This window comes from Protopterus annectens, chromosome 3.part1 (genome assembly GCF_019279795.1).
Source record: "Protopterus annectens isolate FY-2018-M chromosome 3.part1, PAN1.0, whole genome shotgun sequence".
NCBI lineage: Eukaryota > Metazoa > Chordata > Ceratodontiformes > Protopteridae > Protopterus > Protopterus annectens.
Window position 1 is genome coordinate 1,471,091,145 of NC_056732.1, and position 72,089 is coordinate 1,471,163,233.

Below are 72,089 nucleotides of genomic sequence, written 5' to 3' on the forward strand. Positions count from 1 at the left end.
AAGTATAATGCCCCTTTCCAAATGTACTTGTCCATGAACTTGTCACGACTGGAACAACAACAATGCTTCCTCACTAAGAAAATCAAGGGCCTAACTCATAAAAAGATAAAGACTCGATATCATAAAGGCTACTAAGAGATGACCTCGTCCTCGTGTATAGAGCCTCAACAGACCCTATCCTGTCAGATCTTTTATACATTTGCAGGCCTAGTAGTGCCATAAACATCTGTTCAAGAGATCCTGGTCTCTTCTGAAGCATAAATAGAACTTGTTGGAGGGAAAGGTATGTCTCACAGAGACTTCTGCTTTTGTGGAAATGTCTTCTGCTCCACAAAAAGCAAAGTATTTGTCTTACTCTATTCATACATAATTAGGATGAAAGGATGAGCAACTGCAAATTCACCCCTGGTTTAGCACCCTTTTCCATCATGGATAGAGGCAACACATAAACATTCCAACATATTCTTATTCTGCCCGTGTCTGGTTTATTTGTACACATCATATCAGTGCTTAAAATTACTGCGGGAATGTAAGGCCAGGCTTCTTAAGATCTTTGTAGCCCACAGCCCTTAGCACATACAGTACAGCCTAAAAGGCAGTGCATTTACATGCTGGACTACATCTATAGTCTAAGTTACAGGTGCAGTGAAACACACACTAATGGTGGTACATGTCATGCAATCTCAGAATGAAAGAGAGAACGCGCAGCTTACCCCAATGTGTACATCACATTTGTAGTGGGCACTGTACTCAGAAGGACCAGTGAAACACCCACTAGAAATTATGTACTATGTCAGAAGAAATGTGCAAGGGTTGGGAACAGAACCCAAAGCCATCAGTATATCCAGTGTACAAGTCCAAGCCACAAGCTTCTGAGTTATCTTTACCATCCTACTGAATCATCATCATCCTCATCATCACCATCCGGCCTTAATGACTTCAGACCAGTTTTTCTGACATCCACTGTTATGAAATGTTTCAAGCAGTTGATCAAAAGGCATTTGTCATCTAGCCTACCTCCCTATTTTGACCCTCTGCAGTTTGCTTACAGAGCGAACAGATCCACGGCTGATGTCATATCATTAGCACTACAGAGCTCTCTTGAACATCTAGAGAGCAATGACTAATATGTGAGGATGCTGTTCATAGATTTCAGCATTTAATATGGTGGTACCAATGCAGCTGACAGAAAAACTGGCATATATAGGAGTCAGTAAACATCTCTGTAACTGGATCCTGGGCTTCCTGATTGAGAGTCCGCAGAGAGTGAGTCTGGGTAAGAACACATCAAAGTGTATCAAGATTACTACAGGAGTTCCACAGGGATGTGTTCTTAGTCCATATTATTCACCATCTCGACCCATGACAGCTATGCAAAGCACAAGTACAACCATATCATCAGGTTTGCTGATGATACCACAGTCATGGAGCTAATCACAAAGGAGGATGAAAGAGCATACAGAGAAGAGGTGGCATCTCTATTTATATACTATTTATATACTTGGTAAATACTGAAGGTTCTAGTGAGAGTATCATCACCAGCAACTTCACAGTGTGGTTTGGTAGTTGTACAGCTAAAGAAAGGAAGGCACTACAGAGAGTGGTAAGGGTTGTAGGGAAAGTAACGTGTCCTAGGATTCCATCATTACACCTTTACTCTGCAAAAAGCATCAGAAGGGCCACCAAAATAATACAAGACACCATGCATCCAGTGCTTGAACTATTTAAGCATCTGGCATCAGGTAGAATATATCACAGCATTCGCTGCAGGGCTACCAGATTCAATAACAGTTTCTACTCAACAGTGGTCAGACTTCTGAACTCTGGCATAAGTCCCAGAAAACTGGACAGTAACTAAGTCTGTTCTTTCTTTTTTTTCACTAACATCTATAGTCTTATGGTAAAACAAGTCCTGCTGACAGTAAAGCTGTGCTCAACCACAAACCAAGTAGTATGAACAAAAATGTCGAACACAGCACCACAGTAAACCAATAAAAAGCAGATGGCAAAGAGCAGTGTAAAAATCCAAATAGACTTTCATTCGAACACAGGTGAGGGCTTTCACGATAAAATCGCTTCTTCAGACCATACAAAAAATCAGCAGCATCTCAAATATTTAAAATGCAATCAATTAAATATCTACCAATAAAAATCATTCAAGTACATTATCCATAAAAATTTAAAGGCACAGCTTTCTTTTAAGACAGAAACCATAAAAGGCTGTTGCCATAAAAACACACATAGCAGTATACTTATTTAAGAAGCTTTCTTTCTTTCAGAACTGGCTTAAGAGGTACTGATTGATTCAAACCTGCACCTCTGTGTGCTGATAGTTTAAGAATCCATCTTAATTATTTCCCTTCTGTGATATTAGCTATATCACTCAACCTAAAACTTTCATAAATTACTTCTACTGCCATAAGCTTGAACCAACCGTTGGTTTAAGTTTATGGCAGTAGAAGTAATTTATGAATGTTTGAATGAATCATTACCTCTTAAGCCAGTGTATAATATGTAATATGTCTTTTATTTAAATGGATAGTTATTATAAATTAGGGGAGGATATACTTATTTTGTATTTAAGTACTGAACGTCTTTTTTTTCTGCTCTTTTGTATGGGTACTGGGAGTAGGAGTGTATATGCTAGTTGTGTCATTCTTTTACTCATATGTGTTGTTTTATTTCTGAATGTAATCTCAAGAAGCTGATGCATGGAATTTCATTTAGGCTACATTTGTGTGGTCCTAAATGACAGTAAAGTTTACTTTGAATCTTGAATCTTTTGAATCTTTGAATCAACAACCCCCTTTTTCCAATTTTCTACATGAAGTCGGGGTGTCATGTCACCTGTCACCTGTCCCCATCTCTTTCTACTCAGTGCCACTCCTCTGCCTTCTTTGATTCTCATGCTTGACTGTCACAGGTCTTCCCTCACACAATCCATCCACCTCTTGTGCCTTGTTTCCTCTTGCTTTCTTCCTGTCTGTACCAAATCTTCTTCACCAGGCTGTCTTCTGCTTTTCTGCACATGTGCCAGAACGAGTCTATATTATATTATCGCACGCTTAGAAAAGCGAATGATAAATAATCGACCCCAAGTAAGCAAAAGCCTACAACATCGAAACCTCAGAACAGCGATTTTTTTCCAAGGGAAAAAAATTGCTGTTCCGAAATAAATAAAAAAAAAAAAAAACGTTAAAAACATTACATACAGTCCCCCCCCCCTTAAATATACCAACTTCGAGATTACACTACAGTGCAGAAAATGGCAAAGTAATGAAAGCGGCCAAGTGAATTCTTTCCCAGGGAAAGATATTTTGCCTTTTTGCTCGTCAGTTCGATCAAGACACATTCGACAAACCCGCCAGAACCACCATAATCTATTCTCTTTTACGTTTTCTGCAATTGGAGCTACTTTGGCTTTTGGTCTTATGTTCTCATTTCTTCATCTGTACACAGTGTGCATCCTATCACTTATTTCAGGCACATCATCTCCATTACCTCTAACTTCAACTGCTCTCTGCCTTTAGTGCCCAGGTTTCTGTACCAGACAGTAGCACTGGTCTCCCTACCGTTTTGCACACCTTACTTCTCAGCCTTTTTTGCATTCTTCTGTCATATACTACCCCTCATACTCTGTACCAGTTGGCTGCAGCCCCTTTGATTCTGGCTTTGCCTCCCTCATTCAGACTTCTCTTCTCCTCCACCAACCCTCCCTGATACTTGAAGCTGTTAACCTGTTCCACATTTTTCCTTCTATCTCAATTCTCAGCTTCTTATGAACTCCACCATTTGCTACCATTATAACTGCCTTACATGTACTCAGTTTCATCCTGTGTGCCATCAGTTTTGTATTCTAATCCCCTATCCTTTGTTGAAGTTCTTGCTCAGATTCTGCCTGTAATGCCACATCATCTGCATACAGCAACTTTCTTGATCTGTCCCCTACAACCTGTTTGCTAATGTAGTCCAGCATCAGAATTAACAGCAGTGGGCTCAGAGCTGAACCCTGGTGCACCCCTCTGTGAGACCGAACACTGTATGTACCCCTCTGTGAGACCGAACACTGTATGTACTTAAGTCATTGGGTCCTTGTACATAGCCTGCACTAAGTCTACCAATGTTTCTGAGACTTCAAACCAGCACAAGACTGCCCAAATCAGCTTTCTTAGGAACTTGTCACATGCTATCTGCGAGTCTAGGGATGATCAGTTGGACTCTTTCCTTATCTCTAGCATCTTCTCAATTATGTGTCTCACTGCAAACATCAGGTCTGTTGTGCTGCATCCTGATCTGAATCTGAACTGCTCATCTCCCATCCTACATTCTACCACTCTGCACATTCATTTATCAATCACCCTCTCCAAAACTTTCATGCAATATGACAGGATTTTGATACCTCTGTACTGCCCACAGTTGTAAATGTCCCATTTGTTCTCAAACACTGGCACTAGTATGCTTATTCTCCAGTCATTTAGGATACACCTTTCTCTCCACACTGCTATGAGTCTCCTTAGATGCCATTTTTCTCCTATCTCACCCAGCATCTCTATCATATCTGCTGTGACCTCATGTGAACCTCCTGCTTTCCTTGACTTCATTTTCTTTAGTGCTGTTCTTAGTTCTTCTATGGTGGGCTCTTCCTCTTCTCATCATAGGATATGTCTGGAGAAATACAGCTTCTGTGGGGTTTTCTTTATACTGAAGCTGCTGGAAGTACTCCTTCCATCTGCCTTTGATGTCCTGTAGATTGGTGAGCAGGCAACATCTTTATGAAGAGTGCCTGACTATCTTCTTTATCTTTTTGTCTTTGCCTTGCAACTTGATATAGTTTCCTCATGCCATCTACTGACTTACTTTCTAGAAGATGGTAGAGTGCCACTGATGCCTTGTTCTTTGCTATTGCAACTCCTTTCTTATGATAGCCAACCAGTATTCCTTCCTAACCTGGTCTGTTTTTGCTATCTCCAATTTTTTCATGCACTCTTTCTTTCTTTTGATGACTTCCTGGACTTCTGCATTCCACCATCAGTGTTCCTTATGTACCTTATTTCCATACATGGCTCAGCCACATATCTGTTCTGTAGTCCTCACACATGCTGTTTTGAGACACTGCCATTCTTCTTCATCTCCACCTATTTCATCTTCTTCCTGAGGTGCTTGAGCCCTGAGTAATTCCTTGACTGTTGTGTGCTTTCTCTTCAGTTAACATGTTTTTAGCCTGGTTTCTGTTGACCTTAGAGCCTTCTCTGACCACTGCTTGCACATGATTGTGGCAACCTCTGTGGGATGACTGTTTCACTGGGGAGAACTTTGCAGTCACTGAACCTACCCCATTGCCCTTTCCTTATTGGAGGATGTCTACTTGAGTTGCATGTTGGCCACTCTTGTATGTGATCTTGTGACTGTCTCTCTTTCTGAACCATGTTGGCTACCATCAAGCCATTTGCAAGACAGAAGTCTAGAATGGCCTGTCCTTCTTATTCATGTTGCCCCACCCATGAGGACCCAGGCAGTCCTCATATCTTGTTCTATCTGTCCCACTATATGCATTCAAGTTACCCATTATCAGCACCACATCATGTTGTCCTGCTTTATCTAGTAGGTCCTACAACTGCTCTCTAAATGCACTCTTTTCCTCAACATCACGACCCTGCTGTGGAGCACAGGCTGAGATGTGCTCTCTAACTAAAGCATATCTACCCTATTGCTTTCTTACAGAACTCTACTTTGTACCAATACCCTCCAACTACTGTTGTATTCTGTGCAATACTCAGTTTGTCAGACCAATCACACAGCGCACAGTCCTCCCCTCCTTTGAATAGCCCTCTACGTAATGCCTATACTGAAAAAATCTGTGCCTCCTAAGATATTAGATTTTCTGTCATACTTTATTAGATCCACAACACTGTGAATATTTGTATATATGATGGTTTACTATCAAAATATGGAATGACACGCAAATTTCACATTCTCATAATCACTTAAATAAGTGCTTCATAAAGAAAACCAAAACATTCTGAATGTATTAAACTGAAACCAAAGAAATGATTGGGTTTTCTGAAATCTTGGTTTAAATGAATGTTGATTTGTAAGAGTAATTCGAACTGGTATGAATGTTGGTCATTGTGTTTACCATTTTCCAGATGTTGCAAATACAGTTTTCACAAATTCAATCATATGAATCAATGAACTGACTCAAAAATGTTGTGACTTTCAACAATATGATAGTAAACCATATATGACACTGAATTAACTATGAAAAGGGCTAACATGACTACCATGCCCATTAATCTTTCTTGTAAACGTTTATAAATATATATCTGTTCTGTTCCTGGGTATGGTGTTTTATGATGATGTTTTATATTCTGCCATTTTACTGTGTAAAATTACCTCTCTAGTTTTTGTTTGTAATGATATGCTTTCTATTGCATGCTATTATTTCTGATATTTGTATATTGGAGCTTTTTTCCTCAGGCCTCCGCTGAAAATGTGTTTTCTATCCAGTTAGACTTTCACACTAACCAAATGTCAAATACATAAATAAATAAAATCTGACCTATCATTAAGCCAGAGTCTGAATATCATGAGTGTGTTACTAATTCTGATGACATATGCGATGTCCAGATAATATCCCACTGAACTGCCACCAAATAATGTGATGCATCCCACTATCCTGGATTAGTATCTAAGGAGCTTCAATCCTCACTACTGACTCCAATGTGAGACTGTCACTTAAACAGGAGTAATATTCCACTATTTTCCCCTGAAAGCACAACAGGAACACACTCTATAACCTGGGACTGGACTGTATACTTCTGTCTACCCCAAATGTAACTCCTTATTACATACTTCAAAGCAATGTGTCCCAGTTTAAGATCTCACACTTAAATAAATTAAATCTCACACATCCAAACAGCTCTGGGAAGGCCTGACACAGATTTTCAGCTGTGTCCCTTCCCCAAAATAACATGGTAATGCTGCCACCAATTAGAGTGTCTTCATGCCCTTTAATGGGATGTCCAATTATGAAAATTAAATATTAAAACGAATACTATCAAATTACCTAGGCAGCCAAGCTTTTGGAGTGGCCTGGGAAGTTATCAAGGCAAGTATAAGCACTCTTAAATCACAAAAAAATCACAAAAGAAAACATTGATTGACCAGCCACAATGTAAGTTAACAAAAATATTTAATAATGAGCAAAATGATTAAACATATAAAACAGTAATTTCCAATAAATAAACAGAACTCAATCACCAGGCAAATTAAATCAATATTGTAGGATAGAAAACCATCATTCAGAAAAACTTTAACCAATACAACTGATTAATTATAATTTTCCTATCTGACTAAAGAACACTGTCCTTGATCTAAACTAAATTACTACAACAGAGCAAAGGCAGGCTTATGGTTCTTGGTGAATCCTTTTTGGGTATCCACTGTACAGTACATATGTGAACAACTCACAACTGGCTGTTAACTGACAACTGACTGTTAGCTGTCTTCAGCAGCCTTCAGCAGGCTCTTTTATAGATTATCCTAACTGTCATAACTGTTCCAGTTCTAATTTTCATGTCATATTTTGAAAATCAACTGACAGCTGTTTACTAAAGTTCCTTCTTGTCTTTAAGATTCTAACAGTAACACATAGCAACTGTCAGCATTCTGATGACATCATCTGCAGATCAGCTGAATCTGAGAAGGTTTGCCTTTAGAATCTTTCTTCACAAACATGCACAGTTAGAAATGTAACAGGACACTATTCAAGTCTTTAAAACATTCTGTACAAACAGATTATAAATCAACATGTAAGAACCTATTTACAATATCATAACTAGTCATGCTGGCATATAATACACATGTTAATCTGAAATTATGTACAAAAACTCAGCCAGACATGCTAGCACAAATAAGTGTCTAATTTCCTCACATTCTTCACTGTTTTCTGAAGCCTCTCCATCACCACAATTCCCACACCATTTCTAGCCTGTCCTCCTCCTGAGTAGTAGAATCTGGATCCCAAGGCATATGACTTCAACAACATAGCTTCAACAACTCACTGTATGGTAAAATATAGCAATAATCAACAAATGGGTGTGGTATATTGAAACTTTACCCACAGGTGGTGTGCATACCTTTCAACTGTCCCTGATTTTCAGGGACACCTCTGATTTTGACTCAAATTTTAGCTCTGTCCCTCTTAATTTCTACTACAATTAGTGTTTTTTGGAGGAAAGGTGGTGAATTGCACAATGAATAATGACAATAACTAAGAGTTATAACTTCTTTTACTTCAGAAAATGTATATTAATGCATATTCTCTGATTCTGTTAATATTTCAAAAGTGTCCCTGACTAATTTTTTTCTGCATTTGTCCCTGATTTTGTTGAAATTTGTCCCTAATTGTTTGTGAGCTATGCTGGTGTGATTTAATCATGAGTACAAAGTCTGAATGATTAAACAATGGCAACATTGGGTAAATCTTCAATATATCACACCCAGGAGTTTGTTATTGCTATTATGCAATGATATTTAAGAAAAAAAATGACTTTTCTTAAATAATGCCTTTGTATAACAGCACTGTGGTGCTCTTCCACACTTTTCTTATATCCTGCAGTGTTGTTGATGTACTGTGCATGTGTATGGGACTTACATTCCCATGCTTACACAGTGCTTCACTGCTTTGGAAAGCAATCAGTAGAGATGAGAAGATCTCCATTGCCTCTTTTTTTAACTGTGAAATTTAGATAGTTTAGAGGTTCGAGAGAGGAGAAAAATACAAGGAAAATCAGGTATGTTTCTTAAGTTTTGTATAATGTACCTGGTTATTCTTGTATTTTCTATGCCCTCTGTGTCTACCTCTCAGTCTCTTAGCTCAAGAAAACTGGAAAGCATTGGCATATATCAATAGAAGAAAGTCCTGGTGACCTGCCTTTTTTCTATTGGTATATGCTTGATTTACAACAGGCACACTGGGTGGGCTTAACAATCAGCAAGCACGTTTTTGAATGTAAATGACCTGTCATTGTATAATACAAGGCAGATGTTAGATCATTAACAACTATGCAGTGTGGAATGTTACACCTTTAGCAGCCTACACACATCCTTGCATTCCGAAAATCAACCTTAAAAGCATAAGGCAGACAAATGTAAATATTTTGTGAACAATAAAAGCTATTACTACTGTTCAAATAGTAGTATTATCAGTAAGAAATATTATTTACAGTGATAATAGCCAGTGCATTCATAGTCTTTTCATAAATACCATAAGATATTATAATGCACACAACCCAAAATTATATTTTTGATAAACTTTCACAAACACATTGTCATATTTTGGAAACTATACAAACTAGACATATATTGCTAGAACACGGTTTTGTTAACCAGACTTAAGTTTTCACATAACAACAAGAAATTCCTCTCTGAGTACATGTTTTTGAGATATTTACCAAAATATGATAATATATACATAATTGTATAATTAGCAATATAAATAACACCAGATATCTCTCAAGATGTACAACTTACAGCAAAACATTTCAATGACCTTTTTCTTCAACAATATCTAAGGTTTCATCTGATGCCAAATGTTTGCATGTCACTTATTTTTGAACTATTAAGTATATATAGAAATATTACTTATTTTCATGATTACTAACAACTAGTAATATCTCCAATATAATGTGATATAAATGGACACTGACAATGAATGGTCAATAATCCTACTATGGCATTTTATACCATACCTCTCAAGAGAGTGTAGGTCTCTCAGTTATGAAAATATGAATTTAAACATGAAAATATGAACAAAAAGAGGCATTCTCTAAAGCCAAAAACACAGCATCCATGGGACCGGACAACATCCCAGGCTGCGTTTTACACGAACTTCAGAACAAACTGGCTCCCCACTTAAGCACCATGTTCAATAATAGCCTCGCATCAGGTTTTGTGCCCACTGAATGGTGCACAGCAACAGTTAGCCCACTCCACAAAGGGGGAGCCACCACTAATCCCGGGAACTATCGACCTATTAGCCTGACGAGCCTGGTCTGCAAGGCCATGGAAAGTATCATCATGGAACTCATAAACAAAGACATTGGTAACCTCCAAACTCTGGTCCCCACCCAGTTCAGGTTTGTGAAAGGCAGATCATGCCTACTGAACCTGATCGACTTCTTTGAAGCAGTCACCAAAGCCGTGGATGATGGAAAGGTGGTTCACACAGCCTATCTTGACCTCGCCAAGGATTTCAACACCATCCCCCATTCTGGAATTATAGCCAAACTCACTAAACTAGGTATAAATCCCTATGTCACAAGATGGGTTGCCAACTGGCTCACTGACAGAACCCACACTGTAAAAGTTGCAGACTCCAAATCTGACCTCAAAGCAGTGACAAGTGGAGTACCACAGGGTTCCATCCTGGGACCTCTCCTGTTTGGTATCTACTTCTCTGAAGTACAGGCTAACACAGAAGGCCTCTGGCTAACGAAGTTCACAGATGACTGCAAACTAGGAGCCATAGTCAAGTCCCCAAATGATGTGGACATCCTACAGAAGGGCCTCATGAGACAGATACCTGGTATCAGAGCCATGGCCTCAAGCTCAATGTCAAAAAGTGAGTGTCATCCCCTTTGGTAAAAACTCTGTACTCATGAACTACCACATAGGCAACAATCTACTTAACACCGAATGTGTGATAAGAGACCTTGGGACCCAGGTGGACAGTAGTCTCTCCTTTGATAGTCACATCGCCACAGTAGTCAGGAAGTCCTTCTACGTTGCACACCTCATCATAAAAGGGTTCTCATCCAGGAAAAAAGAGGTCATTGTTCCCCTCTACTTGATGCTTATTAGACCCATTATAGAATACAATGCCCCTTTTGGAATGTACCTCACAATACATCTGCAGCAGCTGGAAAGGCCACAGAAGTACCTCACAAAGAGGATTACTGGCCTTAAACAAATGCCCTACACTGACTGCCTCAAAAAACTCCAGTTTTACTCTGTAGCATATCACCTACTCTGAGGTGATCTCTGCCTAACATATAAAGCTATGTCAAACCCAGAGCTGTTGGACATGCTACACCTAAAGAAATCCCAATCCCTCTGAGCTACACTCTCTAGGGACCTAAACCTTGTCACCACAATAAACAGGACGCGCTGGAGGGATAGATTCCTGTTCCAGAGACTTCCTATACTCTGGAACAAGCTACCCATCTATGTCAAGCAAAGTTCTTCATTAGCACTCTTCAAGAAAAATCTTGATGAGTGGATGGAAAATAGGAAATACACATTGGGGATCACTTCTGTGTCTCTGCTCGACAGTGGCACAGAAAAATAACTTTCTTGGGTGGCGTAAGCAATGGAACCTTGCTGGCTAGGCTTACGTAGGCCCTTGGGCCAATAGCCTAGTACCTACCTATGAACCTATGAGCTGATTCATTTCTGTAATACAAGACATCTTAAATTAAAAATCCTAGTGTCATTTTGTTAATAATTTCTTGCCCCTTCAATTGCTACATATTATTAGATGGTAAGTCACTTAGTTAAAGAAGCCAGACCCAAAACGTTCTGTATGCCACAGGTAGCTATGAGTATTAACCTGAGGTAAACAAAAAGTGCTATGGGCATGAATGAGTTAGAACATAATAATACAAACATAAGAGTAATATAGTCAGGCAAAGGCTATTTACAATATTTACCGTGCAGATGTTAAGGAGCAAGTAGTAATGCAGTTAAAGATTTCTGTTATAGAAAAATGTTTTTTTTTTTTTTTTTTTTTTGCTTTTCTGTAAGAAGCAGGAAACAGCAAACACAGAGATAATGGAGGCACACTATAGGCTAAAGTGGTAAAAAAGAGAGAAAGAGAGCTGGAAGAAATTAGGTGGTGTGGTTTGAAGTGAGGGATGGAGACTGTGATTGCTTTTGCATATGTGCTTTGTACTGTGTTTGAAATTAGTTGTGAGAAGCTAAATCTTGTAGGGGTGGAATGATCACAGGTTATTGGCACCAGAACTGCTGTTGTTTGTGGATTTTTGAACTAGCTGGCTTGTTAAACTCTTCATCACATCTTAAATATATCAATATAGAGTTTTCTGCATTTTGTTAGTACTCAGGTGAACTCCCCTAAGCAGAACTCATGTATGCAGACATGGGCAACTTAACTGATCTAGGTCCCACTTAGTTTGGTTTGTGAAGTGCAGATCCAGTCTCCTGAACTTAGTAACCGTTTTTGAAAAAGTTACATACACTATGGGCAGTGTACATATCATGCATGCTGCTTATCTTGACCTAGCCAAGGTGTTTGAAATTATCACCCATGTTGGTATTACTGGAAACTTATACAAACTTAACTTAAGATAATCCATTCAGGTGGCTTGCAGATTGACTATGCTACAGATCCTACATAGTCAAAGTTGCTGGTACCCTCTCTAAATGTAAAAATGTAACTAACTGGGTACTACAAGGACAGGACCCTCTTCTGCTTGACATTATTTTGTGGACATCCCAGTCAATAAGCCAGAAGTGTGGTTGACCATAGTTGCTGATGACTGCAAGCTGGTCACTGTTATTTTCTCAGCCACCAAAACTGCAGTGTTCCAACAAGAATATGCACAAATGAAAGCAGTCTGAAGCTAACGGCAAAAAAAGTTCAGTATAGTTGCACTTAGCAAAAAAGCAGCTCCCATCCCATATAAGTGGTACATCTCTTCAGGCATATACAGTCACAAGAGACCTTAGTACTTATATGAGTAACTCTCTTTCTCTCATTTGGTCATGTTTCCACCATAATCAGGAAATTCTTATGTCTGGCCTAGTAAATGTCCAACAGAATATTTTCAAGGTCCAAAGAAGTCATCTCATCACTGTACCACCTGAGCAGGTCAGTTAACCAAACAATGCACCCGGGATGAGTCTGAAAACGGTTGATGGAGATCAATGCACTATCCTGGTAAACAAATACAAATAAAATAAATCAAAACAGTGCCCCTTTGTTCATAGGTTCATAGGTTCATAGGTTGGTACTAGGCTATCGGCCCTAGGGCCTATACAAGCCTAGCCATAACAATTCCCTGAATATTTCTTCCCACAATATTTACTTCTATGGACCCCTGTCTAGCAGGGCAACTGACATGATCCCCGGGGTGAATTTCCTATCTCCCATCCAATCATCAAGGTTCCTTTTGAAGAGGGACAAGGAGGCGCTCTGCTTGACATGTATGGGCAGTCTATTCCAGAGTATGGGGAGTCTCTGGGTCAGGAATCTATCCCTCCAGCATGTTTTGTTCATTGTGATGACAAGGTTTAGATCCCGGCAGCGTGTGGCTCTGAGGGATTGGGATTTCTTTAAGTGGAGCATGTCCAGCAGCTCAGGGTTTGACATGGCCTTGTATGTTAAGCAGAGATTGCCTCTAAGTAGATGTTATGCTACAGAGTATAGCTGGAGTTTTTTTAGATGGTCAGCATATGGCATCTGCTTTAGACCTGTGATTATTTTAGAGTATTTCTGTGGCCTTTCCAGCTGTTGCAGATGTCTTGTGAGGTACATAGCAAACGGGGCATTATACTTTATAATGGTCTAATGAGGGATGAGTACAGTGGGATGATGACCTCCTTTTTTCTGGGTGAAAAGCCTTTAGTGATGAGGTGTGCCACATAGAAGGATTTCCTGACTGTTGTGGCAATGCGGTTATGGAAAGTGAGACCACTGTCCACCTGTGTCCCTAAGTCTCTCATCACACTTTCGATGTTTAGTGTACTGCCACCAATGTGGTAATTCATGGGTACATGTTTTTTCCAAAGGGGATAACTATACATTTCTTGGCATTAAGCTTGAGCCCATGGCTCTGGCACCAGGCATCTGTTTCTGTAAGGCCCTTTTGTAGAATATCCACATCATTTGGGGATTCAATAATGGCTCCCAGTTTGCAGTCATCTGTGAACTTTGTTAGCCAGAGTCCCTTAGTGTTGGCCTGTTCTTCAGAGAAGTGGATGCCAAACAAGAGTGGTCCCAGGACTGAACCCAGAGGTACTCCACTTGTCACTTGTCTGGAGCTGGATTTGGAGTCGGCTACTTTTACAGTCTGGGTTCTGTCAGTAGGCCAGTTGTCATTCCATCGAGTGACATAGGGATTTATGCCCAGCTTAGTAAATTTATCTATGATTCCAGAGTAGGGGATGGTGTCTAAGGCCTTGGCAAAATCGAGATAGGCTGTGTGGACCGCCTTACCCTCATCCACAGCTCTGGAGACTGATTCGAAGAAGTTAATCAGGTTCAGGAGACAAGATCTGCCCTTCACAAACCCAAACTGGGTGGGGTCCAGTGTTTGAAGGTTGCCAATGTCTTTGTTTATAAGTTCCATGATAATGCGTTCCATGCCCTTGCAGATCAGGCTCGTCAGACTGATGGGATGGTAGTTCCAAGGATCCAAGGTGGATCTCCCCTTGTGGAGTGGGATAACTGTAGCTGTGCGCCACTCAGTGGGCACGAAGCCTGAGGTGAGGTTATGATTAAACATGACACTTAGTTGAGGTGCCAGTTCATTTTGTAGTTCATGTAGTACACAGCCTGGGACATCATCTGGTCCCATGGATGCTGTATTCTTAGCTTTGGAGAGTGTGGTTTTTACCTGTGTGGCTGTGATTACAGGAATTTGGCAATCTTTTGGTGTTGAGATGGGTCCTTTAGGGGGAGAGAGGGGGGTGAAGTTGGCACTAAATCAATCTGCCAGGATATTGGCAATATCCTTGGGATCAGTACATTTAATGCCATTCTGCTGAAGCTCAAAGCAGATCTGAGCATTGCCATTTAGATTCTTGACATAACTATAGAATGCCTTGTGGTTGTCTTTGGAATCTTTGGCAATTTTATTTTTGTAACTAGTTTTTGAGGATATTATGAGGGATCTCAGCTTCTTACTGTATATTTAATGCCATTCTGTTGAAGCTCAGAGCAGATCTGAGCATTGCCATTTAGATTATTGACATAGCTATAGAATGCCTTGTGGTTGTCTTTGAAATCTTTGGCAATTTTATTTTCGTAACTAGATTTTGAGGATTTTATGAGGGATCTCAGCTTCTTACTGAGGCTGGTGAGGGAGGTTTTTGCATCCTGAGATGTTCCTCTTTTTTGCAACAGTTTCTTCTTTCTGTTGTATAGTTTGTTTATAGCAGGGGACCACCAGAGTGGCTTCCTTTTTTTGGAGGAGAGCATCTTGGTTCTGTTTGGGATGGCACGATTCATGCACGAGTGGATGTGCTCGTACAATGCCTTAATGTAAGATTCTGCAGTCAAACTTTCGGATCCCATCTGCATGGGTGTCATGAAGTTTGCCACTTCTGACTTCAGTAGCATGAAGTTGGCTTTGGAGAAGTTTTTTAAGGAGGTTTCCTTACTGGGGGGCGGGGGTGGGATATGGATGTCAAGGGTGATTTGCTTATGGTCAGACCTGACCAATGAGGGGGTGACCACTGGTGTGGAGCATCTATCTCCCATGTTGGTAATGACCAGGTCTAGGATATTGGAGCCCCTAGTGGGACAATGGATTAGTTGATCCAGTGCGTTGGAATTTATGAATTCCAAGAACCATTGGGAAAAGGAGTTGGTACCCGAGTAGTTTTCCCAGTTAATGGCAGGTTAGTTGAAATCACCCAGTATTAGGGTGTTTGGTTGTATTTTAATATTTTTCATTATGTTTAGAAAGGTGTAGTGAGAATCTTGGGGCATGGTGGGGGATCTGTAGCAAGTTACAATTTGGATTGCAGTCTTACCTAGTGTTAGTTGCACCTGGAGAATTTCAGATGCATTGTGTTGGGCAACTAGCCTGGAGGTGTGAATATCCTTGGTGAATATGGACACTCCTTCACCTTTAGTGTTTCGGTCTTGGTTTTGTTGGCGTAAAGTGTGGTAAGAGTTGTAGCCTGGTATTACAGGGGTGCTCTCTGGAGCCTTGAACCAAGTCTCGGTTACTGCACAGATATCAATGTTCTCCATTTTTAGGAGTGCCTTGAGAGGGTGTATTTTGAGATTTAGACTTCTAGCATTGAGTAGCATTGCCTTCAGATTGTTATGAACAAATCCAAGCATATGGGGTGGAGGTAGGTATAATGATTAAGGTGTTTGTTCACCTCAAAGACATAAGATGCAGGGTTTGATTCTTAGCTATGAAAGGAAATTTGGCTAGGCTTCAAATGGCCCAAAGGGCAGCTAGCTTAGTACTTCCCTATGAATTAGAAAGACTCAAACAATTTTTAACCCAAAAAAATAAATGCCTAAATCCTTCAAATATCCCAGTAGATTAGCACAACTACATTTATACTGAATAGCTTACAGGCTTCTGTGAGGTTACTTGTCTCACTTTTCAAGCCATTGAACACCAGATGTTATTTGACCTTCTATTACTTCACAGTAATAGTGGCTGTACAAGCACCCACAGAAGAGACCTAAATTTACACCGAGAATAAATAATACTCACTGGACAGATAGACTCTTAATTCAATGCATGCCAAGCTTAATAAAAAAGTTAACACTACAGGTCAAGCAAAGTACTATTTTGTCTGCCTTTAATGCTACTCTTGATGATTGGATGGGTAGATGTAAATTTTACATTTGGGTTATCATGTAAAGCTTTGCTGATTTTGGAGGTTGGTATTATTAAGTACTGGTAAAGGGTAGCAAGAACCTTTAAGTGTGTCTTCTTAAAGGTGCATATAGCTAGGCCTCTTATTGTCCCTGTGATCACTTGCCTAGTATTATCTGTATGTTCTTATGTTCATATGCAGGCATGGCAGGATCCATTGTCTTCTCCTGATTCCAAAAGATAGGAAGGTAGTTCTGTACCAGTCCCTGAATTAAGGAGAAAACTGATGGGGCATATGATAAACAAGTAGTGTGCTGTGGGGGATGCCCCAGATTTTTATTTATTTGACATTTGTTTAGTGGGAAAGACCTACTGGGATTGTATCCCATTTTCAGTGAAGGCCCTGAGAGAAAATCTCCACATTTATATAATATGGTTACAATTAAATAATGAAGTTCTTTCAAAATGTAATACAGAAGAACAGATTAGACACGTAAAAATTCACCACATACAGAGTGCAAATATTTGGACAGAGATAGGCTAAAAAAAGCACATTCCCAATATTTAACGATGTCACAAGGTACAGATCACAAGAGATGACATTATATACACAGAGTACATACTTTGGAACAGAGGTGACTTGAAAAACCCAGCCTAGGCAAATTTATATCTGTCCTTTATTTAAGAATTAGACTGAATTGTTGACTTGTTGAATTAGATTGAGCTGCTGTGATGTGTCAGCATAATGTTAAAGCTACTGTATGACTGTGGGTAGCCCACAGTATTGCTATTAAGGTAATCATCAAAGACTATTGCACAGGTATTGCTGTTAAGATTTTATGTACATGTTGTACAATATACTTGCATTTAATAATTTACCTTTTTGAAAGGCAGCTATCTAACTACCAGTCCCCTATATATAACATAACACATTATGTATCATTTATAAAACATATCAGCTGTATGGAGCTGTTTCCATTTACAAGTACAAATAATGTGGTCTTCTTTCTGAGCTTTTTGATATGAAACTGGGGGTGTAACAGCATCAGACTGTGCTGCTCAGATTCAAACTGGTATATAGTAATCATGTATTGACTTTTACATGGGATATCATCATACATAATGCACAATGGCATTATAAGACACTATCAAGCAGAGGCTCATGTGTTAACATGGCTGTATCCTAGACCACAATATATAAATAAAACTAAACAAACATTGTATTCATAGCTGTTTTACAAGAACAGACTATTAGCAGAGTTATGAAATGTTGACACACTAGCTTTGGAAATTCTTATAGTCTGCTGTATAGTCTGTATTTTACTATATTTAATGTCAGCATTTAAGAATTAGATAACTGGGTACATTTAAGATATGGCAGTAGTATGACAGTTAACTGTATACAAAAACCTGATAAAAGTCAACACTTTTTTAACCATTATTTTTCCATAAAACAGAGGAACCTGTATGAAAAAGTAATGTTTTAGGGATGTTGCTGTAGAATTTTAAATAAATAAATTCTTACATTACCTACACTAAAACCTAAATCTTCAGATTTTTAATCCATTTTGAACCACACCTAAGAATGTTATGAGAGCACGGTCTCTAGATTACAACAAATCATTATACAAAAAGACTATTTAAAAAGAACTGGAAGTATTATAAATGAAAACACAGGAGAAAACGTAGCTGAGAACACCTGGATACTAAAGCCTCTCAGAGTGACTTAGTGCCTCACACTTGTTGTTGTGTCATGGTCAGACAATTTATGAGTAATGTATGAACTGGAGGAGTAGCTACCAGATGGGAGCACTCTATTACCTGTACTGTGTAGAAATTCTATGGGACTTTGAACATCTATAGTCATTGTTTGTGGAATGAGAAGGCTGCCACTAGGAGGCAGCAAAATGTAACAGAATACAGTTTCTGTTCACATGCCTTTACACTTGCCACTAGGTGGCAGCAAAATGAAACAGAACACAGTTTCGATGCACAGTACATTTTGCTTGCCTTCATCATGTTCAGAATTTTGAAAGAAGTTTTTAGAAGGATAAGTCTACAGCTGTGGAATAATTATTAAGGGATGGTTTAAAATAAGTCTTTCTGTTTTCCTGCCTTTACCTCTGTTTGACTAGAGACTCCTTGAGAAACAGATATAACCTGTGATCAAACCCAGCGTCCTTTTAAATAGGCTCTGTGGATTTTGTTTTCAAAACATTTATAGGTAAAGGTGTTGCAACACATCTTTATCTCTCAGCAAAAATAAGCCTTTCTAACCTGACCTCACTGTGTTCTTTGCCTGTCTGTAAATATCTATCTGTATAGATACAGTTTTGTATTTGTCTGTAATATATCTGTTTATTTAATCTACAATCTATTTAAACAGAAACACAGACACACATATTTATCACATATCGTCTATCTAAATATATATATGCATAGATAGAAATCTAGTCTATGTATATCATACCTGTCAGTTGTCGAGGATTTTGCATAATGTCCCTAATTTTGCCATATTCTTTTGCACTGCCCCTCATAAAATTTGTGATTTTCTGGTAAATCTCTGAGGGTTACATTCAATCAATAATGGCAAACATTAAGAGTTTCATACTCTCTTTTTTTCAGAAAATGCACGTTGATGCAAAACCTGCTTTTTTTTTGCTTATTAAGTAATATTTAAAACATGTCTCTGATTTTCAGCTTTTGTCTCCTCATTATTGTTGACTTTGTCAACAATTCTTGAATAAAGTGGTTGAATGGTATTTCTTTTATGGAGAATTTGACAAATAAATATTACATCCATATGTTGAACTGTAAAATTAAAACTTTTAAACTGTCTACAATAGTAATGTTCACTGCTAATCTATTTACTTGCTAGCATAGAAGCATAGCAATTAAATATTCTGGTAAAATACATATAACTGAGAACATTTGACAGTGAGGTTTAAGTTTGCCCTTTTCCCCACAGCTGTGTAACCTCAGAGTGAGTTTATATGGGGATGGGGTGAATCTGCGCTGACCGCCTCCATTTTTGTTTTTAAACTGTTGTCATTACATGGTAGAGTGTACTTTAATCAGAAAGGTGATGTCGATAATTACTGCAACTCTGTTGATATTGTACACTGTCGATTTGTTATGAATACGATCTTTTTCAGTCAACAATATGTCTGTTGATACAGTTCCTATTAGATATTAAGTATATCAATCTCTATCTATATCTATCTATCAATATATAGATACACACCCACATAGAGGCACACACACACACACACACACACACACACACACACACACACACACGTGCATGAACGTGCATGCACACACACACACACACACACACACACACACACACACACACACACACACACACACACACACACACACATGCATACACACACGCATACACACACACACACACACACACACACACACACACACACACACACACACACACTTTTTATATTTTTTAGACCTCTTTGTCCTACAGAAAATAATTAATCATCTATAAACTACAGATGAGCATAAGATCAGTAACAGATTAGGGTTGTACTGCTCAGCTCTTATTTAATACAGGGAATGTATTTATCTATATATTTTTGAGATGATGTTTTGTATTACTTTTATATCATGTTTTTAAAAATCATGGAATTCTATAGATGTGGCATAATCGCTACTTCATAAGTGTAAGGCTTAGTGATTTTACTTGTTTATTTATTTACCTACTGTTTATACTACAAATATTTGTTTTGCTCATACCGTGGGCAATAATCAGTGCTAAACTGTAAATTTATTTGTAAGTGTTCTTAATTCTGACTAAGCTCTGCAGAAGTCAGCTTGTAAATACTTAGAGCATTAACTGGATCCAAGATGTTTGATTTATGACACCAAGACAAAGTACCAACGAAAGCACAATGCTTGTATTGGGGTTCTAAAAAAGAGATGAGCTGTTAAAATTGTATAGATTTATTAACAAAAACTAAGTGCTTTCACCTTCTATCATCAGGGCTTCATTAGAGAGCTAAGACAATTCACAAACTTCCTGGCTTAAATAACACAGTGACACAACAATCACTTAACCTAATAAAAGGCATATCCCAAAAGGCAAAAACACAGAGCATCTCACAAAACCCTCCTTAACATTTATCAGTTTTATTTCCCTAATGTCATTAGTAATAAATATAAACGTATACCATAATGTGTTGTTTAAGAATTACGCAAAAAATAAATAATAAATAATAATAAACATTGTCAATAAAACCTTCTAAATTATTGTGACTTTTATATATTTAAAGGGCCTGTAGGAGATAATGACTTGTTTAAACCTGGATTTTTGGTTGCATCCAACCTCAACTGTCGTAATACCGCTTTGTATTCCAGTAAACTTTCATTGTCACCCCCGCATCAACTTGGATTTTATCTTCTGCAAAAAATATACATTTCTTAAATTCCTCACAAATTACAGAATGTTGGCATAGGGTGCTGACTGGTTTCTTATTTTTAATGTAATTTACATGTTTTCCAATTTGTTTCTTCAATCTTTTTATCATTTTACCTATATAGAATGTTTGACAAGAAACACAGGTAGCTAAATACAGTACCATTTTAGCGTTGCAGTTACATTTTTCTGGACACCCAATGGTGTAGCTATAGGTGTCAACTGTAATGTAGGGTCCATCATTGATATACTTCCACGATTTGCATATTCCACATTTTGTCATCATTGATTAATTAATTAATTAATTAATTAATTGATTGATTAATTGAGTACCTAACTCAGGAACACCTTTATTTTCAAGCCATTCTTTTAAGTTCTTACCCTTACTATAGGTCATAAATGGGTACTCACCCAATTTTTCCTTCACATCTGACAGAAACAAAATATTCCAAAGCATCCTAAAAATTCTATTAATGGTGATGGCATCATGGTTAAAGGGTAACACCATGGCGCATGTTTTATTGTTGTTTGGTCTAACTATTTCATCTAGTTTTCTTTGAATACCAACAAGTGATAATAATGGGGCAAACCTACACAATCTCTCTCTACCTTTTTATAAACCCAATTTAACAATCGGGTTGGATAATCCCGTTCCTTAAACATCTCTATTAACTTATCCAATTCCTTAATATACAGCTCATCCATGGAAATTAACCTAGAGAGTCTGACCATTTGTCCCTTCACCACACTCACCTTTTGGGGTAAGGGGTGACAACTTTTGAAATGTAAAAATAAGTTTGAGAAAGTCTTTTTCCTATATGTAGTACATAGAAACCTATTCCGTTCTTCATTCTTATACAAAAGGATATCCAAATAATCTATCTGGTATGCATGTACCCTGTATGTAAATGTTAAAATTAGGATCAAAGGAAGTTACCAGGCTAATGGCCCTAGGGCCCTTACAAGCCTAGCCAGGTTCTACCCTTATTTCCATGATCAGCACCTATAGCCCCTGTCCAAGAGGATGCAGGTGGAACCGCCAGGGTGAATTTATGTTACCCATCCAATCATCCAGATTGCGTTTGAAGAGGGTCAATGATGTGCTCTGTTTGAAATGAAGTTGGAGTCTGTTCCAAAGGTGTGGTAACCTCTGGTAGACAAATCTGTCCCTCCAGCAGGTTCTGTTAATGCCACATACCAGGTTAAGGTCTTTAGAGGGAGTAACCAGTGTACCATTTGATTGCCTCTGAGTAATCAGCATGAAGCAGAATAAAGTGACAGTGATTTCAGATGATCTGCATAGGAAAGATGTTAAAGACCTTGAATTTTCCTTGTGAGGAACCTTTGTGGTCTCTCCAATTGCTGCAAGTGCTTGGAAAGGTACATACCAAAAGTGGCGTTGTACTCAATTATTGACCCAATGAGGGAAGAGTACAGGGAGGTTATAACTTCTTTTTTTCTGGAGGCAATGCTCTTACATATGAGATGAGCAATATAGAATGCCCTTCTTACCACTGTGGAGACAGGATGATCAAAAGTAAGGTTGTCGTCAACCTGTATGCCCAGGTCTTTCACCACTGAGTGTGTAATTAGGGTGTTGCTGTTGATGTGGTAGTTAGCAGGAACATCACCCTTACCAAAAGGAATGATAATGCATTTTTTGCATTGAGTTTAAGGCCATGACTTTGGCACCAATCATTTGTTTGTGTAAGACCCTCTTGTAGGAAGTTTCCATAATTTGGAGATTTGATGATCACTCCCAGTTTGCAGTCATTGGCAAACTTTGTAAGCCACAGACCTTTAGTTTTTGGTTGTACTTCACAAAAAATAGATTCTAAACAGTAAACATCCCAGGGCTGATCCCTGTGGAACACGACCCCTATTTTGACTATATGTGCTCTATTAGTGAGCCATTTAGAAACCCACCTATCAATATAAGGGTTGATACCTAGCTGGGTGAGTTTGTCAATGATGCATGAGTGGGGGATAGTGTCAAAAGCCTTGGCTAAGTCTAGGTAGGTTGCACACACAGATTTCCCCTCGTCCAGGGCCTTGGTGACTGTCTTGAAGGAGTCCACCAGGTTTAACAGGCATGCTCTCTCTTTGACAAATTCAAACTGAGTAGGGTCAAGTGTTTGGAGATTACCTACATCTTTGTTGATAAGGTCCATAATGATCCTCTCAATGACCTTGCAGATAAGGCTAGTCAGGCTAATAGGTCTATAGCTCCCAGCGTAAGTTGAAGCACCACCTTTGTGCAAGGGAATACTGATGGCTGTTTTCCATTCAGCTGGGATGAAGCCAGTGCTTAGACTATGATTGAAAAGAGTTCCCAATGGTGTTGCTAATTCATGTTGGATCCCATGTAGGACACAGCATGGAATGTTATCAGGTCCCGTGGATGCTGAGTTTTTGGCCTTAGAGAGGGTGTTTATAACCTGCTGTTTTGAGACACAAAGTAGGGGACAGGTGGTAGGGATGTCATGGGGTACATGTGGCAGAGACATGGGAGTAAAGTTTTCACTGAACCTGCCAACCAACAGGTCAGCTATGTCCACAGGCTCAGTATATGTGGTATCATTAACTACCAGTTTGGCACAAATATGGGCCTTTCCTTTTAGGTTGTGGATGTAACTGAAGAATGTCTTATGATTGTTCTTAGTTGAGGAAGCTGATTTGGATTCGTAGATTGCTTTGGAGAACTTCACAAAAAGTCTTATTTGCTTATTTAAGCTGAATAGGGAGTGTTTCCAGTTTGGGACTTGCTCCCTCTTACTATTAGACAGCAATTTATTCCTCTTATTGTAAAGCCTGTTAATGGCAGTTGTCCATCAGACAGGTTTGCTCTTCCTTGAGGAACTTCTTTTGGTCCTATCAGCTATGGCCATGTCAATGTAGTTATACAGGTGTTTGTATAAAGCATTGAGGTAGAACTCTGCATAGTTGCCAGTTCCATCTGAGTGGAGAGGTGCAGTCAAGCTGTTTATACCATCTTGTAAGAGGTTATAATCTGCTCTGGAGAAGTTTTTTTAAACTTATTTGCTGCTAGTGGTGGTGGGGGGGGGTCAGGTATGATAGTTAATTCGAATGAGACTGGTTTGTGGTCAGATCTCACCAAGGAAGATCTCAAAGTGTGGGTGCTACAGTGGTCCCCCATACTGGTAAGAACCAGATCCAGGATGTTGGCACCCCTTGTGGGGGTGTCAAACAGCTGGTCCAGGGCACTGGAGTCAACAAAGTCAAGAAACCTTTGAGCAAGTGACTTTGAGCACAAGTAATTTACCCAGTCGATTGATGGGTAGTTAAAGTCCCCAAAACCATGGTGTTAATATGTATCTTGATAGACTCAAGTAGATCTAAATAGGCAGAGTGGGTGTCCTGATCCATGGTGGGGATCCCGTAGCTGGCAATGACTTGAATAGGTGTCCTACCAACGGTTAACTGTACCTGAAGTATCTCCAGAAATCATACTGTTTAATCAATCTGGAGGTGTATTTATCTTTAATGAATACGGATACACCGCCTCCTTTAGCTTTCATGCCTTCAGTTTGTGGTCTGAATGTGTAGAAGGAAGTGTAACCCAGTATTGCTGAGATGCTGTCCACAGCCTTGAACCAGGTCTCTGTGACTGCGCAAATGTCTGCGTCTTCCAAGGTGAGGACTGTTTCCAGTGAGTGCAGTTTTGTGTTAAGACTCCTAGCATTTAGCAGCACAACCTTGAGGTTGTTTTTACACTGGGAATTTTTTTCCTTGAGACAGTGCCTAAAAAGTCACTATGGGTTGGTAAGAGCCTTAGCCGATAGCCAAAATCCTAGGGGTGACAGATGAAGACTATTTCTGGCAAAGCATCGAGGTCTGTCGATCATGTCATCCAAGGCTGACAGATACTGGATCCCCTTAGCATGACACCAGAAACTAAGCCAGTTATTGAAGTCAATCTTTTTTTTGTTTGTCCTGAGGCATCATCCTAGGTGAAGATAAAATACTGTTTAAGGCTAGTGACATACTTGATTGAGACACATAGTCCGAGAGCTCAGTCAAAGCTGATATAAGTATTTGTTTTGCACTTGCTCTAACCGTTTCAGTGATATTTAATAATTCTGTGCTGCATTTATTTATTTGGTTGAAGTTAGAGCAAGTTTAAAAAAATGTACAACATCAATGAATTTGCGTTTGCCAGGTATTCAGTGAACATGGGAACTGTCTCATATTTGCTTTTCCAGATAATTAGAATATCATCCAAAAATCTGTAATACAAGGCAACCTTATCAAAATGTGGTGAAACAAAGACGTTTTTCTTTTCCCATGTTGCTAGTACCAAAGTAGCATAAGTCGGTGTGGACGTAGCACCCATTGCCATACCTGAAGTCTGATGAAACAACTCACCTTGGAAAAATATAAAGTTATTGTACAGCACAAACTCCATGAATTCCATTATTAAATTAATTTTAGAATTCTCTAGTTGCTTGTCACTGAACAACAATTCATTGAAAAGTCTAAATCAATTTGTTGAGGTATAACCGAAAATAGATTAATAACATCAATCGCTATGAGATAAACATCTGGGCTCAGTTTTACATTGTTTAACAAATTCAAAAGATGCCATGAATCACATAAAATGTATGGAATAGTGAATAAAATGTTTTTACAATGGAAATCAATGAATGCTGCAGGGGTTCTGTTTCTGATCCTTTTGCAGCAACAATGGGTTGTAGGGGTGGGTTCTGATTATTTTTGTGAATTTTTGGGGATTCCAGATATAGAAGGTATATAAGGTTTCTTAACCTTCAAAAATTCAAATTCATCCACAGTTAGAATGTCTTGACATAAAGCATCAAGCAGAAAAAAACAATCAGCATTCGAAACACTGATTTCATTCTTAGAAACCATTTCGTACATATAATCATCATTTAAACTTTTATTAGATTGAGTGATTATTGTGTCACTGTGTTATTTAAGCCAGGAAGTTTGTGAATTGTCTTATCACTCTGATGAAGCCCTGATGATAGAGAGCAAAAGCGCTCAATGTTCATTAATAAATTTATACAATTTTAACAGTTCATCTCCTCGTTTTTTAGAAAACCGATACAAGCATTTTGTTTGATTTGTGTGCAGCTTTGCTGCTACAGTCATTTAATGTTAAAAGCTTGTCTCAGCAGCACCTGTAATAAAACTGAAGTGCACAGTTTCTGGTGACTTGAGGAGTATCTGTTTGATGTATAGTGCCATTTTAGTTGTAATTTGTATGAAGAGTACACCTTCATGTTATCTAGCTGTCTTGGGTATGCAGAAATGATCCTTGGGTGTTCTGCTCAGAATACACCAGAATGCAAACCACTAATAAACTGTACAGTGAAAGCCTCCTTGTGAGTGGGCAAAAGGGTGAATTCTAATTACTCTAATGGTGCTAGACTATGATAAAAAGCTACTCCTATCTTTGAGCAACGATGTTTAAGTGCTACTCCGATCACTGAGCAGCTATGTCCAAGTGCTACTCCTGCCAGTGAGTAACAATATCTAAATGCTACTCCTATCACTGAGTAACAAAATCTGTGTTACTCCTATCACTGAGTAACAATGCCTAAGTGCTAGTCCTATCACTGAGTAACATTGTCTGTTAGTCCTATCACTGAGTAACAATGTTTAAGTGTTACTCCTATCACCGAGTAACAATTCCCAAGTACTACTACTATCACTGATTAATAATGTCTAAATGTTACTCCCATAACTGAGTAACAATGCCTGGTTGTTAATTTAAAACAGCAGTGGATAGTCTAAAGGTGACATAGATATATTTCAAATCCATTACAATAAAGTGACATTTAGAGTGTGCTACAAGCCATGGCTTGCTTTAACTCTGCTCATTTTCAGAAGAAATATAATGCTTATGGCATAGCCCAGCAAAGTTTACTATATTGTATTTGGTATGTTATTTTGTACATTGAATTTTCTATTATCTTGCAGTTTGACAGAAATTACCTGGTTATTATCAGCCTGCAGAATAAAACAACCTAAACTGAGATGCTTTCTGTTTTAATTAATTTTTGTTACTTGGCCTTTCATTTATCCCACTGCAGAAATATAGCAATCACCTTCACCACATAAGGGGTGTTTACTGTGAAGGCAGATAAGGTGACATAATTTACACAGAAGCAATAGCAGTGTTTTCATTGTCTCCAGTCCAGTATGTCAATTTTGTCTCCATTCAAGTCAGTTATCTCGTAGTTTAATTAGCCAGACATGTCTCCTTCATTTTGGCTAGAAGTAAATAGTTTCTCAGTGTATTTTTCAGACAGCTACCTACATTGTTTGTTAAATGTGTCTCCACCAAACCATTTGTCGAATTTTCTAGGTAAATCACAGACAGTTTCTTGTTCAATGTCCTAGGAAAGATCCCAGTCACCTAACAGTACAATCACATCAGTAGATGTTCCATTCAATCAGTACCTCATTCTATCAGTACTATGTACAAACAAACAGTATCACACATTAGGATGGCACTCTTAATTTTTCAGTAACCCCCATGCTGTTTAGTTTTGTATTAGTGCCTCCAAAAGCCAACAGAACAAAGTACCAGTAACATCTCCTGCGAGTTTCTAGTCTAGTGAGCTGGTACTGTCTTTAACCAGCTGGCTGTCCAGTGTTCTGTTACTGGTCAGCTATATGTCCAACCTATTCTCAGCACCTGTACTGATCCAGTGTGCTGGTTACTGTTCCACTGGGTTTCTCCATCTGCTCATTGGTACAAGACACTACCAGTACCTCTGATAATTTATTAGGCCCATGTTTTAAATACATCAGAAATGTGCCTCAGAGTATTGAGGTGCTGACATTGCATCCAGCTGTATTAACTAACATTAAAGTGCATCACAGGGATTCTGAAAAGCTTTGTCCATGACTGCAGCCAAGTGGACACTGTTTACCATGTTGTTGTGATGAGCTCTGGGGCTCATTAAGAATACATGTGGCCAGGCCAGTTTGTGCAGTGAGCAGCTCCTCATCATGGGGGGAGATCATGTTAGACCATCACTTAGACTAAAATATGGGAGGTGTTATACATGCATAAACTGCTAGTTTTGTCATTTAACAACTGTAGGCACAGCTGAATACTAATGTATTGAATCATTGTTGTGACTCAAAGCAAAGCATATGCAGACAATGCCTTTTGGGCCAAAGTAAAGCTATGACTGGTAATGGTTGTGTGCAGAGGTGGTAGTAGGGCAAATAGTGTGCAGGTGGCGTTCAGCGTACCTTAAAGCAATGGTAGACTTTGGTAAACTGGCTGGATGGTGGGCTTCATGGCAGGGAAGAGACTGCAAAGGGAGCTGGTAAACATAGGAGGGATGCAGAACACAGTGGGGAGGGGGATATAACATATCCCATATATGTCCTTACATACAACACTGCAATATTCCTTATGAATGGGATTCCCTGCCATGAAGCCCACCATCCAGCCAGTTTACCAAAGTCTATCATTGCTTTAAGGTACGCTGAACGCCACCTGCACACTATTTGCATAGGGTAGGGCATAAAGGTGATGTTCAGGCATGCCATCTTCAGAACTTCTTTGCCACCAGTCTGAATGCTGTTTTAACCATTGGTCTGGTACCTCTGTCTGCTTTTTTTTTACCGTTTTTCTGTTTGTTGGCATTCCTGTCCTTACTCCTGTTTGCAGGAGTCCTCACCATTGCAGATAAGTAACCAGTTTTGTTTTTGGTTACTTTTTCTGTTTGTTTTGTGCTGTTTGGGGTTAATGTCATCCCGGAAGGGTAAATACCAGTGTGGAAGACTAATTCCCCATAAAGACCACCATGATGTGTCTTTTTTGCCTAGGTGCTGCTCACAACCATATGTCTTGTTCAATTTGGCAGGCATTTGTCCTCAAAATTCTTCGTAGTAGGCTTTCTTTGCTTTCCTTGTATTTTGAGAACAAACGTCTTAATCTTCTTGCTAAAGATACTATGAATGGAGCTTCCTACGCCAAGGGTCAGCCATCAGGGAAGAAGAAGGTGCATAAGGTAAGACCAGAATCTTCTGCACTCCAGCCTCTGCCAAGAGTTTCTCCCGAGGTTATTCTGAACCCAGAGGCTCACCCAGTTGTTTTGCCAGATTCTTCTACCACGTCTGGGTTGGAGGCCGGTGAGGAACTGGTGGGCAGCATGTCTGATGAGGCTTTGCAGGTGTCCATTTTGGGCATTCAGAGGGAACCACAGTTGACTGTTTCCAAGGGGTCTAGAGAGGTTCCGTAGTTTCTCTTTAGGGAAGAGGTTCCTACTGCAATTGTGGAATGCTGTCCTGAGTCTGAGCCTTCTCAGATTTCTAGGATGGATGTCCCCTTAAAAAAGAAACAGAAAACTAATCATGTTTCTTCTGCTCCTAGGGATCCACAGAGTGAGTGGCAGGCCTTTACTCAGGGATTATTTAATACTTTACTGTCGTTGAGGCCTCCTCAAGGGGTTTTGGTTCCTGCTCCTCCTTGGTACTCTTCTTCCCCTAAAAGGCCCAGAGAATTGAATTCTTCTGAGGTGGATTCTGATGATGACTCCTTTGCTTATTCTACCCAGATTCCTTCAGACTCTAGATAATCCTTCTGAGGAAATTTCCTTTGGGGACACAATCTCTAGGATGATAGAATTTTTTAAGTGGGATTGTATCCAGGTTTAAGAGGTACTATGTGTTACTGCAGATGGAATCTCCTAAACCTGCCGCCATTCCTCCTGTTTTGCCTGCTTTATTGGATGTTTTTTCCAATGCCTCTAAAGCACCAGATTCTCTGCCCCCTGCTCCCAAGAAGTCTGATAGGTTTTATAGGGTACCTGAGGATTATTCCTTTTTGTTTAAATGTCCTACTGCTAACCCCTCTGTAGTGTCTGTAGCCTCTGATAAGCTGCCTCAATCGCTTCCTTCGTTCAAATCACTGCCTTCTGACAAGGACAGTAGAACCATGGACAGGCTTGGTAAGAAGGTTTATACTTCTAATCCAAATGTTAAGGAATGGAGAAAAACCAAGCAGCGTAAATATTCAACAGTTTATTCCACAAACGATCCAAGTAGAAGGTTAGACCACATACAGCAAAGGGAAAACCACAGCATGAACGCTATTCCTACAACTGCGTTTTCGTTTATGTCACAAAACTTCATCAGATGTCCTCTGTTAAACTAATTCATCCTCTATTTATACACCAGTTAATTAATCAATTAAAAACATTTCCCTCCAAATTCATACCATGATATTTTAAATGTTCCAAATTTCTAACAATTTTTATTATTAAACATTTCATAAAACCATTTTTGTAAAAATTAAATAAATTAAATGAATTCTTTAATATTATTGTGATTGCCATTTGATTAAAATACATGAAAATTGAAAATTAAAAATTAAAGACAGTGTAAAGTTTCTACTGTTTAAAAATGAGCTAATGAACGTAACTTATACTAGTATGCCATATAGTGGCCATTTATCATTATTGCACTTGAAAATAAAATATACTGAGGAATGTAAACATGTTAATACAAATCTTAGTAAAATAAATTCATTTCTACTATTTATAAAATATGTTGTATAGCTAAAAAGCGCCTAAAAGTTGAAAGTTGTTTAAAAGTATGCATTACTTAAAATCTTATGTATAAATAATATATTGCATTAGACACAAATTGACTAAATACATTCAGGTATATATTACAATTTAGCTGCCCTTAACTTTAAAATGGGTAATATACTTGTATATTCATTCAGACCCGGTGGATTATAGGCCTCTAGTGTGATTTTCCACCAGAGCTCCCTATATTCTATCTTTTCCTCCCAAGGTCCACCTCTTATATCTTTTTCAGTATGTTCAATAACTGTGAATACAAAACTAGCTTCTGGGCATTCCTTAGTATGTCTATAAAGGGCATTAGTCTCCTTACAATTTTTAATATTGTTGAGATGTTCATAAATTCTCCTTTTGAGTTTCCTTTCTGTTTTCCCTATATAGAAAGAATAACAGATTTTACAAACAGCCAAGTATATTAAACCCATAGAATCACAATTGTAATAATACTCTTCATTTGTTATTATTCTATTCCTACTCATAATGTTTGTACTATTACCATTTAGTATGTATGGGCATTGTGCACATCTGCCACATTTATATGTACCTTTTTTCCTTTTATCCTTCGAGTTATTGAATTTTTTTGCACTTTGAACTTTAGGTTCGTTTTTACTGTCTTTAAAATCGAATTTATGAAATAGCCAATCATTTAGTTCTTGTAAATTATTAACAGTACCTTTCCCATTAGCAACCCGGTGCGGTCTCTTATCTCGCATTGTAAAAGGAATATTATAAAAGGCCAGTTTGTGAGAGGTAGCAGGATGACCAGTAATGAAGAAGATTTTACGAGGGAATGTGATCTACTAGAGAGTATGTTTAGAGATCGAGGTTATCCAGAAAAATTTATTAAAGAAATTAGACAAGAAGTTGAAAAGGGCAGAAGAACTAGATTCACACCTATAGTGAGGGGATCGGAAATAGAAAGTACTTTTAATACAAGCAAGACTAAAGACAAAGAACAAGAAAATTACCATTTAGCCCTCACCTTGGAATATAATGGTATTAATAATAATATAAAACAAATCTTCTATAGAGAATGGAATAGGTTTATTAATTTAACTGATATAGAGAAAGCAGAAAGCATTCCGGCAAAAGTGGTATACAAAAATGCACAAAGCCTAAGAAACATCTTGGAAAACAAAAAATTCAATAACTCGAAGGATAAAAGGAAAAAAGGTACATATAAATGTGGCAGATGTGCACAATGCCCATACATACTAAATGGTAATAGTACAAACATTATGAGTAGGAATAGAATAATAACAAATGAAGAGTATTATTACAATTGTGATTCTATGGGTTTAATATACTTGGCTGTTTGTAAAATCTGTTATTCTTTCTATATAGGGAAAACAGAAAGGAAACTCAAAAGGAGAATTTATGAACATCTCAACGATATTAAAAATTGTAAGGAGACTAATGCCCTTTATAGACATACTAAGGAATGCCCAGAAGCTAGTTTTGTATTCACAGTTATTGAACATACTGAAAAAGATATAAGAGGTGGACCTTGGGAGGAAAAGATAGAATATAGGGAGCTCTGGTGGCAAATCACACTAGAGGCCTATAATCCACCGGGTCTGAATGAATATACAAGTATATTACCCATTTTAAAGTTAAGGGCAGCTAAATTGTAATATATACCTGAATGTATTTAGTTAATTTGTGTCTAATGCAATATATTATTTATACATAAGATTTTAAGTAATGCATACTTTTAAACAACTTTCAACTTTTAGGCGCTTTTTAGCTATACAACATATTTTATAAATAGTAGAAATGAATTTATTTTACTAAGATTTGTATTAACATGTTTACATTCCTCAGTATAGTTTATTTTCAAGTGCAATAATGCTAAATGGCCACTAGATGGCATACTAGTATAAGTTACGTTCATTAGCTCATTTTTAAACAGTAGAAACTTTACACCGTCTTTAATTTTTAATTTTCAATTTTCATGTATTTTAATCAAATGGCAATCACAATAATATTAAAGAATTCATTTAATTTATTTAATTTTTACAAAAATGGTTTTATGAAATGTTTAATAATAAAAATTGTTAGAAATTTGGAACATTTAAAATATCATGGTATGAATTTGGAGGGAAATGTTTTTAATTGATTAATTAACTGGTGTATAAATAGAGGATGAATTAGTTTAACAGAGGACATCTGATGAAGTTTTGTGACATAAACGAAAACGCAGTTGTAGGAATAGCGTTCATGCTGTGGTTTTCCCTTTGCTGTATGTGGTCTAACCTTCTACTTGGATCGTTTGTGGAATAAACTGTTGAATATTTACGCTGCTTGGTTTTTCTCCATTCCTTAACATTTGGATTATCAGTTTTTTTCACCTCGCTTTTTGTGTTCAAGGTTTATACTTCTGCTACACTAGCTTTTAGGGCTCTTAATTATCAGACCCATATCTCTATGTGGTTCTACCTGACATAGTCGAAACCACACAACACCGACAACCACATCACCGACACCACATATTCGACAGTCCATAAACACGAAACCACACATAACCGACAACGAAATAACCGACGGTACACAAACACGAAACCCCATACACTGCACACACCACAATAACAATTAAAAACAAAACACATCCCCATTCCACAAACCACACACACAACACAAGCACACCAAAACCCTTACAAGCCCACACTAAACCTTACCCTAACCCTAAGGTCCGTCACTATCGCACACTTACCTACCCGCTCCCTAACCCTAACTCACTTAACCCGCCTATCGCCCCTAACCCTAACTCACTTAACCCACCCCTATCGCCTCCCTAACCCTAACTCACTTAACCCACCCCTATCGCCTCCCTAACCCTAACTCACTTAACCCACCCCTATCGCTCCCTAACCCTAACTCACTTAACCCACCCCTATCCCCACAGACCGCCAATCTCCACACTTACCTGCCTCGCACCCTAACGTCCGTCACTACCGCATACTCACACAGCCTTTCCCCATGTCGGCATCCTCGGCGTTGGTGTTGTCATCCGTCGTGTCGGTCTTCTGCATTGTCGATGTTCTGCCACTGCGATTCAAGGCCGGTCTTCTTCGTTTTCGATCTTCTGGAGCTCCGAATTCCGCTGTCGGTCTTCTGCGCTGTCGACGAAGTCAGGTAGAACCCTCTATGTATATATTGGCTCTTCTTTCTCAGGCTTGTCAGCTTCTTTCTAATATTTCAGACTCTGAAAGTAAATCTTCTGCTCTTTCCTTGTTAGGGACATCCTCTCAGGTAGTTCGTCATTCTATCAAATGTAGTTATAGCACAGCAGATGCCTCTTTTAGGGCTGCTGCTTTTGGTTCAGTTATAAGGAGATATTCTTGGCTTAGGCTTCAACCTTTACCAGATGATATTAAGGCTAAGTTGATGGATGCTCCTCTGGATAATAATCTTTTGCTTGGTGAAGCAGCTGCTGGTTTATTTAAGTCTCTTCAGGACAAAGGTAAGGCTTTAAAGGAGCTTAAGCATGTCTTTGTTTATCTTTTGTCTAAATTTCAGCAAAACTACCCTTCTAAGCCAGCCTTTGTTCGTAGGCAATCTCACCCTCCTAAAAGTAAAAAGGGTAGTAAATGGACTCCTCCTGCCAAGGACACTCAGACTGCAGGTATTCTTAAGCCTTCCTTTCCTGACAAACCAGCTGCTGTCTGACTATCCACCTGTTCCCGGCCACATTCCTCTTTCTCTTCGCCTTTCTCTTTCCCTTCCTGTTTGGCTCCGAATCATCCAGGATTCTTGAGTTCTGTTAATCATTCTGCAAGGGTACTTCATGGTCTGGATTTCCTGCCCTCCTTTTATGGGTATTCCTCAGCCTCCTTGGGAATGACTTCCTTTTTTCCCAGAAGTTCTTTGAGACTTCTTGTCTCTGGGTACTATTCAAGAGGTGCCTGTGTCCCAAAGGGGGAAAGGGTTTTATTCAAGAATGTTTCTAGTGCCCAGAAAAGAAGGTACTTGGAGACCTATTCTAGATCTCTCCCATCTAAACACTTTTCATAGGTTCATAGGTTCATAGGTTCATACTAGGCTATCTGCCCTAGGGCATTTATAAGCCTAGCCAGAATGTGTTTGGCTTTCGCCACCCATTTTAAATTTATTTTGCTATGCCCTTTTTTGAGGTTAGTATACTGTGCCTCTTTCTAACAGTGACACAGAAGTGATAGCCGGGGTAAACCTACGATCTCCCATCCACTCATCAAGATTCCTCTTGAAGAGAGTCAATGAGGGACTCTGCTTAACCTGGACTGATATTTTATTCCAGAGTGAAGGGAGCCTCTGGGTTATGAATCTGTCCCTCCAGCATGTTCTATTTATTTCAGTGTTGAGGTTCAAGTCTCTCGAGCGTGTAGCTCGATGGGATTTTGATTTTCTGAGGTGCAGCATGTCCATTAATTCCGGGTTGGACATGGCTTTATACGTCAGGCACAGATCACCTCTGAACAGGCGGTATGCCACTAAGTAGAGCTGGAGTTTCTTTAACCGGGCAGCATATGGCATCTGTTTGAGCCCTTTAATCCTCTTGGTGAGGTACTTTTGGGGTCTTTCCAGTTGCTGCAGGTGTCTGGTAAGGTACATCCCAAAAGGGCATTGTACTCAATTATGGGCCTGATGAGGGATGAGTAAAGAGGCACGATGACCCCTGATCTAGATGTGAATCCCTTCATGATTAGGTGGGCTATATAAAATGTTTTTCTAACCACTTTGGCCACGTGGTTGTCAAATGAGAGATTGCTATCAACTTGGGTCCCCAGGTCCCTAATTACTTCTTCTGTACTTAATGGATTACCACCTATGTGGTAATTTGTGGGCACTTTGTTTTTGCCAAAGGGGATGACTATACACTTTTTGGCATTTAGCTTGAGGCCATGGCTCTGGCATCAGTTGTCTGTTTCTATGAGGCCCTTTGGAGGATGCTTGTGTCGGCTGGAGAGTCGATTATGGCACCCAGTTTGCAGTAATCTGTGAACTTGGTCAGCCACAGTCCTTCCGTGTTGGCCTGTACCTCCGAGAAATATATACAGAACAAGAGAGGTCCCAGGACTGAGCCTTGTGGGGCACCACTTGTAACTGGTTTGGAGTCTGACATGGCTCCAGCAATTCTAACCATGTGGGTTCTGTCCTTGAGCCAGTTTGCAACCCATCTAGTGACATAGGGGTTTATATTTAAGCTGGTGAGCTTATCTATAATGCCCGAGTGGGGTATTGTATCAAGGCTTTTAGCGAGGTCCAGGTAGGCTGTGTGGAACACCTTCCCTCGTCAATGGCCTTGGTGACTGTTTCAAAGAAATCAACCAGGTTTAAGAGGCAGGATCTGCCCTTAACAAAGCTGAACTGGGTAGGATCCAGTGTTTGTAGGTCCCCAATATCTTTATTTATGAGGTCCATGATGATCCTTTCCATAGCTTTGCAGACCAAGCTAGTCAGGCTTATGGGGTGATAGTTTCCAGGATCCGTTGAGGCACCACCTTTATGGAGAGGGACCACTGTTGCTGTACGCCACTCTTTGGGCACATATCCTGTAGTAAGGCTGAGATTGAACAGTAGTTTTATGTTTGGGTTTAGCTCTTCTTGGAGTTCATGTAGGACGCAGCCTGGGACACCATCTGGTCCCATTGATGCTGTGTTTTCGCTTTGGAGAGGGCGGCTCTTACCTGAGCATCTGAGATGTCAGGGGCAGCACTCTGCTGGGATAGATATTTGCCCTTTGGTGGGAGGGGGAGAAGTTTGCTGAACCTGTCAGCTAGGATGTTTACAATCTCTGTGGGAGCAGTGTATTTTTGTCATATTGGAGTAATTCTGAGCAAATCTGGGAATTACCACCCAGGTTCCTAACATAACTAAAGAAAGCCTTGTGATTTTCCTTAGTGTCCTGTGCAATTTGTCTCTCGAAGCTGGCCTTAGACAATTTTATGTGTGCCCGTAGTTTTTTGCTAATACTGATCAGTGATGCCTTCCTTTTGGGATTTTGCTCTATCATTTAGTAGCTTCCTCCTCCTATTGTATAGTTTGTTTATGGCTGGGGTCCACCAGACAGGACGTTTGCCTTTGGAGGATTGGGTCTTGGTTTTATTTGGGATCGATGATCCATGCATTCCTGAAGGTGTTCATAGAATGCGCTTATAAAGGATTCTACGGTCTGGGCCGTATTTTCCACAGGCCCGGGGCTTTGAAGGATTCCACCTCAGTTTTGAGGAGTGTGAAATTTGCTTTAGAGAAGTTTTTCACTGTGGTTTTCTGGGCAGGGGTGGGGTCGATGTGACTATCCAGTGAGATTAGTTTATGGTCTGATCTTACCAGTGAGGGATACACTTCTGGTCTGGAGCATAAAGTCCCCATGTTGGTGATGATCAGGTCCAGTATGTTTTCCCCTCTTGTGGGAGTGGTAACAAGTTGTTCCATAGCATTTGAGTTTATAAATTCTAGGAACCTTTGGGCTAGGGTGTTGGAGCTAGAGTAATGCTCCCAGTCTATGTTTGGGTAGTTGAAGTCCCAATATAATGGTGTTTGGAGAGACCTTCATATTTTCCAGTGTTCTCAGGAAGGCCGAGTGGGGTTCCTGGGTTTGGGAGGGTGTTCTGTAGCAGGCTATAAATTGGAAGGCAGTTTTACCCACTGTTAGTTGCACATGGATAGTCTCTGATGCTTCGTGCTTTGCCACCAACCTGGAGGTGTGGGTATCTTTGATGAATATCGATACTCCCCTCCTTTTGTGGTTCGGTCCAAGTTTTGGGGCCGAAAAGCATGGTATGAGGTATAACCTGGTAGTGCTTGGGTGCTCGGAGCCCTGAACCAGGTTTCTGTTACTGCACAGATATCGATGTTCTCCATGCTAAGGAGAGTTTCGAGTGTGTGCATCTTGAGGTTTAGACTTCTGTTGAGTAGCATTACTCTTAGTTTCTTATCCCTTGTGATACCTATGGAGGTGGGTTTGTCTTTTGAGCCTTGCCTAAAAAAGGCACTATGGGGTAGCAAGAGCCTTGCCAATATCCAAAAGCCAAGGGTGACAGGTGCAAGCCGTCCTAGTGAAGCATCGTGGCTTGTCGAGCATATCATCCCAAGCTGACAGGCATTGGATCCCCTTTGAATGACACCAGTACTTAAGCCAATTGTTGAAATTGATCATCTTGTCTTCATATTGTGGCATCATTCTTGGTGAGGTAAGATGCTACTCAAAGTCAGGGTCATACCGCCTGGGCTCCATGCTCAGAGAGCTCTTTATGTCTCTTTCATGTAGTCCAGGGAGGTACGTCTCAGGTCATTCACACCAGCATGGACAATGACTGAGTTATATTTGTACTTGCCTTGGAGTGACCTGAGTGCTTGAGTTATGTGGCAGATCCTAGCGCCCGACAGGCTGCTCACCGTGACCCTCTCCTTGTTCAGCCTGGTGAGCGGGACGCCAGTGTGCCTGACGATAGAGTCACCTATTACAAGTGTATCAGGTGTGTTGTTTAGTCTTAAGGGCTGTGACTGTTTGGCACACTGGCTTTGTGAGATATGTGTTGCACGTGTTTTGTTTTGGGGTAGCGGCTGCTTGGGTGTCTGCTTTGGAGGTCTCTGCTGCTTCAGCAGATCTTTATTTAGAGCCTCCGAGTATGTTTTTGTGTGATTATGTGTTTGGTTTGTTGTCGTGGTAGGTCTATGTGAGACTGGAATTGTAGTGAGTGTGGTTTCCTTCTCCTCCTGACTGGTTATGCCAGTACTGAGTTGAGAGAGTTTAGCCTCCAGTTTGGCTATATGGTTGCATCTCTCACATGTGTTGGAATTTGTTGGGAGGAGGAGAGGGTTGTACAGTACATGAGGCAGTTGTAACATTGCCTCAAGATTCCCAGATTCACCAGCTGGACCGGAGAGGAGATTGACAACCAATTCCGTCGGTCTTCTGCGCTGTCGGCGAAGTCAGGTAGAACCCTCTATGTATATATTGGCTCTTCTTTCTCAGGTTTGTCAGCTTTTCTAATATTTCAGACTCTGAAAGTAAATCTTCTGCTCTTTCCTTGTTAGGACATCCTCTCAGGTAGTTCGTCATTCTATCAAATGTAGTTATAGCACAGCAGATGCCTCTTTAGGCTGCTGCTTTTGGTTCAGTTATAAGGAGATATTCTTGGCAGGCTTCCAACCTTTACCAGATGATATTAAGGCTAAGTTGATGGATGCCCTCTGGATAATAATCTTTTGCTTGGTGAAGCAGCTGCTGGTTTATTTAAGTCTCTTCAGGACAAAGGTAAGGCTTTAAAGGAGCTACATGTCTTTGTTTATCTTTTGTCTAAATTTCAGCAAAACTACCCTTCTAAGCCAGCCTTTGTTCTTGAGGGCAATCTCACCCTCCTAAAAGTAAAAAGGGTAGTAAATGGACTCCTCCTGCCAAGGACACTCAGCCTGCAGGTATTCTTAAGCCTTCCTTTCCTGACAAACCAGCTGCTGTCTGACTATCCACCTGTTCCCGGCCACATTCTCTTCGCCTTTCTCTTTCCCTTCCTGTTTGGCTCCGAATCATCCAGGATTCTTGAGTTCTGTTAATCATTCTGCAAGGGTACTTCATGGTCTGGATTTCCTGCCCTCCTTATGGGTATTCCTCAGCCTCCTTGGGAATGACCTTTTTTCCCAGAAGTTCTTTGAGACTTCTTGTCTCTGGGTACTATTCAAGAGGTGCCTGTGTCCCAAAGGGGGAAAGGGTTTTATTCAAGAATGTTTCTAGTGCCCAGAAAAGAAGGTACTTGGAGACCTATTCTAGATCTCTCCCATCTAAACACACTTTTCATAGGTTCCTAGGTTCATAGGTTCATACTAGGCTATCTGCCCTAGGGCATTTATAAGCCTAGCCAGAATGTGTTTGGCTTTCGCCACCCATTTTAAATTTATTTTGCTATGCCCTTTTTTGAGGTTAGTATACTGTGCCTCTTTCTAACAGTGACACACAGAAGTGATAGCGGGGTAAACCTACGATCTCCCATCCACTCATCAAGATTCCTCTTGAAGAGAGTCAATGAGGGACTCTGCTTAACCTGGACTGATATTTTATTCCAGAGTGAAGGGAGCCTCTGGGTTATGAATCTGTCCCTCCAGCATGTCCTATTTATTTCAGTGTTGAGGTTCAAGTCTCTCGTGGCATGGGATTTGGATTTTCTGAGGTGCAGTATGTCCATTAATTCCAGGTTGGACATGGCTTTATATGTCAGGCACAGATCACTCCTCTGAACAGGCGGTATGCCACTGAGTAGAACTGGAGTTTCTTTCTTTAACCGGGCAGCATATGGTATCTGTCTGAGCCCTTTGATCCTCTTGGTGAGGTACTTTTGGGGTCTTTCCAGTTGCTGCAGGTGTCTGGTAAGGTACATCCCAAAAGGGGCATTGTACTCAATTATGGGCCTGATGAGGGATGAGTAAAGAGGCACGATGACCTCCCTGATCTAGATGTGAATCCCTTCATGATTAGGTGGGCTATATAAAATGTTTTTCTAACCACTTTGGCCACGTGGTTGTCAAATGAGAGATTGCTATCAACTTGGGTCCCCAACTCCCTAATTACTTCTTCTGTATTTAATGGATTACCACCTATGTGTGGTAATTTGTGGGCACTGTTTTTGCCAAAGGGATGACTATACACTTTTGGCATTTAGCTTGAGGCCATGGCTCTGGCACCAGTTGTCTGTTTCTATGAGGCCCTTTTGGAGGATGCTTGTGTCAGCTGGAGACTCGATTATGGTGCTCAGTTTGCAGTCATCTGTGAACTTGGTCAGCCACAGTCCTTCCGTGTTGGCCTGTACCTCCGGGAAATATATACAGAACAAGAGAGGTCCCAGGACTGAGCCTTGTGGGACACCACTTGTAACTGGTTTGGAGTCTGACATGGCTCTAGCAATTCTAACCATGTGGGTTCTGTCCTTGAGCCAGTTTGCAATCCATCTAGTGACATAGGGGTTTATATTTAAGCTGGTGAGCTTATCTATAATGCCCGAGGGGTATTGTATTGAAGGCTTTTGCGAGGTCCAGGTAGGCTGTGTGGACCACCTTCCCCTCGTCAATGGCCTTGGTGACTGTTTCAAAGAAATCAACCAGGTTTAAGAGGCAGGATCTGCCCTTAACAAAGCTGAACTGGGTAGGATCCAGTGTTTGTAGGTCTCCAATATCTTTATTTATGAGGTCCATGATGATCCTTTCCATAGCTTTGCAGACCAAGCTAGTCAGGCTTATGGGGGCGATAGTTTCAAGGATCCCGTTGAGGCACCACCTTTATGGAGAGGGACCACTGTTGCTGCACGCCACTCTTTGAGCACATATCCTGTAGTAAGGCTGAGATTGAACAGTAGTTTTATGTTTGGGTTTAGCTCTTCTTGGAGTTCATGTAGGACACAGCCCGGGACACCATCTGGTCCCATTGATGCTGTGTTTTTGCTTTGGAGAGGGTGGCTCTTACCTGAGCATCTGAGATGTCAGGGGCAGCACTCTGCTGGGATAGATATTTGCCCTTGGTGGGAGGGGAGAAGTTTGTGCTGAACCTGTCAGCTAGGATGTTGGCAATGTCTGTGGGTTCAGTGTGTATTTTTGTCATTTTGGACTAATTCTGAGCATATCTGGGAATTACCACCCAGGTTCCTAACATAACTAAAGAAAGCCTTGTGATTATTCTTAGTGTCCTGTGCAATTTTTCTCTCGGCTAGCCTTAGACAATTTTATGTGTGCCCGTAGTAGTTTTTTGCTAATACTGATCAGTGATGCCTTCCTTCCCTTTTGGGATTTTGTTCTATCATTTAGTAGCTTCCTCCTTCTATTGTATAGTTTGTTTATGGCTGGGGTCCACCAGACAGGACGCCTGCTCTGCCTTTGGAGGATTGGGTCTTAGTTTTATTTGGGATCGTGATGATCCATGCATTCCTGAAGGTGTTCATAGAATGCATTTATAAAGGATTCTGGTCTGGGCCATATTTTCCACAGGCCCGGGGCTTTGAAGGATTCCACCTCAGTTTTGAGGAGTGTGAAATTTGCTTTAGAGAAGTTTTTCACTGTGGTTTTCTGGGCAGGGGTGGGGTCGGGATGTGACTATCCAGTGAGATTAGTTTATGGTCTGATCTTACCAGTGAGGGATACACTTCTGGTCTGGAGCATAAAGTCCCCATGTTGGTGATGATCAGGTCCAGTATGTTTCCCCTCTTGTGGGAGTGGTAACAAGTTGTTCCATAGCATTTGAGTTTATAAATTCTAGGAACCTTTTAGGGTGTTGGAGCTAGAGTAATGCTCCCAGTCTATGTTTGGGTAGTTGAAGTCACCCAATATAATGGTGTTTGGAGAGACCTTCATATTTTCCAGTGTTCTCAGGAAGGCCGAGTGGGGTTCCTGGGTTTGGGAGGGTGTTCTGTAGCAGGCTATAAACTGGAAGGCAGTTTTACCCACTGTTAGTTGCACATGGATAGTCTCTGATGCTTCGTGCTTTGCCACCAACCTGGAGGTGTGGGTATCTTTGATGAATATCCACTCCCTCCTTTTGTGGTTCGGTCCAAGTTTTGGGGCCGAAAAGCATGGTATGAGGTATAACCTGGTAGTGCTTGGGTGCTCTCGGGAGCCCTGAACCAGGTTTCTGTTACTGCACAGATATCAATGTTCTCCATGCTAAGGAGAGTTTCGAGTGTGTGCATCTTGAGGTTTAGACTTCTGGCGTTGAGTAGCATTACTCTTAGTTTCTTATCCCTTGTGATACCTATGGAGGTGGGTTTGTCTTTGAGCCTTGCCTAAAAAATGCACTATGGGGGTAGCAAGAGCCTTTGCCAATATCCAAAAGCCCAGGGGTGACAGGTGCAAGCCGTCCCTAGTGAAGCATTGTGGCTTGTCGAGCATATCATCCCAAGCTGACAGGCATTGGATCCCTTTGAATGACACCAGTACTTAAGCCAATTGTAGAGATTGATCATCTTGTCTTCATATTGTGGCATCATTGTGGCATCTTGGTGAGGGTAAGATGCTACTCAAAGTCAGGGTCATACCGGCCTGGGCTCCATGCTCAGAGAGCTCCTTTATGTCTCTTTTCATGTAGTCCAGGGAGGTACGTCTCAGGTCATTCACACCAGCATGGACAATGACTGAGTCATATTTGTACTTGCCTTGGAGTGACCTGAGTGCTTGAGTTATGTGGCAGATCCTAGCGCCCGACAAGCTGCTCACCGTGACCCTCTCCTTGTTCAGCCTGGTGAGCGGGACGCCAGTGTGCCTGATAGAGTCACCTATTACAAGTGTATCAGGTGTGTTGTTTAGTCTTAAGGGCTGTGGCTGTTTGGCACACTGGCTTTGTGAGATATGTGTTGCACGTGTTTTGTTTTGGGGTAGCGACTGCTTGGGTGTCTGCTTTGGAGGTCTCTGCTGCTTTGGTAGATCTTTATTTAGAGCCTCCGAGTATGTTTTTGTGTGATTATGTGTTTGGTTTGCTGTCATGGTAGGTCTATGTGAGACTGGAATTGTAGTGCTTGTGGTTTCCTTCTCCTCCTGACTGGTTATGCCAGTACTGAGTTGAGAGAGCTTAGCCTCCAGTTGAGAGTAGCTATATGGTTGCATCTCTCACATGTGTTGGAATTTGTTGGGAGGAGGAGAGGGTTGTCTGTGTACATGAGGCAGTTGTAACATTGCCTCAAGATTCCCAGATTCACCAGCTGGACCGGAGAGGAGATTGACAACTGACCTTTGGACATGCTAGAATAATATTGGGAATTCCCTAATAATTGAAAACCAGGGCCAGTGGGGAGTGAGGGTGTAGTGCTTTTAAATTTTTAGTGCTGACTTATATAATTGCTTTAGTGAGCAAGTGCCAGGTAACTTAAGTGCAATGTGTTACAGGTAACTTAAATGCAAAAACGACAAACAGTAACTTTCTTTCAAGTGAAACAAGGAAATAAGTACAGTAAGCAATGCAGATATCACTAGTGATCCACAGAAGCGCTGAGAAGCCGCGTATTAGGTGGAATTAGTGTTCCAGGGAAATAACAAGCAAACAAACAACAAGAATATAAACAAAGCTAGATTCAGCAGGCCTGGATCTAGTCTATGCTACAGCAAACAAGGTGTACCAATTTCAGTAAGATACAGTTCAAATATTCAGGCACTATAAACCTTTAACCAGAAATTCACAGCTCAGAAGGGCAGAGTCCAGCCTCTTCTCCCACAAGAGTGCAGATCACAAACCTTCTTAATGTAAAATAACTGGCCTGAAGCCCAAGTGCTTAAACCAGAACTAATACACTTTAAGAATAACAGACACTGGGCTCTCAATCAGCAGTTCCCAACTTAGAAGGATGAAAGCTACCTGTCCTGCCACCACAGTGCATGCCACAAACCTTCCTAATGTAAAACAACTGGTCTGAAGCCCAAGTGCTTAATCCAAAAGACTTAGAATGATAGCTACATTTTAATCAAGTTACTACCAAGCAGTAATAAATACAATAGAATACTTTAGAGAATGCCTGGATTAGTGCTCAAGTTACACAAACAAAGCTAGATCCAGTAGGCCCAAATCCAGTCTATGCTACAGCAAACAAGGCACACCAACTTCAGTAAGAAGCAGTTCAGATATGCAGACACTATAAGCCTTCAACCAGAAATTCCCAGCTCAGAAGGGCAGAGTCCAGCCTCTCCTCCCACAAGAGTGCAGACCACGAACCCTCTTAATGTAAAATAACTGGCCTGAAAGTCCAAGTGCTTAAGCCAGAATTAATACACTTTTAGAATGACAGACACTGAGCCCTCAATCAGCAGTTCCCAACCTAGAAGGATGTAAGCTACCTGTTCTGCCACTACAGTGCAGACCACAAACCCTCTCAGTGCAAAACAACTGGTCTGAAGCCCAAGTGTTTAAACCAAAAGGCTTAGAATGAGTTACAGCAAGCAGTAATAAATACAATTGAGTACTTTTAAGATGATGAAAAAGTAAAAAAAAGTAGGTAGAAACACAAGTACAGTAAAAGCAGATGAAATTTTTTTTTTTTTCTGAACAAGTGCTGAGATCAAAGAAACATATTTTAGTGCTGAAACTAGAAAACTGGCTAGTTATAAGAAAAAAAAACTAATCTAGAAGGCTTCCCTCCAACACAGAAGGGCTTGGGGGCTCAGAAGCCTACAAATAGTCTATACCACTTAACAGGAAAGGCAGGAAACAAGCTTAAATTATTTTTTTTTGTTTCCCAGATGCTCTCTTTGTACACAGTAGGAGTGCCTGAAATCAGAATATGATCTCACTGCACTCAGTTGAGTGAGCAAATGAGATGGGCCCAGAAGGAGTATCCAAACACAAATTTACAAGAGGGGCGGGCAGTTGCAAGGCCACTAAGATTAACACCAAAACAAAAACAGGGAGGGTGGTTGGGACTAACTGAAGAGCAGAGTGAAAACTTCCAGTTCAGTTAATATTCCTTCCACACAGTTAAAATCAATTTAAATACTGTATTTTTTGAAAAAAAGAGCAGATAAAGATACTTAAATTCTCTTATACGTCCAGTTGAATATAGCAAGTTCTTAGCCGGCCAAAGCTGAGTTTTTTAAGCAGAAAATATTTCACACTGTACCACTTAAATAGGCAAGGACAGGAAATCAAAGAATGTGACTACCCCCACACGTGTAATTACTAGCAAAAAAAAATTCAGCAAACACTGACTAACTTCCAGTTCAGCTAATATTCTTTCCACACAGTTAAAATCAATTTAAATACTGTATTTTTTGAAATAAAAGAGCAGATAAAGGTACTTAAATTCTCTTATACGTCCAGTTGAATATAGCAAGTTCTTAGCCGGCCAAAGCTGAGGTTTTTAAGCAGAAAATATTTCACACTGTACCACTTAAATAGGCAAGGACAGGAAATCAAAGAATGTGACTACCCCTACACCTGTAATTACTAGCAAATAACAAAATTCAGCAAACACTGACTAACTTCCAGTTCAGCTAATATTCCTTCCACACAGTTAAAATCAATTTAAATACTGTATTTTTTTTAAAAAAAAGAGCAGATAAAGGTACTTAAATTCTCTTATACGTCCAGTTGAATATAGCAAGTTCTTAGCCAGCCAAAGCTGAGGTTTTTAAGCAGACAATATTTCACACTGTACCACTTAAATAGGCAAGGACAGGAAATCAAAGAATGTGACTACCCCCACACCTGTAATTACTAGCAAATAACACTTCCAGTTCAGCTAATATTCCTTCCACACAGTTAAAATCAATTTAAATACTGTATTTTTTTGAAATAAAGGAGCAGATGAAGGTACTTAAATTCTCTTATACGTCCAGTTGAAGTTTCTGAAGGTGCCTTCCTTTCAGATGTTGTCCCTTCAGCCACTTTTTCCTCTTTTGCTCCCTCTGGCTTTTCTGGTATCTCTGGACCTCAAGAATGTTTATCTCTATATTCCAATCCATCCTCTTTTCAGGAGATGTTTGCATTTCTCTTTTGCTTTCTGGCATTTTCAGCTCTGTGCTTTGCCCTTTGGCCTTTCTACTGCCCAAGGGTATTCACCAAATGCCTCACTCCTGTGATCTCTCTTTGCAGGCTTCAATGGATCCATATATTTCCTTATTTGGATGACCTGCTGAATCAGCATCTTCTCCTGAGGTTCTTTTGCAAAATCTTCATTTTACCATTTATCTTCTTCAGAGCTTGGGGTTCACAATAAACCTCAAAAAGTCTTCCCTGACTCCTTTTCAGGATCATGTCTTTCTGGGTTGCAGGATTCAAATGGTGCCAATGCTGGATTCCCTGCCTCCTCTAAAGGCATTAACTCTCATTTCTTTCCTTTAAACTCTTCTTCACCTGGCCTCCATTACAGCCAGGGAGTTTCTGAGAGCTCTGGGGTTTATGGGTTCCACCATTCTGATGCTCCCTCTTTCCATACTCCACGAGGAAGTTCCAGTGGTTTCTGAAGTTGGTGCGGCTTCAGCATGTGCATCCTCTAGATTTTCCTGTTCCTCTTTTCCCATGTCTCAAGAAAGAACTTTTGTGGTGGATTCAGCAGTTGTCTCTGAATCCAGGACTCCCCTTTCAACCTCCTCTTCCCTCTCAGGATCTGTTCACAGAAGCTTCAGATGTGGGATGGGGAGCAATGTTTGGCTACCTGAGGGTTCAGGGGGGGTGGTTGCCTCATCAGCAGAAGGAGCACATCAACATCAAAGAGATGAGAGCTCTTATGCTTGCTCTTCAGACCTTTCATCCTCTCTTCTCTCCAGGGCCTCTCATGGTATTCACAGACAATACCAAAGTCATGTAGTATATCAATAAACAGTGGGGCATGAGATCTTAATGTCTTTGCTGGCTGGCACTTCTGGTATTGGATCTGGCTACCCAATATCAAGTGACTCTTCAGGCAGTTTATATTCCTTCAGATCAGAACATTGTGGCAGACAACCTGAGCAGGTCCTTCACTCAATCCCACAAATGGATGCTTCACAGGGATGTGTTTCTGGACATTGTTCACCAGTGGGCTATTCCTCAAGTAGATCTCTTTGCATCCCCTCTGAACAGGCAACTTCCTCTGTTTTGTGCCAGAGTCCCAGGTTCTCTGGTATGGAAGGTGGATGCCCTCTCAGTTTCTTGGAAGCAGATGTTTCTTTATGCATTCCCTCCCCTTCCTCTCATTCCCAGAGTTCTGTTGAAGATTCAACAGGATGCTCCCAAAATCTTGTTGGCAACTCCCTTTTGGCCACAATAGCATTGGTTCCCTCTACTTCTGCATCTAGTCAAGGACAATCATCATAAGTTACCTCAGAGGGTTGATCTCTTCACACAAGACAAGGGTTCTCTCATCCATCCCCACCTGCCCATGCTTCAATTGATACTGTGGGTGATAGTGTTTGGATTCCTCATAGACACCTTTTTTTCTGAGGATGTGCTGCAGGTCCTGCAGGAGGCTAGGAAACCTACTACTAGGAAATCCTACTTGTCTAAATGGAAGAGGTTTTCTATTTGGTGTCTTTCTCATGACCTGGACCCAATTTCTGTGGATGTTCCTTTGGTTCTCTATTATTTGTGTGAGTTTCTCAATGCTAGTTTGGCCTATTCTTCTATTAAGGCCCACTTATCAGGTCTTTCTGCTTGTCTGCCCCATTAGCTTCTAGATTTGAGGCTAAGCAATTTCTTAAAGGCATCCTCAATACTAGACCTCCCAGGAAGTTTGTTCCTCCTCCCTGGGATCTTAATTTTGTTCTGGAAAAATTGACTCAGGCTCATTTTGAGTCGGCTGTTTCAGCTTCCTTGCAATATTGTTCTTGGAAGACAGTTCTTTTGTTAACTCTTACTTCTGCCAGATGGGTGTCTGAGTTGCAAGCCATTATGGCTTGTCCACCTTTTTTTATATTTCATGAGGACAGGGTGTCCTTGCATACTAGTCCTTCTTTCATGTCCAGGGTGGTTAATGAGTTGTCACTTAATCAGTCTACTAATTTGCCTACTTTTTTCCCCTCTCCACAATCTGACAGTGAGATGGTGCTGCATACCTTAGATGTGCATAGACAGCTCAGATTTTATTTGGATAAAACTAATGCTATCAGAAAATCTGACCAGTGATTTGTTTCCTTTCATCCTAGGTCTTTAGGTTCGGCTGTTTCCAAGTAAACTATTGCCACTTGGATTTCAAGGATATTTCCTTTTGTTACACTTTTCATGGCGAGAGCCTTCCTTCTTCTATAAAGGCTCATTCTACTAGAGTTGTGTTTTCTTCTAGTGTTTTTTTCAAGGGCTTCTATGCTAATTATATTCTTGAAGCTGCTACCTGGACTTCTGTGCATACCTTTACCAAACATTACCAGTTGGATGGTATCTCTAGAGCCAGAGCTGGTTTTGCCGATGCCATTCTTCATGGCTTCTTAGAGGGCTCTACTGCTGCTACCTCCTCCCAAGTTTCTTCTTGAGCTTTGGCACTCTCCCATTCGTAATGAATACTGCAGCAGTGAGTGTAAGGACATAGTACAATTGTGTAAAATCTACCATAATGGTAGATGTCCTTGCCTTCACTGCTGCAGTATTCACTCCCTCCCTCCACCCCCCTGGTCTTTTTTCCTTCCTGGATGTGCAGGTTCTCCTTGGTTTTCCTTGGACTGCTGTTCCTACTGCAGCAATCAGTTCTGAGGATGGTATGCCAGAGCATCACCTTTATGCCCTACCCTGCACAAGGAGTGTGCAGGTGGTGTTCAGCGTACCTTAAAACAATGATAGATGTTGGTAAACTGGCTGGACGGTGGGCTTCATGGCAGGGAATCCCATTTGTAAGGAATACTACAGCGGTGAAGGCAAGAACATCTACCATTATGGTAAGATTTTACACAACTGTACCATCTATGTAAAATACCTGAACAAAGACAAAACATGAAATTCAGACAGGATTGGAGGATGCAGTAAAGTAACATGATGTACCAGTCTATACCACTCCTGACATCATAACAGTTTTATTTTATCGATGCAGTATAATAGTAAATGCAATAAGAAACAAAATATTGACCTGAAGGGATTTAAACCTATTAGACAGTTCAGTGACAGTCAAATACACACAGTATTAAGTAGGTGAGCTATTAAAGGAATCAGACTGAACTGGTTAGTGAAGCATATATCAGGGAAATGTTACATAACAATATAATTAAACAGTAATCAAAGCACATACCTCAATGGAATTGAACCCTGAATTTTCTCCAATAAAAGCATCATAATCATGACATTAACACAGTCAGCCATTGCAGAATCATGCTGAAGGGCTCAGGAAAACACATCACTAGGGTAGTGTTATACAAGAATAGACTATAAGCAGAAATAAAAAAACAGGCCTCATGGAAATTTAAAACAGTACCATCTATGATGATAGTCTATTAAAGATGGCAATAATAATAAGTTGAGCCATGGTAGACTGCTAAAGGGGTTATGGAAACATATCAGGGAATGTTACACATGGACAGTGTGAAGGCTGCCAGCATAGCTAGATAGAATTTTGTAAATAATTCTATGTCCTTGTAAATATGGATATGATCCATAGGCTTGTCTGACAAATGTAAAGAAAATGGTGTATGTTCTGAGCTTGAGGATTGTAACCATAGTGCACCCTATTGGAAGAAAGCTGATAAGTGAAGCATTTTGTGACTGTTTGATCTCAAGTTCAGAGACAGGCTGTCTGGACCAGCAAATTCTTTCTGTTGTCTTAATTTAAGAGATAATTACTAAGGTTTTACATGTAAATTGTCTTTTATTGCTGTGGTTTCCTGGCAGCTAAACGATCAAAGAAATGAAAATTTTAAGTTCTGTGAGCCTGAGAAATTAAACCAAAGAAGTGTCAAGAATGATGTAATGTAAAATGACTCAGCAGTACTGTGTTATAAATTTAAGACTATTTCAGAGAGAGAAAGATAAAGCATTTTGGATTTTGTCTAAAGCTGACAACAACTCACCATGCATTTGCTTTTTGCTTTGTAAGTAGTATTTAGAACTTAATATTTATCTTAGAGTTAGATAGGAATTTATGTCAGACTATCCTACAATATTGTTTTAAAAAGTTGCGTGTAATCTCTGAACTCTGTAATGTCATTGTGTTGAAGTAATAAGTATTGTCTTGTGTTATTATTTATTAAATATTTTAAACCTTTCAGCTGTGGCTGCTTTGTATAGAGATAATTCAAGAGTACTTGCATGTATTTGTTGATACTGTCCAAGCCACTCCAATAGTCTTGCTGCTCAGTCATACTTACTATTTGGATAACAGTAATATTACACAGTAAAAGTGGTCACCCTTTAAGAAGGGCCTTATTAGAAGATGATAAGAGTAGCTGGTGGCAGTGATTACTACCTTATTGCTTGGCAGGAGGGGGCATAGCTGGAGAACCTGTGACAGCCTTCCCCAGGAGTATCTCTGTGTTTGTATATAAACCAAATCTCGAAGTGTGTGTGTGTGTGTGTGTGTGTGTGTGTGTGTGTGTGTGTGTGTGTGTGTGTGTGTGTGTGTGTGTGTCAGCTATTTGGGCAGGGACATGAAGCACTGGTTGGACAGAGAGGGTACTGGAGGTTTTGGCTTGACTGCTCGGCTGGGATCTGAACCCTATAGCTTTGCCAGTGGGGAGTCGACTGTGATCACTGTGTGCTCTTAAGGGAAATTGTACTTTACTGCGTGTGTATTTGTTATCCCTCCAATATGCACGTCCCTCACTGGTGCTAGTGGTGAGTATTGAGGCTCCTTGATTACTGGGTCAGTGCATGTGCATGTGCATATTAATTGTTTTGCAGTGATGGGATATCCACATCAAATATTAATTGTTTGATTGTGGTGAGTTAGCCACATCACATACTAACTGGCTTGTAGTGGTGTGGCTAGTGAATTCCTGTAGCTTGTGTACAGTGATAACTGAATATGTTTTGTACGCTAAATAAGCCATGCAGTGAATATTCAGAGTTCATATCACAATTGTTTTATTTCTTTTGTTAGCTTAGTTAGTCAGAGAGAGCAGGCAAGAATGTCAGCAGAGTATGGTAAGCTGACAAGGAGCCACTTGGCTGAGATGTGCCAGTCTAAAGGACTAGTGCATGGAAACCTGACTAAGGAAGACAAGATTGCAGCTTTGGTCACAGCTGTATCTGAGAATAGCAGTCTAGAGGATGATCAGACTGGCCATTGAGATGTACAACACTCAGAGAATGGACAGCTCAACCTTTCTGCAGAGGACTTAAAAATCCATCTGGAGCTAAAGAGACTTGAGTTAGAGGACAGGCGTTTGGAAACAGAAGCTGCAGAGAGATTGAAATGTCTACAGGCAGGGGAGAATGAGAAACTGCTACACCTGGAAGCTGAGGAGAAGGAGAGGCAGAGGCAGCATGAAAAGGAGATGCTGACTCTTCCAGAGTCATGGAGGTAATGGGGAAGGAAGTAACCAGACCCCAGAAGCACAAAAGGTCAGTAAATGTCTTCCACAGTTTGCAGAGGGGGATAATTTTGATAGTTTCATTCATATGTTTGAGAGGGTATGTAAAGAATATGATGTTGACCAAAGGATCTGGGTACGGTTCCTGATCCCCTTACTCCATGGTAAAGCAGTAACTGTGTTGTTCAAGATATCTGAGTGTGAATTATTTGATTATACTGCTGTTAGGAATTGTTTGCTAGAATTTTTTAAGCTAACACCTAAAGCTTATAGGAAAAAGTTTATGACCATAGATGCAAGACAGATGAAAGTGTGTGTGAATATGTTGATGAACTAAGCACTTATTTTCATAGGTGGGTGAGTGGATGTCAGGTCACCACTTTTGAAGGGCTGGCAGACCTTTTGGTGAGGGAACAAGCCACTAGCACTTTGCCGGAGGACATGAGGATCTAGTCTGCTGATAGACAATGTGCTACTTCAGATGAGTTAGGGAAGAAGGGAGACCTATACCTAGCAAGCAGGGCATCACTAGACAGGAAACGGGCACCCAGTGCTGCTCATGGGTCTGGGCAGCCCAAACTGCCTCAAAAAAATCTGCCAGTAGCAGGGGAAGCCACTAGTCCAGGTACACATCCAGGACCTAGGATTAAATGTTTTGAATGCAACCAATGAGGCCATGTGGCATATAGGTGTCCACAGAGGCAAGGTGGGGAAAAAGCTGAGAGAGCCAGTAAGTGTGAAGGACAAAATGCCAATAGTAGGATCTCTTGAGGCAACAGGGGTACCAAACTACCATTTTGAAGATGCCCTGATAGGGAAGGATTTGGATGAGGCAGCACCGTGTTGATGCAGTTACACGCAGTCAGGCTAGGAGATGAGCATGTGGGTCTGGTAGCCTGTGGAGACCCAGTTAGACTGCATACTTGCAGCCAGGACTGGTGAGATGGTTACCTCAGGGAGGGAGCTACCCTGTACAGTGAAACTGAAGGTGAGCCAAAGCTCCTTGTTGGTACTGATGGTCCCTTGGACAGAGTGACTGCAAGGGTAGAGGTGAGTAGTAGTACCCAGGCTGACAGTGAGGCACTGCTATCAGAGGATACCAGACTTCCTGTGGAAGGGGAGTTGGGAAGGGTTACAAAGAGAGAGTTGAGACAGGCTCAGCTGTCAGACCCTACATTACAAGGCCTGAGAGAGATAGCTAGTGAGGTACCTGATTCTCAAGGGAAGGGGGATTATGTATACTGGGACAAAGGGTTACTGTATAGAGAGTGGACCCCTGAGGGAGGGCTAGAAGGTGAGAGAGTACAGCAGTTGATAGTGCCTAGAGCCTACTGTCTGGTGCTTCAGATGATAGCTCATGATATTCCCTTTGCATGTCATATGGGCATAAAACATACAAAGAGACATATTATGCAGAAGTTCTATTGGCCTGGAATTAAAAGAGATGTAACAGGGTACTACTGCAAGACCTGTCAGCAGTGCAAAAGATAGGCAAGGCAGGAGACAATCTGAGAGCTCCTTTGATGCCATTACCTGTGATTGAGGAGCCATTTCAGAAGGTAGCTATGGATATTGTGTGGCCTCTGTGCACCCCACGTTCCACAAGGAAAAAGTATATCCTAGTGCTAGTAGATTATGCTACAAGATACCCTGAGGCAGTGGCTTTGTCCTCCATTGAGGCAGAAAAGGTGGTAAATGCTTTGCTAGAAATTTTCAGCAGGATAGGTTTCCCAAAATAAATAGTGACTGACAGAGGTGCCAGTTTCATGTAAGACCTGCTGGCTTGTCTGTGGAAATACTGTGGGGTGAAGCACCTAAAGACCACCCCCTACTAACCCCAGCCTAATGTTCCTGTTGAGAGGTTAAACTCTACACTCAAGTCCATGCTACAGGCATTTGCAGACCAGTTTAAGAGGGAGTGGGACAAATATTTGCCACATCTGTTGTTTGCTTACAGAGAGGCTCCCCAGGAATCCACAGGTTTTTCACCCTTTGAGTTGCTGTATGGGCATAGTGTGAGGGGACCTCTAGATTTAATTTGTGATGAGTGGGGGGATGAGTGTGACTCTCACCAGGAGTCTGTTGTGGCATATGTCCTAATCCTCAGGACAAGGCTCAGGGAACTCATGGGCTTGGCCCAGGAGAACCTGGCATAAGTATAACAGCAGAAAAAGGTCTGGTATGACAGGACTGCTGGAGCTAGATAGTATGCTGTAAGGCAGCAGGTAATGGTTCTCATTCCTGTCAGACACAACATGCTGCAGGCAACTTGGGAGGGACCCTACAAGGTGGTAAGGAAGGTCAGTGATGTTAACTACATGTGAAACTGCTAGGCAGGAGGCAGGAACACAAACTGTACCATGTTAACATGATGAAACCTTACCATGATAGGGAGGCCCTTGTGCTAAGTATTTGCAGTGGATTGCAGGAGGAGTCTAAGGGAGATTTGGTGACTGATCTCCTCAATGAGGCTCAGACTGACACCTCAGTGGAAGGCCTAGCAATGTCCCAGCAGCTATCTCTTACCCAGGTTCGATAAATCCAAGCAGTGTTACAGGGGTTTGGGAACATGTCCAATGGAAAACCAGGGTGCACCTACCTGGTGCAGCACCATGTGGATACAGGACCCCAAAGGCCTATTAGGCAGGCCCCTTATAGGGTGCCTGAGAGAGTCAAACCAGACTCTGAGGGAGGAGATACAGGACATGTTGGAACTAGGGATAATTCAAGAGTCCAACAGTCCCTGGGCCTCCCCAGTGGTGCTGGTGCCAAAAAAGGATGACAGCACCAGGTTCTGTGTGGACTACAGGAAATTAAACAGTCACACTGAGTCAGATGCTTACCCCATGCTTAGGTCGGCTGAAGTTCTAGACCATCTGGGTGGGGCTAAGTATTTTACCACCATTGATCTTACCAAGAGTTACTGGCAGATGCCCTTGACTCCCAGTGCTAGGGAGAGGTCAGCCTTTGTGACTACTTTTGGCTTGTATGAGTTCACAAAGATGCACTTTGGGATGAAAAGTGCCCCAGCAACTTTTCAGAGGCTGGTAGATCATATCCTAGCAGGAGCAGGTGGGTTTGCCCTTTCTTACCTAGATGATATTGCCATCTACAGCCATTCCTGGCAAGAGCACCTTCAAAATGTCAGGGAGGTGCTGGGCAGACTACAGAGTGCAGGGTTGACCATTAAGCAGAGCAAATGTCAGGTGGGTAAAGCAGAGGTCTTCTACCTGGGACATAGATTGGGAGTGGTAAGATAAGGCCAGAACCTGCCAAAGTGGAAGCCATTCAGGCATGGCCAGCATGTTACCAAAAAGCAGGTGAGGGCATTCTTAGGGACAGCAGGGTACTACAGAACATTCATCCCCAGTTGTAGTACCATAGCTGCTCCCCTCACAGACCTGACAAGGAAAAACAGGCTAGATAAGGTAGTGTGGATCCCAGCATGTGAGCATGCATTCTAGAAGCTTAAAGAAGCTTTGGGAGGATCCCTTATGTTAGCCAGTCCAGATTACAGCAGAAAATTTGTTGTGCAGGTGGATGCTTTGAATCATGGGGTGGGGGCTGTACTTAGCCAGATTTCTTCAGAGGGAGAAGGCACCCAGTGGTTTATCTCAGTAGGCTCCCACCCATGGAGGAATAGTATGCAGCAGTAGAAAAAGAATGTCTAACCATAGTGTGAGCAGTGCAGAAACTTCAGCCTTATCTGTATGGGCGGAAATTCACTGTAGTTACAGATCACAATCCCTAACATGGTTACACCGAGGCAGCCAGCAAAATGCCAAGATGGAGCCTAGGGTTGCAAGCATATGATATGTCAGTGCAGCACTGTAGTGGGAGTAGCAATGCCAACACAGGCTCTAAAGACAGGGAATGGGGTAAGGTATACCCAGACAGACCTAACCCTCTCAATCAACATTTCTCAAGGGTCACTTGAAAAACTAGCTTGAGTTCTCTGTGGGGGGTATGTGTGGGGGTTGGGAGGGTGGCCTAATGGTTAAGGTGTTTGCCTTACAAACACAAGGTACAGGGTTTGAATCTCACAGGGGGATAATTGGCTAGGCTTAAAATGGCTCGCAAGGGCAGTTAGCCTAGTACTAATCTATGAAGCTATGAACCTATGAGGCCAGCCTAGCTAGATAGAATTTTGTAAATAATTCTATGTCCTTGTAAATATGATTATGATCCACAGGCTTGTTTAAGAAATGTAAAGAAAACTGTGTATGTTCTAAGCTTCAGGAATGTAACCACAGTGCACCCTGCTGGAAGAAAGCTGATAAGTGAAGCATTTTGTGACTGTTTGAACTCAAGCTTGGAGACAGGATGTCTGGACCAGCAAATTCTTTATATTGTCTTAATTAGCTGTGGTTTCCTGGCAGCTGCAAGATCAAAGAAATGTTACAATTTTGAGTTTCTGTGAGCCTGGGAAACTAAATCAGAACTGTCAAGAATGATGTAATTTGAAATGACTCAGCAGTACTATGTTATCGATTTAAGACTATCTCAGAGGGAAAGAAAAAGCATTTTGGATTTTGTCTAAAGCTGACAACAACTCACCAGGCACTTGCTTTGCTTTGTAAGTAATATTTAGAACTTAATATTTCTCTTACAGTTAGATAGCAATTTAGCCAGATTAGTCAAGCTGTTTTCTATATTTATGTCAGACTAACCTACTATATTGTTTTAAAAGGTTACTGTGATCTCTGAACTCTGTAATGTCATTGTGTTGAAGTAACAAGTATTGTCTTGTGTTCTTATTATTTATTAAATATTTTAAGCCTTTCAACTGTCGCTATTTTTTGTAGAGATAATTTAAGCTCTTAGAGAGTACTTGCATGTATTTGGTGATACTGTCCAAGCCACTTCAATAGTCTTGCTGCTTAGTCACACTTACTGTTTGGATAACAGTAATATTACACAGTGAAATTGGTCACCCTTTGGGAAGGGCCTTATTAGTAGCTGATAAGAGTAGTTGGTGGCAGTAATTATTATCTTATAGCCTGGCAGGAGGGGGCCTTCCCCAGGAGTGTCTGTGTGTTTGCATGTAAACCAAATCTCAAAGTGTGTGTGTGTCAGCTACTTGGGCAGGGACATGAAGCACTGGTTGGACAGAGGGTACTGGAGGTTTTGGCTTGACTACTCGGCTAAGATCTGAACCCTATAGCTGTGCCAGTGGGGAGTCTTACTAGGGATCTGGAGAGAAAGTGAGAAACCAGCCCCAGACTGACTGTCATCTCTGTGTGCTCTTAAGGGAAAACATACTTAACTGTGTGTTTACTTGTTATCCCTCCAATGTGCACGTCCCCCCAATGTGCAGGCCCCTCACTGGTGCTAGTGGTGAGGATTAAGGCTCCTTGATTACTGGGCCAGTGCACGGGTGTCACAGACAGAATGGAACAGAAATATAAAATAAAAGAACATTCCCTGCTGTATGCACTGACAGTCTATAAAGCATGTTGTTAACAACCTTTTATAATTTGGCATAATGGTTACGGTGTTTACCTTACAGACACAAGGTGCACGGTTTGATTCTCACATGGGATAATTGTCTGGACTTAAAATGTCCCATAAGGGCAGTTAGCCTACTAGTAATGTATTAACCTAATTTAATCTATGAGTTATATCAGCAATCAGAATAAACACATAAGCTTTACTCCATTTCATATTTTACAACTGCCATGCAATGGTGCTTAACTGATTTGTGAGACCAACGGCATTATCTATAGTGCATGATATAGACTGGACTTCATTTCTGCAATACAATGAGAAGTGCCATTTCTCATTTCTTATATGTGGGCATCAAGAGATCCATTTCACACTGTTCAACTTCAAAAAAAGATTATTTTTATAAGCCCTTTTTGGGCATGTGTGTTGTGTGTTTATATATTTTTCATTAGATTAAAGGCTGGAGATGGGAGTATAGGACAGAAATTAAAACAGAAAGCAAGCAGAAGGTGAGCTAATAAGGAATAAGCAGCACTGAGGTGGGGTGGGAGGAATAAACTTTTTTTGTGGGACAGGTGCCCATTTTTTAAGAGAAAGGAATGCTGGGAAAGTAAGTGGAAGGTACGAGGGCTTGGTTAAACTCCATAACATGGAAGCAGAGGCAAGACTAATGGGTGTGGGGTAACAAAATAATTGAAATAAAGGAAACAATATTGAAGGAAACATCAAAGAAACAGAGGGAAAGACAACACTGAGGTGATGACAGCTAAACCAACAGGGGTGGGTATGGACACAACAGGGAGGGGAATTTCTGGTTTGAGAAAAATATTTGATATTTGCAGATGTAGTCTCTGCCAGGTGAGACACAATGAGAGATTAGTCATCACAGCTGGTACTGTAAGCCAAAAATAAACAAAAAAGCACCAAACATTGAAAAGAAATCGAAACAGAGAAGAGCAGAAAAAAACCAAACAACAATAGCGCGTAACTAGTTTACAGCTGGTACTGTCACCACTGGGTCCTGGCTCAGAAGGTGTAGCCTGTACTGGGCAGGGATATGACCTGATAAGTCACCATAGCATGATCTCCATCCTGTTAATGATGTCCCCCACAATGTCTGCCAGCTGTTGATGGGTGACAAAGGTTTCACTTCCAATCACACTGCTACTGGGAGGTACCACTGTACCAGCCTCCAGTGCAGGGCATCCTGATGCTGATTGTGCACACAGGGCAGGCCATGTGGTGGCAACAGACCCAAATGTATTAGGTGCTTTCACTAGTGGTAGTGGAGACAGTGCTGCTTTCATGTCTGAAGGGGGCAACAATCTTTGCCAGTGGGCTGGCTGCTGGTTGCTGTGCTGCTGCATAAAATAGGAAAATAAATGGACAGAGAAACTAACAACAACAACAGCAACAACAAAGAGAATAATATATAACAGAAAGGACAGTGCCAAAGATGGTAGGGAAACAGAAATACAAGCACAATTAAAACTGCATTTGAACAATTGTTGGTAATGTTTCAGTTAAACAGAATACACTTTGAAAAGCGTTAATCATGGATGTCAGAAGCCTTGATATGTTAACACAGAAAACAGCAAAAATGGCAATATTCTCCTTCTCACCAGACTTTTATTCCGTAAGCGCTTTCGTTTGGACCAATATCCAATCTTCTTCAGACAATGTTACACAACAAACAACCATTTATATACATAAGCAATTATCTAATTAGTCAATTAAACAATTAAATAAACGTCATCAGCTCGATCCCTTATAAAACTATAAAAGCTATATACTTTAAAAATACCATTTACATTTTATATATCCTAAATATCAAACAATAGATGATAAATAAAAAATTGATAAATACCAAGGGCTGGCCATAAAGTTCATTTTTGAAAACCAATGGAACAACAAATCATAAAACCTGTATTTTGTATTATATACTCTATGCACCAACAAAACTTCACCTATCTAGTTGTTTAAGTTTTAAAGTGCACATGATAGAAGTGTATTCATTAAGGCCAGGGTATATCTGTGCAAAAGTTCTAATTTGCCACAGAAGTTCTTTTTCTTTTAACTTTAACACTCATGGCCCTCCTCTTTTATTGTATGGTTCCTGATGTAAGATAGCAAAAATAAATCTGTGGGTAGGGTGTTGTAATGTATGCCTAGCCAAAGCATTTGTAGTGGTTCCTTTATTTATATGGTAAGTATGTTCATATATGCATTGTCTTACTGTCCTTTCCGTTTTTTCTATGTAAAAGGACTGACATTGCTGGCATATAGCAACATAGGTTCATAGGTTCATAGGTTTATACTAAGCTATCTGCCCCAAGGCATTTATAGCCTAGCTCTAAATTTTTTTTTGGCTTACCCCACTTAAAATGAAAAAAAAATACTGTGCCCATTTTTTGTGTGCCTCTGTCCAGCAGTGACACAGAGATGATTCAAAACCTACGATACGATCCCCATCCACAGGTCAAGATTTCTCTTGAACAGAGCCAGCGAGGTGCTGTCTCATCATGGACCCCGACTCTATTCCACAGCATAGAGTCTCTGATGATCCATCCTCCAGCACATCCTACATATATTATATATATCCGTGCTAAGGTTTAAGTCGCTGCTCTGGTGGGTTTTGGTGGATTTTTTTTTTTGAGGTGGGTTACATCCATTACTCTGGGTTGGATGTGTCTTGTACATGTCAGGCACATGTCACCTGGTATCATGAATGCGATGTAATAGAGCTCAATCCAATCTTTCTGGCTAAGATTAACAAGTCCCTTTTTGATTTTTTTTTTTTTTTTTGGTGAGGGGGTTTTTGGGGTCAAAGATGTCGGGCGAGATACATCCCGAATGGGGCATTGTACTCGATCATTGGTCCGATAGAAGAGTACACACAACAATGACACCTCTCTAGATCTGGATGTGAATCCTTCATGATCAGGGTGGGCAATGTAGAAGGTCTTTTTCTACACTTTTAGCAATGTAGTGTCAAAAAGAAAGGCCACTGTCAACCTGTGGGTCCCCCCCAGGTGATAACTCTTCTGTTCTGTGATTATATGCTAGCCATATGCTACCTTGTTTTACCTTGTTTTTTCTATAAGAATATTTATACATTTTTTTTGTTTTTTAACTTCAGGCCATGCTCAGCAGCAATCTGTATCTGTTTCTCCCTGTCCCTTCTGAACGTGTCACGCATCCACTACATTCCTGCAGATTCCACTATTTGCAAGTTTGCAGTCGCCTGCAAACTTTGTCTCCTCCCCATGTCCCCCTGTATGGCCTGTGCGTCTGTGGGGGGCCAAGGGGGAGGCTGTGGGACCCCACTGGGACACTTGTGATAGACTCATAACATAAACATTACCCTTAGACTCGCAATTGAATTTCCCCCAAATGTTGTATTCAACATCTCTGATGGTAATTTTATTATCCATATATATATATATATATATATATATATATATATATATATATATATATATATATATATTGACACTGGTGGCAGCGACTGCATTTGAACATGCCCACATACTTTCTCATGACTCTATTTGGGAGTTCTAAAAGATCTTTTAAATTCTGTCCACAATGGTATATTATTTGTGGCAGTTTTTCAAACTTTTTATTAATATGCGTGTCTTCTGTTACCAATGCCCAATTCTTATAAATAATACTTGAAACAAGTTTTGCATCCTTTGAATGTTGTAATAAATGTAGAACCAATGATGTCTGACATACCATTGGTATGCATGTTGGTTTGCATATCTCTACTTCTGTCAATATCCGACCTATTGGTTATATCATAATACCCATTAGATAAAATGGGTTTAAATTGTCCCATGTTTCTTTTGGACACAATTTCTTTCTGTATTTGATCAAAGAGACTGGGTGGGTATCCCCTACTCATACTACCCATAAAAGTACTTTTTCTTTTGTTACATAACAACACTCACACACTTCTCTGTGAAAGACATGAAAGACTCCCTTGTCCAGCTGTGCTTTTGACTGTGCTCTGTACTTTGTATATTGTTACTTGGGTTGTCTATGTCTGATGTACTGTGTGGCAAGGTTTTGCATAGATAAACACAGCCTTATGTTTTTTAATACATCACTTTTACTGTAATATAAGAGTTGAATCTGCCATTAGCTATAGCTTCTGAACTAGAGCTCCTTCTACCCTACCCATAATCCCCCTCTCCTCCCACTCCCAGATACCTCATATCTCATTTGCCGCTCATCAGCAATGTATCGTGAGTGGGCGGTTGCGGTGGTGCAGAGATTTGCGTTGCCGCCTCACAGCAAGAGGTTCTCTGGTTCGATCCTCTGCTGGGGTACCTTCTGTGTGGAGTCTGCATGTCCTCCCTGTGGTCGTGTGGGTTTCCTCCGGGTGCTCTGGTTTCCTCCCACATCCCAAAGACATGCTGTAGGTGGACTGGATACTCTAAATTGGCCCTAGGTGTGAGTGTGTGCATGTGTGTGCCTTCTGTGGAAGGTTGGGTGCCGGGCTGGCAACTTGACATTGTAAAAACTCCACTGCCAATCATGAGCAGGCAGGTGATCCGCTGTGGCGACCCCTAACCGGGAAAAGCCAAAAGAAGAAGAAGAAGATCTGCTTAACTCTATTGTAGTTATGTTGTAATCTATGTGCAATCCATTGTCTCTTTGATAGTGTCATGGCATACTTTGCTGAACTTCATCTGGTGTGTTCATCTGATGCTCCCTCCCCATTTGACTCCTTGTCTGTCTCAGTTTCTGCTGCTTGTGCTGCAGGTGAGTGCTGGCCCTATAAGAGTATACTCTGCTACAATGTCTTTGAATGTATAATATTATGTAACACAGCACACACAGTCAGTTCTTTGGTATACATGATAGGGCCATACTGCCAGGCGTTCCTAAATTTATCCAGACAGCAAAAGTGAACCTTCAGCAGCCCAAACATATGGCCTATAATATTTCCAGAGTATGATAGTGCATGATTGTACTGCTGGTCAGTTTGATTGTGTGGATTTCTGAAGGGTGTCATATACCAGGGTTCTAGGGGATATCCAACATCACTAAAGAGATACCCCTGTGGGAAATCTTCCCCCTAAACTGTTGAATCAGATCACATATGTGCTGTACGCAGGAACTGTGAAAACTGCCTGGATTGCTTGCACACCCATTTTGGATGATGTACTGTGCATTACAAATAAGTTGACAGTTAATGGAGTAATATCCTCTGTGCTTTACTTGGTACAGTATATGGCCATCATAATCTCAGGGAAATGGGCTATATCACAGAACTCCTGCATGGTGCTGTCTCTCCCCTTATTGGTGTGTGGGAACTACATATGCTGCCCCACATGCTGAAGGATAATATTGAAGAACTGACAGAATATTCTTCATAGGTTCATATGTTGGTACTAGGCTATCGGCCCTAGGGCCTAAACAAGCCTAGCCATAACAATTCCCTGGCTATTTCTTCCCACACTATTTACTTCCCTGGACCCCTGTCTAGCAGGGTGACTGATGTGATACCCGGGGTGAATTTCCTTTCTCCCATCCAATCGTCAAGGTTCCTTTTGAAGAGGGCCGAAGAGGCGCTCTGCTTGACATGTATAGGCAGTCTATTCCAGAGTCTGGGGAGTCTCTGGGTAAAGAACCTATCCCTCCAGCATGTTTTGTTTATTGTGATGACAAGGTTTAGATCCCTGGAGTGTGTGGCTCTGAGGGATTGGGATTTCTTTAAATGTAGCATGTCCAACAGCTCTGGGTTTGACATGGCCTTGTATGTTAAGCAGAGATTGCCTCTAAGTAGATGTTATGCTACAGAGTATAGCTGGAGTTTTTTTAAGGTGGTCAGCATAGGACATCTGCTTTAGGCCTGTGATTCTTTTAGTGAGGTATTTCTGCAGCCTTTCCAGTTGTTGCAGATGTGTTAAGAGGTGCATACCAAATGGGACATTGTACTCTATAATGGGTGTAATGAGGGATGAGTACAGTGGGACAATGACCTCCTTTTTCCTGGATGAAAAGCCCTTAGTGATGAGGTGTGCCACATAGAAGAATTTCCTGACTGTTGTGGAAATGTGGTTATCGAGGGTGAGACCACTGTTGACCTGTGTCCCTAAGTCTCTTATCACATTTTTGGTGTTTAGTCTACTGCCACCTATGTGGTAATTCATGAGTACATGTTTTTTCCCAAAGGGGATAACTATACATTTCTTGGCATTGAGCTTGAGCCCATGGCTCTGGCACCAAGCATCTGGTTCTGTAAGGCCCTTTTGTAGAGTATCCTCATCATTTGGGGATTCAATAATGGCTCCCAGTTTGCAGTCATCTATGAGCTTTGTTAGCCAGAGTGCCTTAGTGTCGGCCTGTACTTCAGAGAAGTAGATGCCAAACAAGAGTGGTCCCAGGACTGAACCCTGAGGTACTCCACTTGTTACTTGTCTGGAGCTGGATTTGGAGTCGGCTACTTTTACAGAGTGGGTTCTGTCATTAAGCCAGTTGGCAACCCATCGAGTGATGTAGGGATTAATCCTCAGCTTAGTAAGTCTATCTATGATTCCAGAGTGGGGAATGGTGTCAAAGGCCTTGGCGAGGTCCAGATAGGCTGTGTGGACTGCCTTACCCTCATCCACGGCTCTGGAGACTGATTCGAAGAAGTCAATCAGGTTCAGGAGACAAGATCAGCCCTTCACAAACCCAAACTGGGTGGGGTCTAGTGTTTGAAGATTGCCAATGTCTTTGTTTATAAGTTCTATGATAATACTTTCCATGGCCTTGGAGATCAGGCTTGTCAGACTGATGGGGCGGTAGTTCCCAGGATCCAAGGTGGATCCCCCCTTGTGGAGTGGGATAACTGTAGCTGTGCACCACTCAGTGGGCACAAAGCCTGAGGTGAGGCTATGATTAAACATGACACTTAGGTGAGGTGCCAGTTCATTTTGTAGTTCATGTAATACACAGCCCGTGATGTCATCTGGTCCCATGGATGTTGTATTCTTAGCTTTGGAGAGTGTGTTTTTTACCTGTGTGGCCATTATTACCAGAAGTTGGCAATCCTCCAGTATTGAGATGGGCCGTTTAGGGGGTGAGAGGGGGAGTGAAGATGGCACTGAATTGATCTGCCAGAATATTGGCAATATCCTTGGGATCAGTATATTTAATGCCATTCTGTTGTAGCTCAGAGCAGATATGAGCATTGCCATTTAGATTCTTGACATAGTTATAGAATGCCTTGTGGTTGTCTTTGGAATCTTTGGCAATTTTATTTTCATAACTAGCTTTGGAGGATTTTATGAGGGATCTCAGCTTCTTACTGAGGCTGGTAAGGGAGTTTTTTGCATCCTGGAATTTTTCTCTTTTCTGCAACAGTTTCTTCCTTTTGTTGTAAAGTTTGTTTATGGCAGGGGACCACCAGAGTGGCTTCCTTTTTTTGGAGGAGAGCATCTTGGTTCTATTTGGGATGGCACAATTCATGCATGAGTGGATAAGCTCATGCAGTGCCTTAGTGTAGGATTCAGCAGTCGAACTTTCAGTTCCAGCCTGCATGGGTGTCGCAAAGTTTGTCACTTTCGACTTGAGTAGCATAAAGTTGGATTTGGAGAAGTTTTTTATGGAGGTTTCCTTACTGGGGAGGTGGGGGTTGGATGTGGATGTTAAGGGTGATTAGCTTATGGTCAGACCTGACCAACGAGGGGGTGACCATAGGTGTGGAGCATCGGTTTCCTGTGTTGGTAATGACCAGGTCTAGGATATTGGAGCCCCTGGTGGGACTATGGATTAGTTGATCTAGAGCATTGGAATTTATGAATTCCAAGAACCGTTGGGCAAAGGTGTTGGTACATGAGTAGCTTCCCCAGTTAATGTCAGGGTAGTTGAAATCACCCAGTATTAGGGTGTTTGGTTGTATCTTAATATTTTCCAGTATGTTTAGAAAGGTGTAATGAGAATCTTGGCACATGGTGGTGGATCTGTAGCAAGCTACAATTTGGATTGCAGTCTTACCTAGTGTTAGCTGCACCTGGAGAATTTCGGATGCATTGTGTTAGACAACTAGCCTGGTGGTGTGAATATCCTTTGTGAATATGGACACTCCTCCACCTTTAGTGTTTCAGTACTGATTTGGTGGCCGAAAAGTGTGGTAAGAATTGTTGCCTAATATTGCAGGGGTGCTCTCTGGAGCATTGAACCAGGTCTAGGTTACTGTACAGAATTCAATGGTCTCCATTTTGACAGGGACACCATGCAAGAAAAATGTGGAAATGTGTCTGCCTTATCAGCAGCCCTGTATCTTGAGAAAGATTCCTGAGATGCCCCACTGTGTCCCAGTAGAACACTAAAATGTTTGTGTAGATAATATATGTAGGGCTGCATAAACTTTGGTAGCCACTGAAATTGGTGCTTCATGACTTCTACAGGGTTGCAGATGAGGCAGACACATTTCCACATTTTCTTGCATGGTGTCCCTGTCAACATGGTACATATCCACTATATTGGTATTGTGGATGGTATGAAATGTCAATCATGGTATCTTGAACCTTGGCCCTGTTCCTCTGATGAGATGTTATGAACTATCAAGCAAAACAGCTGCAATGAGAACCACCTGCAGATACACATTTGCAATGGGTGCAGCAGCCCCAAGTATATTTGTGTTATGTACTCCATCTGAACACAGGTATATGGCTAAATTGAACTCTAAAGCTGGCTCAGCATATGTGTGTGTGTGTGTGTGTGTGTGTGTGTGTGTGTGTGTGTGTGTGTGTGTGTGTGTGTGTGATCTTGTTTTCTCTCATTAGCATACTCAGCACTTCATTATATGGTCATTAACACATTATTTGGTCTAACCACATTGTGTGGCGCACCTACCCTGTGACTGGCTGCTCATCACATACATGCAAAACAGCTCTAGTAATAAAATAAAACATGTTTATGTCTGTACATCAGCAGTGTAGCAGATCTAAAACAGGTAAAAAGTGTTTTCTGTACATGGTAAATTAATACATCTAAATAATCAAAACACGCTCCAAAGCAAAGCAGAGAAGTAATTAAATAATTACTGTGGCATCATTTTTGACTTGGGACATTTCTTTGCTAATTCAACACAATTTAAATGAGTGTCAGAGAATAACTGAATGCTTTCTCTTATTCTTTCCTGACTGAAACCTTCTATCTACTGCACTAATCATCCTTCACAGCTTGCTCTAAAGTGAGTGCTCTTTTTCTGTTCACTGTTTGAAGTGTTTGATATTTGATGACATACAGATAGACAGATAGATAGACTTTTTTGTTTTATTTTTATTTTTTTATATATTTTTCTTCCTGTTTAGTTCTTCAACTGCCTCCTACACACATTTTGTATTTTCTTCACTTTTGATTCTAACCATTTTAACTCTGTTTCATTTCTTTTTTTCTGATGAAGCCATTACCCTGTGTCTGATACCATCTTTGGCTTTATCCCATCAACAGAATCTGTCAACGTTCCCTCCAGTCTGTTAATTTTATTCTGTTTTATCACATATAAGCTAACCAAATCAGTGTGATCTATACTATCTATGTTGAGCAATGTATTCATTCTTCATAATACTCCTCATCAACCAGTTTTCTTGCATTTCCTTTTCATGTCATACACAATTAGACTCATAATGAACATTCGTAAATGACAACTTAGATCTTGTGCTTCATGTGCTCCTCTGATGCAATAAAAATAATTCAGCTTCATTCTCTGTATACATAGGCTAGGATTCATGATACATAGGTTGTGAAATGACATATTTGAGTTCTGTACTCCTTTAAATCTGGAGGGGACCTTAAGGCAGGCTTTAGGAAGGCAGGGAGGAGGAATGTTGGAATATGGGAAGGCTTAGCAGGAATATTTGACATAGTTTGCTGCTCCAGTCATGCTATTTTATGTTAGTGAGATGTGTTACAAATCATTACTCATTCCATTGGCATAATGATGGGGTGATTTAGAAAATAGATGTAGTTTGCATGCAATGGGGTCAAGATTCATGTAGCTCAGAGGAAGCAAATGGCCCAGATGCCTGTGGGAAATGTGTGTGTGTGTGTGTGTGTGTGTGTGTGTGTGTGTGTGTGTGTGTGTGTGTGTGTGTGTATGTGTTAAAGGAAGAGTACTTTCGACTCCCAATAGGAGGGGATGGTTAAGAAGACCACTTGGAGTGAAGGCAATGCAGTGGTAAGTTGTTGCTTTGAGGTAATGCAGTGGTAAGTTGTTGCTCTGAGGCAATTCAGCAGCAAGTTGCTGCTCTGAGGTAATGCAGTGGTAGGTTGTTGCTTTGAGGTAATGCAGTGATAAGTTGTTGCTCTGAGGCAATGTTGTGGTAAGTGCCTGCTTTGAGGTAATGCTGTGGTCAGTTGTTGATCCGAGTTGATGTGATGTAAGTTGTTGCGCTAAGGTAATGCAGTGGTAAGTTTTTGCTCTGAGGTAATGTGGTAAGTTGTTGCTGTGAGACAATCTGTCAAAGGAAAAAACTTCAAAGACCAATACACGTAAAGTTCAGTTAAGGCACTTTAATTTACTTGCAGCAAGGAGACAAAAACATGCAAATACAAGGATTTGTCTAACTACTAACAGGAAGTATGTTCATTCTTATACTATTTTACAAGACATGGCCTTCTAAGCTGACGTAATCAAACACAACTTTTAGCATTGTTCTACAGCAGATGTTACTTCAGATTTTCTGCTGACATGACTAGATTTGTGAGAAACTTTTCAGAAAAACAACCTGGCCTTGGTGACTATTAATCCGTTTACAAGCATCTATTGTACAGTGTTACTTTTCAAGGTACTTTTCTAATACAGATACAAGCAAATGCTGATTGCAGTTCATATTTTCAAGCAGGCTTTGTACTAATTATCTGTAACTTCTACAGCTGTGTATTTTCTCATGGCACAGCGGAACTTCTTGTCTAAGTTTCATACAAGTAGTATTGTTCTATTCATTATTTTCCTAATGCAAGCAGAAATCACCTGCTTCTCAGTAAATTTCCAAGGCACAAGCAAGATTTTAGCTAACAGTACAAGGTCTGAAAGCAACTGCAGTTTGTACAGATTTATGCAGTATGAAATAGAATAAATGTGTTAACTCTTTTCAAGCTTCTAAATGCACTAAGCATATTGCTAATACACACATTAATACATATTTTTCTAACATTTCCCCCTATTAATACTTTTATTCTACTTTCAAAATAAGCATAAACAGTTTGTTTTCTTCTCCTAACCTCTTCCACTCAGGATTTGCAGTTAAGAGAGTCATTCAGTTTAGACTTATGAAAGCTTTTTAGTCTTTTAACAGTTCTTCAAACTCAGTACTTTGATATAAGGTTTCAGAAACTGACATGTCCATAAGGTCTTTAATCAGTATTTTCATGCAGGGGATACCACAACAAACACATACTCCCAGTAGGAGCATACCTACACAAATGGCAATCAGGATGTTCATTGGGATGGTACCCCACCCCCCAAACCATTTCTGGAAAAAGTCCGTCAGTGGGTTTGGGCCTGGTTTGGTCATAGCCGACACTTGCTGAATTACCTCAAGATGATTGTCTATCTCATGTTTATGGCCAGGGATATACGAACAGCATTCTTCTTGGATTAAAGCGCATGTACCACCTCTCGCCGCTAGGGTGAAGTCGAGAGCCATGCGGTTTTGGAGCACTACAGTTCTCATAGCGTTCAGTTCATCAGTCACCAATTCGAGAGCAGAAAAAGTTGCGTTGCTCATTACTTCGAGAAGTTTTGACAGTTTTCTCAGCTCCCAGATCGATTTCACTGCTCCATATGCTGGTGATATGCCTGCCCATGATATAATGCTATCACTCAAGTCCATGTGTGTCAGTCCTTTGCCTAGAGAGTGATGGTCTTTCCAACGCGCATCAATTTGTCCCACTGGATTTACAGGTTTCTTGATGACTTCTCAGACATTTCGAATTTTCCCATGAGGCAAAACTGCAGTGTGTTGTATGGCCGGAACCAGGTAACCCAAAAAACAACTGCCGGACCAATTCTCAGGTAACCATTTGTATGCCGTTCTGCCACACACAAAATAACAATCCTCTACTTTAGTAGTAACCTTGCTATGAATGTACACTCGCCCTGCATGAAACATTTTTCTATCAATTATAGATAGCTGTTTATAAAGAACAGAATTATGTTTTACTTCATCAGGTGTTTTGTGCATCAATCCAAGAAATGAATCATATGTTTGTATTACAATAAAGATCTACTTTGTTACCTTTAGTGTAACATCTATAAGGAACAGTCACATTGCAATTGCTCCAACCCACCTGAACAGTATCATTTTTATAAAAAGACACAGTTCCCTTTTGTGGTTCAGACAAGTGCAATGCTATTTTATCTTGTGCTGTTGAGGTATCATAAATCAAGTTCTTCCAGGTCTCATTGACCCCTAGGGGGACTGTAGTCATTAATAACCCCCGTATGCTGTCGGCAAAGCTGTGCAAATCCAGCAATTCAAAACATTGAAAGTCTCAGCATACACATATTTAATTGCCTGGTAAGTGTTAAAGTTTGGATGCCAGTTTATGAGTAACGCTTCATGTTTATTCAGTTCAGTCTGTGTGACTGGGAAAAGAAAAGGCCACAACAAAAAGATTATTGTCACTAATACAGTTAACAGGATGATTATGCAATACTTCTGAGGAAAGGGTTGTTCTGCATTCCTGTTTCTTTATCATTTTTGCTCTTGGCATGTAACAAGATTTTTGTCCAGTTCAAAGTTTTTAACTAATTTACAGTGTGTCAGGTGGATCCAAGAGGCATGTTGCACAATTTTGACTGCAGTGGGTGTTGGCAAAAGCACTTGATATGGACTGTCCCACTTCGGAGACGCCCAATTTTTCTTCTTAACTATCTTCGGCCAGATCCACGCTCCAGGGGGCACTGCCACTTCTGACGGTCTGGTTTGTTCTTTATCTGAAACAGAATTTAACTTCAACAAATGTTTAGAATTTAAGAAATTACGCATATACTCTGCTAATGTACTGTCAGCTTCCTGGTCTACGGGCATGAGAGATTTCCACTGAGGTATATAGTAAGCTCTTCCAAAGAGCTTTTCAAAAGGAGTCAATCCTTTTGCATTCGGAACAGTTCTCATGCTCAACAGTGCCAGGGGCAGGCAGTACACCCAGTTTCTCTGCGTTTCTGTCATTAATTTTCTTAGCTTACTCTTTAAAATCCCATTATGCCTCTCTACTAGCCCTGCTGATTGCGGGTGATACTCACGATGATTCTTTAGAGAAATGCAAAAATGTTTACTTAACTGCTGTACGGTCTGATTCACAAAGCGTGTGCCATTGTCACTGTAGATCCTTTCTGGAATGCCGAATCTAGGGATGATTTCTTTAACAAGAACTTTGGCCACAGTTGTAGCGTCTGGATTTTTAGTCGGAAAGGCTTCCACCCATCTGGAAAACATATCTACAATGACAAGACAATACTTCTTATTTTCACATTTATTCAACTCTATGAAATCCATACAAATAGTATGAAATGGATACGGTGGTGTAGGGAAACTCCCTTGCTTGGGCTTTAACGCCCCTTGCGCATGATGTTTATTACAGATGTGGCATAACGAACAAAATTTTTTAGAGTAGTTTGTAAATCCGTACGTCATGAACACTTGGTTCACCAGCTGTACCATCCCCCCTGTTGAGACATGGCACTGCCCATGGCTAAACAAAGCTGCATATCTAAACAAATTAGACGGCAATATCGTTTTTCCTTCTTTAGAGATGTACAGCCCCTTTTCGAGAATTGCTCCTCATTTTACCCATCTTTGGTTTTCAGTTTACGTAGTAAGTGTTTGCATTGTCTTTAACATTTCTAAGTCCAAAATCTCAGAGGGTTGTAGTTCCTCATTCAAAAGAAATACTTCTGAAGCTGCCTGCTTTGCAGCTGTATCAGCTCTCGCATTACCTTTTGAAATCCTGTTCTGTTGCTTGGTATGAGCTGTGCATTTACAAATAGCTACTTTCTGAGGTAACTGAATAGATTCTAAGAGATCTAAAATAAACTGTGCATGATTGATTGGTTTGCCAGTAGATGTTATCATTCCTCAATTTTTCCACTGTTGCGCAAAAACATGTACAGTAGAAAAAGCATACTGGCTGTCAGTAAAAATGTTTACACATTTACCCTTTGCTAAGGTACATGCCCGTGTCAAGGCAATCAATTCTGCTGCCTGTGCAGATAAACTATGTGGTAAAGATTTTGCTTCTATAATGTCTGTGTCAGAAACTACTGCATATCCTACTAGGTTCTGTCTTGCAGGACCCCTTTTGCATGAGCCGTCCACGTAGTATGTCACCTCGGCATCATCCAAGGGAACATCCGTAAGATCTTTTCTAGGCAGTGTCTTTTGCTCAATCACCTGCAGGCAGCTGTGTGGTGTGCCATCTGCAGGGGTTGGGAGCAAGGTAGAAGGATTCAAAGTCATACATCGTTCAATTGTCATATGAGGTTGGCTCAACAATATAGTCATACAGGAAAGATGCCTAGCAGGGGAAAGATATGCTACCTTTTCTTGTAGTAAAATAATCGCGACTGCATGAGGCACTCTCAATGTGAGAGGGTGGAACAACACTACTGAGGCCGAAGCCTGTACTGCCATTGCAGCTGCAACTACTGCTTGTATACAGTGAGGTAAAGACCGTGCCACTGGGTCCAGTTGTGATGAATAATAAGCAATAGGGCATTGCTTGTCCCCATGCTGCTGTATTAACACTGATGTCATATAACCTTGCTTACAATCTACAGTTTGGAAAAAACGTTTATTATAGTTTGGTAATCTCAAAACTAATGAGGACGCTATTAACTGTTTCAGTTTGCAGAAAGCAGATTCTGCTTCTGGTGTCCATTGTAACAAATCCTGTCATAGGCTGTTTATAAATCAGGTTAGTCAACGGTGCAGATTCCAAGGCATAGTTTGGAATCCAACTCCGACAAAAATTAGTCATACCCAGGAAGGACATAATTTCCCTCTTGGTAGTGGGTTTTGGTGCTTGTAAAATTGCTATTTTTCTGTTCTCATCTAATGTCCTACCTTCCTTGGATATTACATATCCTAGGTATTTAACTTATTTTTTCCAAAGCTGCAGTTTATTTTTGTTTACTTTATGTCCTTCAGTGGC